The 65,486-nt window shown below is 37.7% G+C and overlaps 4 protein-coding genes and 1 non-coding gene across 7 annotated transcripts; 3 read left to right on the forward strand and 2 right to left on the reverse strand.

The window, feature by feature from the left end:
• Window positions 1-17,568: 17,568 nt before the first annotated feature.
• LOC104593181 (MYB-like transcription factor EOBII) lies at window positions 17,569-21,155 on the forward strand. The gene is made up of 3 exons (XM_010252927.2): window positions 17,569-17,754; window positions 17,849-17,978; window positions 20,658-21,155. Exons 1-3 carry the CDS (start codon window positions 17,619-17,621, stop codon window positions 20,944-20,946), a joined length of 555 nt encoding a protein of 184 aa, XP_010251229.1. The 5' UTR covers window positions 17,569-17,618; the 3' UTR covers window positions 20,947-21,155.
• A 6,804-nt stretch (window positions 21,156-27,959) lies between these two features.
• Window positions 27,960-34,870, reverse strand: LOC104593182 (uncharacterized). 3 transcript variants are annotated; one of them, XM_010252928.2, is made up of 6 exons: window positions 34,684-34,870; window positions 32,596-32,788; window positions 32,349-32,513; window positions 30,285-30,407; window positions 29,213-29,356; window positions 27,960-28,714 (listed from the first exon to the last, which is right to left on the reverse strand). In XM_010252928.2, the coding sequence occupies exons 2-6, from the start codon at window positions 32,728-32,730 to the stop codon at window positions 28,256-28,258; spliced, it is 1,026 nt and encodes a 341-aa protein (XP_010251230.1). In that variant the 5' UTR covers window positions 32,731-32,788; window positions 34,684-34,870; the 3' UTR covers window positions 27,960-28,255. The 3 variants fall into 3 exon arrangements, with proteins under 3 accessions (XP_010251230.1, XP_088757573.1, XP_010251234.1); XM_088901447.1 differs by having other exon boundaries at window positions 34,708-34,846; XM_010252932.3 differs by lacking the exon at window positions 34,684-34,870 and adding an exon at window positions 34,513-34,653.
• A 6,712-nt stretch (window positions 34,871-41,582) lies between these two features.
• TRNAP-UGG (transfer RNA proline (anticodon UGG)) lies at window positions 41,583-41,654 on the forward strand. Its single transcript has one exon. It is a non-coding gene; the product is annotated as a tRNA-Pro (tRNA).
• A 217-nt stretch (window positions 41,655-41,871) lies between these two features.
• LOC104593184 (large ribosomal subunit protein bL12c-like) lies at window positions 41,872-42,836 on the forward strand. Its single transcript, XM_010252933.3, has one exon. The coding sequence runs from the start codon at window positions 42,017-42,019 to the stop codon at window positions 42,587-42,589; it is 573 nt and encodes a 190-aa protein (XP_010251235.1). The 5' UTR covers window positions 41,872-42,016; the 3' UTR covers window positions 42,590-42,836.
• A 5,718-nt stretch (window positions 42,837-48,554) lies between these two features.
• LOC104593185 (dof zinc finger protein DOF5.6-like) lies at window positions 48,555-50,766 on the reverse strand. Its single transcript, XM_010252934.2, has 2 exons — window positions 50,482-50,766; window positions 48,555-49,686 (listed from the first exon to the last, which is right to left on the reverse strand). Exons 1-2 carry the CDS (start codon window positions 50,530-50,532, stop codon window positions 48,778-48,780), a joined length of 960 nt encoding a protein of 319 aa, XP_010251236.1. The 5' UTR covers window positions 50,533-50,766; the 3' UTR covers window positions 48,555-48,777.
• Between the last annotated feature and the right edge of the window lie 14,720 nt (window positions 50,767-65,486).

The raw sequence follows: 65,486 nt of genomic DNA on the forward strand, positions 1-65,486 counted from the left end.
TCAACCAAATCGATACAATCCGAGGTGGCTAGTTTTCACTAATTCAGTTGGTTTTTGGTGACTACCTCCCCAACCTGACCAGGTCGATTTGGTTAGGCAAACAACCTACAACCGAACCGAACTAACTCGTGAATACTCCTAATTTTAGCTAAATTAATAGTCTAATCTCTAATAAATAACAATAGTTTAATCTCCAATAATTATTAAAATTTTATAGAAAAATATACAATTATTGAAAACAAATTTATAATAAATACAAAATATAAGTATTGAAAATATAATAAATTAATCAATAAATAGTGTAATCTCAAAAAAAAAATAGTTTAATCTCTAATAAATATTAACCAATAAATTACAAAAAAAATAAATAATTACTAAAAATAAAATTATAACGAAAACAAAATAAATACAATAAGTATAATAAATTAAATTTAAAAAGTTAAATAACAGTAGTTTAATATCCAATAATTATTGAAAAATTCTGATAAATAAAAAAACAAAAATACAATATATAATTACTAAAAATTATTATTACTAAATATTTATTTTTTGAAAGTTATTTTCTAAAATTATTAATTGATATAAGCGAAATTAGTTATTTACAATATTATTTAGTTATTTAAATAATATCATTATTTAATTTTTTTTAAATATGAATTATTTATTAAATTTAATAATCCACAAAATTATAATTTATACTATTATTATATGATTTCGCTATTAATTTTATAAAAGTATTATATTATTATTAATTTTAATGTTATGAAATTTATTATAATTATTTTTCTACTTAAAAGAGCGTGCCTCACATTACATTACGACCATGTATTAGGAACATCGTAAGATAGATGTTTCCAATGCACAGTAAGATGTGGGGCACAATGTGAATTCGCTGAAACACTAACGGTAGTACCAAACACAACCATTCCATGCAGGTTTTGTTATTTACTCGATTCCAAATTCCAATGGTAGACTCAGGTGACCATTTGATTGAATTGTCATTCGTCAAAGGGAGCTTACTCTCTACATCTTGTCCTGGTTAAAAGAATAAGAATATTGATTGCAGATATTCTTTTAAAAGAATATATATATATATATATATATATATATATATATATATTTTCTTTCAAACAGCTAAATTTTCCCTATTTGTGGACTTGAAGAAGAGGAGAAAGATAAAACTTAATCTACTACCCATATATAAAAATGAAAATGAGACAAGTAGAATGGTCGAACACCCTGATTTTACTTTTCCAATATCGCCCCTGCAAATGCCTGTTTGTCCCATTCACAAATATTATTTTATTTCTATTAATTAACTAACCATATATAAAAATTAGAATTACTCATTTTTAGTTTCAATTATATCCCTTCATTTTTTTTTATTCCAACCTATGACAGTTATTCCGTGGGAGGCTGCACAGGAGGCAAAAAGGGCCAACTTCTTTTTTACACCTGTTTTTACAAAATGAATCTAAGTGCACAGAAACCCTCTCACTCTTCTCTTTGTTTTGCAGGTTCATTAAGCTCAAGAAGTGTCTCTCGTTGCACTGTACGAATATGGATTATCAAGCAGAACCAAGCCAGTTCCTTCCCGAAGTTGATGCAGCATTAAAAAACCTCGAGCCCTTGGACAAACTCGAAGGCACGGACTGGTGGTTAAACTGGGAATCTTTACCGAATACTGTGCAACAACTTGCAGCTATAGCCACTCTCATACTTCAGGTATTTTAAGTTTTTTATACTGTGTATCTTGTCATTTTATTATACCTACTTTCTTTTTTGTTACTGTTACTTTAAAAATGAAAATCTTTGGTTGGAACATTCGTGGGGGGTGGGAGGAAAAAAACTCAACGCACAATTAAGAAGTTCATGTGGGATTATAATCCATATTTCTTCTTTCTTTGTGAAACAAAGTTTCCCTCTCAAGAAGCCACATCATTATGTAAAAGGCTGAATTTCTTTAATTATAAATAGTTGAGTCTCAAGGGTTAAGTGGGGGGCTCATTGGGTATTGGAAGGATGGCTTTCAGGTGGAAGTAGTTGACTCATCCATTAGGCTCATTGAACTTCAGATCTTTCATGGCCCACAAGGCAAATCCTGGTCTCTCCTTTTCTTTATGGCCACCCAAGCAGAAGTGATAGAGTTGTCTTTTGGGAAAGTTTCTGCTAAATAAATCCTATCTACAAAACCAACCATGACTAATGATAGGAGATTTAAATGACACTCTAGACCCACAAGACTATGAAGGTTCAAGTCACTCCCATTCGACTTTTCACTTTCTAAAATTGGTTATTGATACCTTCTCTCTTACTGAAGTTGGCAGCTCAGGCCCTTACTTTACTTGGACAAATAAACCAAGTGGTAGAAATCTTGTTAGGGAAAGACTTGATAGAGCCTTTGTTAGTCTTGAATGGCAAGATCTTTTCCCAAATTACAAAATTTCAGTCCTCCCAGCTATTAACTCAGATCATAATCCACTCCTGCTTGATACCCTCTCTTCCTCACTCCCGGGAAAGAAATCCTTTCATTTCCTACCCATGTGGGTAGATCATGAGGATTGCAGAAAAATAATCTCACAAAACTGGCAAAAACTAGTCCAAGGTTCAGTGGCCTTCAAAGTTACAAGAAAACTAAAACACATAAGAAATGACTTGAAAACCTGGAACAAAAACAGTTTTGGAGATATCACTCAATGAGTAAAACATCTAGAAGGAAGAATTCTATCTCTCCAACAAAAAACTCTAGAACCAACTGGTGGTCAAGAACTGAAGGAACTTGAGTAGCAACACAATCGCCAGCTAGCCTATGAAGAAAAGCTCTAGAGACTAAAATCTCGAGAACTCTGGCTCAAAGATGGTGATAAGAACACTCGATTCTTTCACTTACAAACAAAACAAAGAAGAAGATGGAATAGCATTAAATGAATCAAGCAAGGAAGTCAAAACTGGGTATCTGGCAGGAATCGGATTGGAAGGATCTTCAGAGATCATATTTTAAGAATCAGTGGACAAGAGGAAGATTTTAATGCTGAATCCCTGAAAGGTCTGATCTCACCTATCATCTCAAAAGAAGAGAAAGAATTTCTGATGCTAACCCCTAGTGAAGATGGTCAAAGCAGCACTCTTCGAGATGAACTCTCACAAAGCCCCGGGTCCTAATGGCTTCACCCCTTTCTTCTTTTAGAAATATTGGCATGTCATTGGAATAGACTTAATATAGATAGTAGAAAATTTCTTTCTTAGTCAACATCTTCTCAAAGAACTGAATTGGACCCACTTGGTTTTCATTCCCAAAAAAGCCGAAGCTGAATCTGTGGATCACTATCGATCCATCAGCCTTTGCAATGTTATCTATAGGGTGATAGCCAAGGTCCTTGCTAACAAGCTCAAACCCCTCTTACCAAAACTAATCTCATCAAATCAGGTGGCCTATATCAGGGGAAGAAATATATCTGACAATCTTATCCTTGCTAAAGAGATAGTACACAAGGTTAAGCATCTGAAAGGAAAGAATAGATCGGCCATGATAAAAATTGATATGGCAAAGGCTTTCGACAGAATGGGATGGAGCTTTCTTATTGAAACCCTTAAAAAACTAGGGTTTCCAGAGAATTGGACTAACTTAATCAAACAGTTCATAGCTACAATATCTTTTTTCAATAAAATTAAAATGGTAGCCCCCTTGAAGTTTTCCACACTAAAAGGAGCCTCTGTCAAGGAGACCCTCTATCTCCTTACCTTTTTATAATAGGAATGCATGTTCTCTCTAAACTGTTGGAAAGAGAGGAGCTTGAGGGTAGACTTTAGGTTATCAAACTTGCCTCCAACTCCAAGCCCCTCTTACATCTCTTGTTTGCAAATGACTGCCTTCTTATAAGTCAAGCCACCCTGGACTCCCTCTTTGCAATCAAATCAGCTCTCATTACTTTTGAGCAGATGGTAGGACAATAGATAAATTACTACAAACCATGTATCATTTTCAGTAAGAATACTCATCGATCTCATCAAAAGCTTCTTTGCAGACTGCTGGGTATGAAATTAATGCAGCCAAATGTAAAATACTTGGGATCAGCTTGATACTTAGGATAGATGAGGAAAGGAACAAGACCAAGTCCTACAAGGAGATTCTTACCAAAGTCGAAAATCAGCTTGATACTTGGAAGGCAAAAGTACTATCTCAAGCAAGTAGAACCACTATGCTAAAAGTAGTAATACAAAGTATTCCAGCTTATCTGATGCTTACAAATTTATTCTCAAAGAGAGTTCTACAAAAACTGGACCAGCTACAGAGAAATTTCTGGTGGAAAGGAGATAAAGATAAGTATGGGGGACATAATATCTCTTGGCATAAAATCTGCAAGCCAAAAACATTGGGTGGCTTGGGTCCCAGGTTAGCTGAACCTATGAACAAAGCACTTTTCACAAAGAAACTAAGGAAACTCTTAACTATGGGAGATGAACTCTGGAGAGAACATATAGAACCAAAATACTTGGGCATGAAGAACTTTTTTGAAGTTAAAGCCAAAAAATCACACTCTCAATGGTGGAAAAGCATTTTAAGAGTAAGGGATCATATATCTCATCATCTCTATTGGAAGGTTGGAAATGGAGATAGAATAAATCCAATCACAGATCCTTGGATTCTCTAGCTTGCCAATAATACACCTCAATTAAGATCTCATCAAATTACCAAACAGGAGGAGATGGGTTGTAAAAGATTTCATAACAGATCAGAGAACTTGGAACCTACAACTTCTAAATCAAGTCTTTGAAGCTCCTTCAGCTAAGGCAATATCTAACATTCCTCTCAACCCACAACAAAGAATTGATACAATGCTGTGGAAAAGATCGAAAGATGGGTTGTACTCAGTTCGATCAGCCTATAGAAGCTTCTCCCAAGAAGATGAAGAGTGTATCTCAGAGGGAGATGTTTGTTGGTCAACACTTTGGGTAATAAAATCTCCTTTCATGTGCCAGCTCTTCGAATGGAAGGTTATGATGAATGGGGTTAAGACGAAACAAACAGTTTGGAGTTTAAGGCACTCAGGAGATGTAAATTGTACTTTCTGCGATAGTACTCCTGAAACTCAAACTTACATCTTCTTTGAATGCACTTTAGCAAGAGTTGCATGTCTAGATGCCCAAGTGGGTTTCAACCTAGAAGATTTTATTGCCTCAGGGTTAGTGGATTTTTTAAGTTGCTGGTTGGGCAGATACTCTAGTTCAAAAGAGTTAAAGAACTTTTATATGGCTGGAATTTTAGCCTTCCTTCGAGCGATATGAGATCACAGAAATGATGTGATATTTAGAGGTAAACTTCCGAATCCATTGGAAGTTAAAAGACTTGTGGATAAATATGTTCCTTGTACTGGGAACACTCAGTGGATTGATATCCCAAGTAATAGTGCTCCCGCTGCCCTCCCTATTCATCAGTTCTCCTTCAATTTACACTCTGTAGCTATAGTTGATGGATCTTAGAATACAAACACCTTCTCAGCTTCTACAGGGTTGTATTTATTATCTTACACACACAATATTTGCATTGCAGAAGGAAAACAATGTCTTGCCATCAACACCACAAAAGCTGAAATTTGGGCAGTCATCAAAAGCTTAAAAAGACTCATTTTGTTGGGAATCAGTAAAACCACTCTTATCTCGGATGCAAAAGACATTCTCTTAAAGCTAAAGGGAGCCATTGGAAACATTAGATGGAATGAGAAGGCACTGCTGGATCATATTAAGTATCTCCTTACCTTTTTTGATAATATAAACTTACTGTATGTAAATAGGAATGATGTTAGCACCGCCCATACTATAGCAACAAGGGCAAATGTGAATAAGACTAAGTTTTTTGTGTCTCGACCTCTCCCTCAAAGATCTCACTCTTACTTTTGTAATAGAGGTCTCCTTTTGTATCCTTGATGTTTCTAGTGGATCCTTTTACTTAAAAAAAAAAACACATAGAAAAGGTCTCCATCATTTATTTTCTTCCTTTTTCTAATAATATAAAAAAGATGTTTTTATAGGTTTACTTTTAAAGAGAATAAAACCAAAGAGAATAAAACCAAATAGATGTTGGAAGAAATGGTGACGAGGAGGATTGTTGTATTTTTGTTTTGCAAGTTCCCCTTTCACTCTTCACCTCTTGGGACTGTTGGTTTAGTAAACCCAAGTAATCAATGCTGAAAGTTTTAAAAGCTAATTGTCTTGTGCATCTCTATTTGAATTGATTGTTGTAACAAAAAACATTTTTTTAAATACTTAACAGTTGAGTTTTTTTTTTTTTTGGAGATAGTAATAGCTAACCTTTGTTTTACTTTCAGGCCCTCATTTCATTCAATTACCAAGTGGAGGATTAATGCTTGATGATGGTACACCCACAATTTTATTTGTTTGTTCAGGCCTCATTGAAATCACCATCTCCATACTCTGGATGGCAATCAAACCCCATCCAACAGTCATAATACTAGAGGTTCGCCCCAATTCCCATGATTATTCACTAATTCTCAAGATAAATCCACTTTTAACATTTCATTAAATTCTAGAGAGGGGGTGCCTCTGGTGGCACACCTGAACCTTGGTGCACCTTACTTGAGATGGGTAGTGCTTTTCTTTTTTTTTTTGGAATTTAAGAAAATTTTATATTTTAGTTTACAATTTTTGTCATTTGTTCAATATTTCCTAACCATAGGACCGTATAAATCAGTCATGCAGTGAATTGATAATGGAATATGGAATCTCACTGAAGTTGAATCTCTTCTACCCACTAGAACTGTCCATATGATTAAAGCAATCCCTCTTAAGAAACCAGATTAGGAAAGTGTCATAGAATAAGACAACTGGGTTTGGGGGTCTGTCGATTATGGATGGCAATGTAACAATTAAATCAACCTATGAAGTTCTCTTCACCAAGGTTTTTAAAATCAAACTGGTCAGGGGTCTGGTTTCTGGGTTGAACGGTTTGACTGTTTAAACTGAATGGACAATTCTTTTTGACAAAAAAAAAATTAAAAAAATGGCCAAAACATTGGATGGTTCAAATAGTTTGAACGGTTTGATCACCCGGATCAGCGATTTGTTGACAAAATCAACGATTTTTGGTGAAATAACGATTCTGGGGTAAAGCGGAACCAATCACCTAACTGGCTCCCGGTTTTTCCAATACGACCATCCGGTCTGGTCCGGTTTTGAAGACCATACTCTTCACTCATAAATATGGCCAACAAGACTACTTTCCTTATCGAATTTGGAAACTACCTTGTTTATGTGATTGCTAATTCAAGGCAAACTTTCAACATCCACTCAACTTTATCACAGAAATATCAATCCTATTTGTCAAATATGTAATCAGGAACCTGGGGATTTAAAGCATTTATTTACAAACTGTGATGTCAATAGAAATATTTGGACATATTTACTGGATATTAATCCAAGTGCTGAAGAGGACTTCATACAATGGGTAAGTCATTTGTTAAAAATTCTGGACAAAAGAAACCTATCATTATCGTGTCACACTTTGTGGATAATATAGAAATCTAGGAATGAAAAGACCTTTCCAACAAATAAATACAACTATTAAATCGATATAGTCATCCATTCAATATTATATAGATATTTTCATTACCGCTAATCTAATTGTTTCAAGGGATTCAAGGATTTGGAGAAGTATCAAATGGAACCCTCCCCCAACACAAGTTTTATGGTTCAGCCAAAAGAAGCACGGGATAGGCTACTAACTACAGTAAGACTGACTATTCAGGGATTATAGGGGTTGTTGGTATGGAGGATTTTGCATCAATATTGGAGTAACTACGATTGAATTAAAATAGTTGAGCTTTGGGCAATATATGAAGTTGTTTCAATTACCTTGCACAAAGGATGGTTTCCCCTCATTTTTTCCCTCATTAATGAGTCAAACTCCAAGTCCACTATATCAGTCTTACAATCCCAACGTTGCTGCCACATATGGAGCCGAGGGTAGTAATGTAATTTTCAGTGTCCAAGGTCGATGGGTCCAACCTGTTAAGAGAAAGAAGATGTTAGAGGCCCCGAGAATTATAACAGGGGCGGAGACTTCGACGATCAAGCTAACCGAGAACTGTACGGGCTCCGACCAAGCAAAAAAGGAGACTTAGAGCTTAAGTTCGTTACCTCAATATGGGAGCCCCATTGTATAGTTCGAATTGCCTGAGAGGAATTGTTGGGAGCAAGTGGCGGCAGTTCACAATGGTTGGTGATGGGTGGCTAGGATATGTCCGGCTGATGCCACGTGTCAAAATCTGCGGATAGGTCAAATACCATTATATCACCCAAAAATACCTTAATTGGAAGAATAAGGTTCTATTCCAAAGCATTATCAATCTGTTAAGCAATGTCCAAATGTTTTTTTGACTCATTGTTGTTGAGAAGATAATAGGTGTGCTGACTATCTAGCTAATATAGCTTATGAGTATCATAATTTTGTTTTTTGGAACAGTCCTCTTGTGGAAGACGGGCAATTACTTGGGAGGATATTAGTGATGTTTATCAGTGGCGCCCTTGTAATGTGAATATTGCTTAATACTATGATATTATCTTTTGAATAAAATTATTGATATTATTAGGTAAAATTTATACCTTAGTTCTATTTTCTTCCCATTTTTAGAATAAGGTGGCGGCACACTTGTTAGGTGAATATTATATTTGAGAAAAATATATAACCATTTATCATTGCTTATCTTATGCAATTCATCAAACTTAGTTGCAAGTTCTTGCAACAATTAAAAATTGTTTCATGTTCTTAAAATTTAATATACCAACAAACTTTAATTGAGTAGCTTCTATATTAATTGAAGGGACAAGCATTATTATTCTTAATTTATCTATACCTTAACCTAATTTATGGTATAGCTATTTAGTTAAAGTTCACTAGGAATCTTCAACGAATAATATACTTAATATTGTATAATTGTACAAGTGAGATGAAAATAAGGATTATATCTACCCAATTATTCGTGACTAAAATATGGAGCTAATTAACAATTATACCTATTACTTATGGCTCAAGTATATTATTTTGGGTACTATCTTCAGTTGTCTATTATTCCTATTTGTAAGATTTAACACTGTATTTTGTACTTTGCTACTATTCCTATTTCCTATTGGTAAGATTTAACACTATACTTTGTCTTTTAGTTACAATGGTTTGATCTTAGTTGCTACCTCTCTGTAAGTCTTATTGACATCTTCTTCCTCTTATTTCTTTATAGTTAAGCAAAGCTAATTGGGTAATATTATTTTTCTTACTTCGTATGTGATTTAGATCTTTGTTTCTCTTTGTGTTCATTAGCAAATCTGTCAACACTAACCTACTTGGGATTGCTCATGAAGGTAAAAACATTCAATTTAGAACAAGTTAAATATATTGTCTCTTCACCTCTTAAATTTCATGTTAGTTAATTTATTCAAGATAAACTTTTAATTTATTTAGCTTTTCTTTATTTCATAGAATTGGGTTTTGTGGGGTTTGAGACAATGAGAAAGAAGTAGTTATACACTCACTTTTTGGTTTGCATGATTCCATGGTAATGTTGTCAGTCTAGGTTTTTTAATTGAACGATGTAATCTTGCATATTTGTTTCTTATTTTATAGTCTAATTTATTATGTTTTGATTTTACAATTTCATTGCTTCCCATAGTAACATGGCTGTCTTAGGTTTAGATAGCATCAGAGCCAATGCTTTAAGGGTTAAAGTCATTAAGTCATCGAAGATGCTACTAAAAGAGTAGTTAATTTACTTGTAATCATTAGTAGTGTTAGCACATGTACAGCTCGACAATTGACTCAATCATTCACTAATTCTCCTATTACTTACTTATTTTATCACTAATTAAATTTACCTTGTATCCTTTTTGCAATTCAAATTGATATTGTAATTGACCACTGTATATATTTGCTTTCAATTACAATCAAATTAGAGCGAGTGAAAATCCTTTTTTTATACTATTTAGTTTTGTCTTTTCATAACGTGGTATTAGAGCATTTGTATCCGAGCTCTCATGGCACAAGGAAGCACCTCCTCTATAGCAACCACTGTAGCATATGGATCAATGAGTGTACTTAGTCCAGCAACCATTAGACAGCCATCAAACACCTTCTTCGTTATTTTAAAGCCACTTTCCACTTTGGATTGTAGTTTACTTGCTCTTCCTCTTTCAATTTGTTTGCTTATTCGGATGCGGATTGGGCTGGCAATCCGAATGATCGTAAATCCACAAGTGGTTATACCATCTACCTGGGGCCCAACCTTATTTCATGGGTGAGCTAGGTCTCTCTCTCACCACTCCTCCAACACTGTGGTGTGGTAATGTTGGTGCAACATACCTGACTGCCAACTCAATTTTTCACTCTCGCACTAAACACATGGAAATAGAGTTTCACTTTGTTTGCGACAAAGTGGCCTCTTGCAATTTAGAAGTGCGCTATATTTCAACCAAAGATCAGGTTGCAGATATCCTAACTAATGCCCTTCCTAAGGCCCGTTTTGTTGATCTTCATTCCAAATTGAACATCACTATGAGTGAGCTCAATTTGTAGGGGCATATTAGCACATGTACAGCTCGGCAATAACTGACTCAATCACTCACTAATTCTCCTATTAATTACTTACTTATTTTATCACTAACCAAATTTACCCCGTATCCTTTTTGAAATTTAAATTAATATTATAACTGACCACTGTATATATTTAGTTTCAATTACAATCAATTAGAGTGAGTGAAAATCCTTTTTCTATACTATCTAGTTTTGCCTTTTCATAACTAGTAGTAACTGTTTTCAAGGACTTTAGGCAATGCCAAAAAAAGAAGATTGGTTACGAGTGGCCTCTCCATCAATTCTATGTCAGTTCTTTGTTTCATTGGGGTGACTCATCTCTATAGGTAATGTTGTTCATATAATTGATTTGGTACATTATTATTCCAATCTAATGCACTTGCATCTGCCATTATATTCAAGTTATCAAAATCAAATCTTAGTTTTTTGTGAGGACTTTTTTTTGTATTGTATAATTGTTTGAAGACTTGAACTGTATATTTAAACTTTCAATATTTGTGCCTAAGATATGAGAACTATAATCAAACATTACCATCATTGTCATTCTTTCAATGTTACACTGATATTTTTAATTTGGATTAGAAAGGACATTAAAGTTTGATTTTAATCTCTATTTAATTTTTAAATTCTTAGTATTTTTTTTTGTATTAGAAAAGACATTTCACCTCACATGCAAATTTTCTACAACTTTTCTGATTAAGGAAAATGCTACCCATATAAGCATGTTCTTCCCCACCCCACCCTTTTTTTGAAAAAGATGATGATTCAAAACTTCCTACTTCAATGTTTAATTTGTCAAAAAGAGTCAAAGTTTAATCTTAATCTCCTTAATCATTGCAAATATGCACTTATATATAGGTTTTGTTGGTTAACCTTTAACATTAGCATTGCTAGACTATCGAACTTTCAACAAGTAAGAATATTGCTAGAAGTACTGGAAATACAGTGCATGATTTATTTGCTATGATTATTAGACAGTTCACTATGAAATGACACTTTTACACTTGGATCATATTCCAATTACCAAGTAGCTCATGAATCGTGACCATGCCAAGCCTTTCTCGAAATCTATACAAAGTACATCTTCATCTTGCGAGCACACTGAGTAATAAGCACTCAATAAAAAACACAGCAGCCATCTTAGACATTTGCTTTGAATAATTTCAAGAGTAGGTTGGGGGGTATTTATGGAACAAAGTACCAGAAAATTTACTAAATGCTTAGTTTGTTCTCTTGAATGTACCTACCTTAGGAGTGATCATTTGTATAATTGTATTTGTTATTTTTTTTATCCCCAAACTTTACTCCAGGTGGAGGGGAGGCCACCTATTTTTTTCATGTTGTATTTTATATATAAATATTATAATATAGCACTTATAATACATAATATATGTAATATTTTTTTATTATATAATACATTAAATATTTTTTATGCACATATTATATGACAAATACTATTAGGGTCCGTTTGATTTTCAGTTGGAATCGGAATCGGAATGGCCGCTTATTCCCATAATCTGTTTGGTTCAGATAAGAATGAGAATAGGAATTAGAATCAACAGTAATGAAATTTAATTTCTAAGAGGGGCTGAGAATGGCCATTTCCTCAAATAGGAGAATGCCATTCCAACAAGAATGGGAATGGGATTCTGATTCTGCCCAACCAAACAGCTGGCCTATTCGGATTCTAATTCCAAATCCCTATTCCTACAAACCAAACGAAGCCTAAAATATTATATATTAATATTTTATACATACGATCCATAGGCCTGACCTAACCCATGATCACCCCTAGCCTATCGCTATCAGATCCAGACTCACGTTATGGCCATCAGTTAAGTCGATTTGTTTGCTCAAAATATTGAATTATTTGTGGTTGTGGTGGGTTTCAAGCCCTATACTCCTATTGTCTCTCTCATGCTTTGAACCTATTGATGGCTAGAAGTTAGTCTGTGGTTGACCATTGGATACCATGCCTCCGTTTTAAGAGGGACCATGTCAACCACTGGCTCATGGGGAAAATTTTGCTTCAGGCGAATATGGTGGTTATAGTACACACTAGACCTGGCAATCGGGTTGGGTGGGTCGTGTTTGGGTTGGGTTAAGGTATTTTGGGTTGATTTCGGGTCGGGTTGAATTTTGGGTTGGGTTGTCAAATGCTAGACCCTAACCCTAAATGTTCGGGTTAGGGTTGACCTATGGGTCAATTCGGGTCATCCTAAAAAAAATTGGAATTTAAAAAAATAAAGAAAAATACATGAAAAATGTCAAAATTAAAAGAATTAACCTTAAAATTCCAAATATAAAATAAAAACTTTAACATTTAACAATTTAAAGAGTAAACCATAAAAAGTAAATACTAAATAATAAAAATTAAAGAGTGGAAACTTCTAACAATGCATAAATAATCCCAATTAGACTTGGCAATCAGGTCAATGGGTTGACCCATGACTCAACCCAACCCAATTCAATTTTTTTCGGTCGGGTCGGATCGAGTCATTTTCACATTCGGGTTGCTAAATATGAGACCCTCGGCCTATTTTCTCGGGTTGGGTTGGGTCAACTTTTTGCCAGGTCTAGTACACACGATATAACCAATTGAATATTGCTTAGATAGATATGGTCTACTACAATACTACTTGATAATGTGTACACTTTTGGAAATGGAGGCAAGGATAAAGTTAAGAATTTTTTATAAGGGGGAACAAAACTTATAGATGGACCATAGGGCAGCCAACCATTGGGAGAAGAAGAAAGTTTACATGGAAAAATGTATTATGTGTGGAGATTTCTAGACCATGGGGGAGCATGACTCCCTTGACTGGTTGGTATGGTCTCATGCTGGTTGTAGTGGAGACTTGCGAGGTCTCACCTGTACCTGGGTTGGGAGATGGGCTATCTGAAGGGATGAGGAATCCATCATATGGATGGCCGAACCCTACAGATAGGTTGGGCGAAATTTTAAAAATTTCTCTCTCTCCCATATGGGAATCACATTCCCAATTTTAGAAAACTGCATTTTCAATGATCAATTTTGAACCTAAACCAGACCATATCTGAAACCAAAAGGGAGTGGAGGGATATACTTGATACGAAGTAGTAATAACCTCCAATGAAGGTGTTCACGCCCAAGAAAAAATCCAAAGACTGCTTCCACCAAAGATCACACTGTGTAGGATGAAGCAGAATCAGTAGGATGGTTCTTCAGCAAGAATCTGATGGAGGGCTAGTGAGCACGACTTCAGATTACCTTTTCTGCCAAAAGGTAATATCAAGAACTCTTCTTGATCGCTCCCACAGGTGGAAATCGAATTGGTATGGCGACAAGAGCAGGAGAGGAAGAGACAGTGTAGTCAAACTGTGTTGTCTCTCTCTGGAAATCAGCAGTCACTTAGATGATTTCTGTTGTGTTTTGAGGGTTCGCCTTGCTCTCCTATTTATAGTCTTAAAGAGAGGTTCTCCTATTCTCATTAGGAGTTTCCTAATCCAAATCTTGTATTTGGATCTGGACTCTCTTTAGGACATAAGGATAATCCCTTATCTTATCTGCAGATAAAGATCAACCTTCCTAATCTAATTAAGAGTTTCTTGATCCAAATCTCTATTTACATCTGAGCTCTCTCTGAATGGATAGGGATAATCCCTTATCCTATCTGCTGATCTAAATCCCAGAACCGCCCATTTTTAATTAATCTCATTAAGCCAGTTCAAATTGGGCTTTAGGCCCATTAAGTCCATCTGCTCACTTACCCTCCAAACTATTGCCCAATTGGATATCTTTGTATTGCGTGGGACCCAAACATTGATCTACACATCAGTCACATGGGTTCAACCCAGCCTCTGTTACAAGGCCTGGCCGAACTCACTATAGGAGATAGTGAACCCCTGAGTCCATCACCATGGGCTCTTAATGGGCCTAACATTTACACTAAATAGTCATTGGGTCAAGCCACCTTATAAAAATCCAAGGACTCTGCGCAGATGCAAGATTAACCCATCAGGTATTACCCTCAATGGTCTTACACTTAACCTCTCAGCCCATAATGATCAAACACTGCCCGACAAGAGATGCCTCTCCCTCGGCTGCAAGGTGCAATGCTGCACTCTCTACTCACATGGATCATAGGAATTAAAATCATTTGCAAACATTTTGAAATCATAATATATATATATATAAGTATATTTTGCAAAACAAATTACAACGGTTGAAATCAATTGCCGACAGTTTAGGTTTCCATCAGAGAGAGTGCATCCCCGATCATTCACTTTGTCTGACAAAGGGGCTGATCCTGTCACTATGATCATCCACTCAAATGAATTCTCGGACTGTCCCAACACACCCAGGTTTTGACCCCCTCTAAGGATCTCACTGATTGGCATATCAAAGACAGCCCAATCCGACACCTAGTGTAGTATCATAATCGAGTCTAGGGGCCAGGTGTAACATTCCAATTTTGCCCATCTATCTGCAAGGTCCAGGGCAATATTGGAATTCTGGTCCGGTTCAGGGTTTCAAGAAAACCCACTCTGCATGTACCTCAGGTCTCACCCTACCAATTGAGACAAGCCACCCCAACCAACTTGGTGGCACATCAGTGTCAGTCTTGGTAGGATAAATCTCCCCAGATCTATCCAACGACTGTGAAGATTCTAAACTAACATGAGTCTCATATGTGTCCAGTTTAAGGGTATTACACAGAAACATACCATAATAACATGAATCAAATATGTACTTTATTCATTTACATTAAATATCATAATGTACATCATTTTGATTGGAGCTAAGGGCATACATTGTCCAACACTATCCTCATGTAGCCTGCCCCTTTAAGAAAAAACAAAGACACATTTTATAATTTTCTTTTACAAAGCAATTAACATCTTTTTCCTCTCCTTTATGGGGGTTTGAGATTAGGGGTGTCAATTGGACTGGATTTGGTCCAATCCGATCCAATCCAATGTGAGTCCATTATAAATGGACCAGGTCCAATCCAATCCAATGAATGTTTTGGCCCAATTTGGACCGGTCCAATTCAATGTTTGGACCGTCCAATCTGTTCAAATTTATTTTGATTTAAATTGGTTTCAACCCAAACCCGGTCCATTGACACATATATTCTTATCTTATATCAATGGACCAGATATTGGCTTAATCCAATCCAATCTAATATAAATTTATTATGGACGGACGAGATCCAATCTAATCTAACAAATATTTTGGACCGGATTGGTCCAATCCAATGTCTTGTTGGTCCGTCCAATCCGTCCAAATTGATTTTGGACTAGACGGGGTCCAATCCAAAACTGGTCCATTGACACCCTTATTTGAGACAACATCATATACAACACACTAGATAACCTACCACCAGTCAAGATACAATTGTTCTGTACACATAGGGCCCATGTTGAATCCACACCTTATTCGCAGCCAATCCGAACTCTCTTTGATATATTCTTCTATTTTTTTCCTTGCCCTTGAGAAATCGGAAGTTGGCAAAGATAATAAAGTAATGGATAATTTCTATCTAACGGAGCAAAAATGTTTGAATGAAAAGCGTATTAACTGAAACATGTGTGACATAGCTATTACGTGCTCATTCATTATGCTTACCAAACGTGACTACTACACCCGGACCCATAACTTAGATCAGTTTGGAAGGAGAATTTGTTAAAACTAAAGTGAGCCCCGGGGCCCACACCTTAACCCAGACCAACTAACCCAATGTGGTTGAAATTCTTCCAGTCGAGTTGCAGTTGCAGTTGCACCTCTCAATATTTTAAGCAGCCATAGCTGTTTCTTATGTGCCCGTTTGGGACTTTGGAGGCAGGGGGTTTTGGCGCTCCACATGAACATCCTATGCAGTATATTTGATGAAAATCTCAAAAGAGTCCAACTGTCCACTAGCTTCAACCTCCTTAAAGATTATTCAGAGCACCTCAAAGCAACTAAATCATCTTAATTAGCTGAATCCTCAACTCAGCTCTCCCAAACGGGTCCTATGTTATCAACGCAACGCAAGACTCTTTTCCGATGGACACAAATTTATTACATCTTTACCAATGAAAATTTTCTCCGCAACATCTAATGACGTTGCATGTATCGTATGAATAATGCACTATCGTGTGAAATTAATTGGGTTTTTGAAGTAAAATCGGTGGGTCGATCGGTTAGGGGCTGAAGAAAAGATGAATAAAATTCTTTGATGTTTGATATGGGTATGAGAACAAGCCAGTGGTTTTCGATCGGGTGGAGTCAAACGAGTGGGGGTCTAATTTAATTTGGAATTTTATTGAGACGCAGAGGTGTTGGTGTGTGTTGATTAATTATTTGGTAGGTATTGTTTTTTAAGAAAAACAGTGTTAGACATGCGAAATTGTAAGCATCAATTTTTTTGAGAAAACAGTACTGATTTTATTTAATACCAGTGTCAGTGTCAGAAGCAATATTTTTATATTATTTAATGTCTAAACTGAATGCTATGTCATTGTACCGCTAGCAACAATGCACAATTTTCTCAGAAAACATTGATTTAGTGTTGCTCTAGACCATAATTTTCTAATTTCGAAGGCATAACCTGCAATAGCGTTTTTCTAAAAAAATGATACCAAACAAGGTGTTATTTGAAGCATCACTTTTTCTGATGTGGTGCATACGTGGCATTATTTTCTAAACATGCCAAACACCCACCAAGGATTGTACCCCATGACTACATAACATTATAACATGCATGCATGTGTTGTTTGTTTATGTATACATGTATGATAAATTGATTAAATTCCATTATGATTTTATGAAGCAAATCAAATACGTGTTCATTATGAATTATAAATTATACTACATGAAGTATGAATGTTAGGCATAAAACTTCCTCTAACCTTAATTAGAAAACTTGATTAATCTCAACTAATCAGGAAGGTCATTTTAGATCTCTTCTATAAATTCCGTAGATAGTTATTACCTTTTCCCCTGAGCTCTCTCTCTCTCTCTCTCTCTTTGTGTGTGTGTACAGACTACAGAGAGATGGATAAGAAGCCCGGCAGATCGCAAGAACCAGAAGTGAGAAAAGGGCCATGGACCATGGAAGAAGACTTGATTCTAATGAATTACATTGGAAATCATGGAGAAGGTGAATGGAACTCGCTAGCACGATCGGCAGGTAGCCTGTTCCTCTTATAAATGCATGTGCATCACCTTAATTCTTGGTTTCTACATAAGTTCTGTGACCTTGCTGGTTTTTTTTTTTTTTGTAGGACTGAAACGCACCGGAAAAAGCTGCCGTCTCCGGTGGCTTAACTACCTGAAGCCAGACGTCCGGAGGGGAAACATTACAGCTGAAGAGCAGCTCCTGATCATGGAACTGCACGCAAGGTGGGGAAACAGGTGAGCTTATTCGCAATATTATTACAAAGATTGGTCCTACCTTTTTTTTTTAATCTTCTCCCGCCTCTTTTGTATATGGAAGGTTGGACGGTTGGTTACTTTATTTCCTTATTGTGCATCTTGCACAGATGAGTTGGAGCAAAAAGTTCATGTACTACGTACAACTCATCAGTGATCGGGGCGTATTCATTCTATTCCCCTTTCATCATTCAAAGAACATACTCTGGTAGTGTAATTTCCCTTTAGCGAGCGAGAGAGAGAGATCTATTCCCCTTTCATCATTCAAAGAACATACTCTGGTAGTGTAATTTTCTTTTGAGAGAGAGAGAAAGAGAGAGAGAGAGAGAGAGAGAGAGAGAGAGAGCTATTTCCCTTTCATCATTCAAAGAACATACTCTGGTAGTGTAATTTCCTTTTGCGAGAGAGACGTCACTTTTTGTGAGTCGTGAGGGTTGTTACTTACACATGTGGAAGGGAAAATAAGTCAGAATCAACATGCCCGATGTCCTTAACTTCCCGATGATCGGCAACCCCTTTCCCAGATTCCAATCCAACGGTTTTTCACTTTTCTTTCTTTCTAGAACAAGTGCAGGACATGGCCTAACGGTTTATATATATATAACTTGTCAATCTTAAATCCGGTTATCATTCTCACAGAATCGACTCACAACACCTCAGCCATGCACTGGGATGGGAACATCTTCCCATAAAAACACGCAAGTACGAAAATATTCTCAATGCAAGGCTAACAAAGATGGTGTGATGGCCATTTTGTGGGGACGAAATCCGATCTCCCAATCTTTATCCCTCCCTTCCACAGACCAATCAAATAAACCGAGGCCGTTATCCATGCAAAAAAAGGATTAGTGGGAAAACTAGGGACTCCATGGAGGTTGAATCCCATCCATTGGTTGAACGGTCTCAGATTTAAATGATTCATGGGCTACATAGTGCAGGGAACAGCAGTGAAGTCCATGACCCATCATATTCTCTCTCTCTTCTCTCTCTCTCTCTCTTAATTTTATTCCAAAGTTCTTAGTCACATCATTATTCCAAGAATAACATTGGGCTGAATATATAGATACTAGATGCAGTGTACCTCCGACCCAAAAAAAAAAAAGAAAAGAAAAAATGCAGTGTACCAGGAAAACTGTGTTCCAGTTGCTACATTAGTGTGAGCAAGGTACAACACTACAACCTAACCAAAGGTTCATTTCTAAAGAAACGGCGATTTAGAGAGATGGTTTTTAGCCATTTCAGGTAGTGAGGAGATGTATGAATTAACTCCTTCAAATTTGTTTTCATGCCTCATTTGTCATGTATTACATTCTGGTTTTAATGAATTCTAGTGCCGTTGTGGCACTCCCCCCCCCCCCCCCACACACACACACACACAAGAAAAAAAAAGTAAAAAAACTACTAATCTAATATATGTGGGTATTTGCATTTCTGGGTCCACTGGGATGGATCTCATGTCTCAGTCGTCGCCTCTGTTTTGACACGTATATCCAATAGCCCATGAATTGGCTGAGCCCAAACCTCAAGTGCAATTCATTTGGTTGAATGGCTAGATGAATCCGTTCAAAACCAAGGAGAACCTGATTGACGACCACAATTTTTATTGTACTTAAATGTCATTCACTGTTCCGAATTTCTCTTTGCATTTTAAATGGGCTGAGTTTTGGGTGTATTTTGTTTGCAAATTTGGGACACAAATAGGCCCAGTTTTGAAACTGAGCTTGGACGAGCCAGATGAAGAAGCCTCAGAGCCTATTTCTTTGGGTTCGCTATAATTCTAAGCGCATATGAGTATCAAGGTCTGTCTCTGTCAGAGTCACCCCCCATCTCTCTCTCTCTCTCTCTCTTTCATGGAGCATCTACATCCATAATTCATTGAATAAAACCCTTTTCGGTTTAGATCTTTCTGTGCACCTTGGGTCCGGCATGGATTTCATTTCACTTGAAGGGTCAGACCCGTCTACATCCTACCTAACACAAGGCTGTGTTTAGTGTTTAGTTGGATAGAAAATAAGAGAGAAACAGGGAGTTGCGAGAAAATTGTCAAGGAAATGGTGATGCCACGAGTTGTTTCCCATATTTCCAATGCAAAGAATGGTAACATTTCTTTCTTGAACAGAATCTTGAATTGCAAAAGAAAATTTTAAAATAACTAAATGGCTTAATCCCAACAACGTGAGAGATGAACGTCACGGAATACTACATCATGGTAATCCCAATTTCCAACAGCAGGTGATATGCATATTAAAATGACCTTCCCTCTATGGTAATCTTGTAATGGAACTTAGCTACATATCTGGTCTTCTAAACGCTAATAGTTAGCCTGAAAGTCATTCGAAGATGACTTTCATCTTCTTCTCTGTTTGACTTAAGTTTACAGGCGTATCTTCTATCTGGGTTAAGATTAGCAATACAGTTGTAGTAGTAGTAGCAACTGTCAATATTAAAAGGGAACTAATCTTTTATAGAAAAAGCTTATGGAAGCAGTAGAATTAGGTAGTTGAAAAACTAAAGTTGGATCTCTATATTCAGTTATTGATGATTCCTTGCAAACTAGATGTTGGGTATTGATAATTTACTGTAAACTGCAGGAAAGTGTATGTGAATATAATACGTCCATATTTTCTTATTTAATTGCGCTTAATTACTTTGCCCATACAGATGGTCTAAAATTGCAAAGCATCTACCGGGCAGAACTGATAATGAAATAAAGAACTACTGGAGGACGAAAATTCGAAAACACATCAAGGAAGCAGAGAACAACCCCAGCCAAAGCTCAGAGATAAACCCTGAACAGACCACAAGTAGTCAGGTGTCCAGTGATGCCAATGCAGTTGAACCATGTTCTCCAACATATACTGGAAACCTGCAGGAGGCTTGGATGGGTGCTTTGCCCACTGAATCTAACGACAGTTTTTGGAGCGTTGAGGATCTCTGGTATATGCCGTAACTACTGGATGGTGAATAAAAATAAAAACTGTAGTTATACCAATATCTTTATGTAATTTTTTAGAGGACCATGATCTGTTTGATCAATAGTTGTACTGTACGTCCTTGAGCATTTTCAAGATGCTGGTCACCACTCATCAGTAGTCAGTATATGGATTTTAGTATACGAATATATGATAATTGAGTTAGTTCATCTCCTAATATAATAAATGGTCAGGATATTTGATATAGCCAAATAAAGTGTTGAAAGTCCAAGACCAGTTTCTACCTGCCTATGCGAATGAAGCTAAATAAGATAATTCAGTTCTTATATTTTAATTCATGGCGTATATAGTGAAAAGGAATTTGGGTGGAAGTAATAAGAAATGATTTAAGTGCAACCTCCCACAATTTAATAATATATGTATATAAGAAATAAGATCATTCGTATAGTCGATTTGGATAAGGCTTAGATGATGATGATGATGAATGGTTTGTATGATTATCTTTTTTGAGTACTGAACTATATTAATTAAAGCTAGTTTGTAATTTCTTATTTATAGACCAATCAAAACCCACCCATGAGTGATTGTTTCGGTTCTACCAATCAAAACCCTGGAGTGATTGTTTGTTCATCTCCTTCTTTCCCCCACCATCTCTGAAGGTTAACTCTGCTCTCCAATGGCACTTGGACAGCGTCAATCTGTCTGTTACTAGGTATTTGTTTTTTTCTTTTTCTTTTTCATTTTCAAAAGCCATTAATGAAATACCCACTTTGCATTTTGTTTCCATTTTTCTTGAAATTTCATTGTGAAATTTGTCAACTTCCACACCTGTTTCATTATGGATCAAAACCCTCTTTTAGTCTTTATTCTTTATATAGATGTCTTTAATTTGTATGCTTCATCTAGAATTAGAACACAGGGTCATGTCAAACACGATTCCTATTTTTAGAATCAAGAATTAATACTTTATACTTAAACACGTGCACTAATTCTCAGATCCGAAAAATTACAGAATCCATAGGCATTAAGGCATGTGCGGAACATGCAACCGCATGATCGATCACCATTACTAGTGGTATATAACCACATCCTTCAATTCCTTTTTGTATTGAAGCCTGTGACTCAAACTTAAGACTGTAGCTCTGAACTCTACTTTAACGCGGCATCTCCTCCGAACTCCGATGGAGTAGTCACGGAAAAGTTAGGTAGCCCGAACAAGTGTGATGAGCTAATCCTACTCTCTCAACCATGCATATCACCCCCAGGTTAAGCAATTCCACATGATGAGCGAAAAAGATATCTCAAGACATGATTAACGTAACATTCAATTCATCGGTTCATGCACTTGAAAAAGCTATCCACATAAATTTCTTTATTTATCGTACTATCGTTTGGGGTTTATCATCAATCATATTTATGATTGGTGTGATCAGGGTGGTGTGTAGTGAAAAAGACAAAATATCACGTCAAACCAGTATCTATTTAACATACTGGCATCTTTATTTAGACTTCGTTTGGATCCCGTATAAAAACGTTATTAGTGTAAAAGTACACTGATGATATTTTACATTGAAGATTGAACCGTATAATAGGTGATTGTTATATTTTGAAAATTGTGATAAAAAAAGTGTAAAGTTTTATATCAATAAAATTGATATAGTATTTATATTGATAATCGATGTAAAACTTTATGCTTGATGAGGTTCTACATAGATTCACGATGTAAAACTTTACTCCATCCAAACGCTAACAAATCTAAACTAGAGTGGAGTTTTACATCGATCTTCATTTACATTCTTTCCAAATGCCAACAAAACCGAACCCGATGTAAATTTTTACATCGTTCTTGATTTACACCGATTCCAAATGCAGCCTTAAGGGTGGTTGAGTTGTTTTGCCACGTTGGTCGTAAGTAATGTTTTCTCGTGCAAAGTGGGGTTATATATATATACACATTAAAGGAATGTGTTTAGGGTCTTAGGGATGCAAATAGATGGATTGGATTCAAATAAGGGTATATACAAATCCCATCTGCCTTGTTTTCTTTAAAAATTAATAAATTATTAAAAAAATACAAGTATTTTTTAATTATTTTCATCATATATATACACATTTTTATAAAAAATAAATAATATAATAAATTTATAAAAATATGGTATAAAAAGTATATTTATAAATAAATAAATAACATACATATGTATTATATATAAATATGTAAATATATAAATATATAATATATATATCGGATTGGATCTTCTCAGATCGGACGGGGGTGATCCAAGTTCGACAAATAGGACCATATCGTATTATGATCCAATCCGTTTGCACCCCTAAATGTGATCAAACAACAATACTTCCCATTCTGACATGTGGCACTCCAATTGGTTAGAAAAGAAGATTTCAAAAGTGGTTAATTCCACTTTCAAATAAAATAACTACATTAGAAGTGGTTTATTCAAACACATTCAATCCACTCCCATTCAAACATGTGGCACTCCAATTTTTTTAAAAAAGAGGATTTCAAAAGTGGTTAAATCCACTTTCAAATAGAATGAATATCTTAGAAGTAGTTTATTCAAATTCATTCAATCCACTTTGAAGTGATACAAACATGATTATTTACAAAAAAAAAAAAACACATAAAAATAACATAAATTAATAATGATTTTCAAATAAAATAAGTCATAATAGATTATGAATTACAAAGATGTAAGACCCATATTAATATTTCTAATTTTTTTTTATAATTAAATAGTAAATTTCAAATTAAATGATACAATGATTGCTCGGTAGGGATCATTCTCTAGTTATAAGTAATCCTATGTGGGAAAATCAAAAGGGACAATTGAGTTGGGCTTTTTAAGGCTGGGAAAGGCGAGTAATATTAAAGGTTATCATCCATGGGCCTTTCGTTTGTTTCAGCCACGATTTACAAATGTGGAAAAATTCTCTTCAGGCGGGACACACGACAAATGGCCATGTGATTTGTGATAGAGAAAGAAGCCTTACATGTGTGGTCGGCAAATAAATAAGGCCACCAATAAATTATCTTGCCTACTCAGGAAAATAAAAGTTCTGATATGGAAATGGGGTTGGGCTCTACGTGTTTATTTAAGTCAGTCCAATAGTAAGGCCCAATAATCTTACTTGAGTATTTAGCAAACAATTATATATGTTAAGGCATTTGTCTTAGCCTCTTAGGCAAAGCTCATCCTTTCCTAAAAGATCATAAAGCAAAAAGTGTTTTTTTTTATACGCCAAAGAAAAAAGTGTTTTGATGAACGTGGGTTGATTTTCCTTTATTAGCAGCTGCATGTATTCATGGGCTTAGGAGTAACTGAACTTTATAAAAATGGTTTTAGTTAGGTATTTATCAAATTACTTGCCTTAGGGGGCCTTCTAAAAAAAATTATCTGATTAATTTATACCAAAAAGCGTTTCGTAGTTAGATAAAAAGGTATTAAGAAAGCTCATTCTTTTTTAAAAAATAAAAAAAAAAAAGGTGTTTTGATAGACTTGGGCTTGATTTGATCATTCACGCATAAAAAGTGAATGAAACGAATATACAAAATGGTATTTATTTCTCATGTACAAGTATTACGTGTAAAGTCACAGTGTACCTAAAGTGGGGCTCCTAACCAGCTGAACTTTAATCTTAATCCTATTATTTTTGTGTTTGTTAAAGTCTCAATCTAAGTTTTGATTGGAACCCAATTTTAGTAGGATGGCAATGACATGTGTTTGTTGAAGTCTCATAACACCAGACTTCATGCTGTCAGCCTCACCCTGGACTGCGGCAAAAATGACTTTTAGGCTGCACACTTCTTCACTTCTTTTTTAGAACCCACTTCTTAGAAATGTTGACTTGTTGAGACAAATCTCAAATATATGCATCTAACTATAATACTATTGTTTTGGGCCTCTTTTGATATATAAAAAAAGAAGTTCTAAAAATATAGTCAAGATATTTATTTATTTTGTATTTTTATTGGAACAAGTTGATGAATTATCAAATCAGACAATGGAACCAATATTCGAGTTGTGACCCTTTGTGTCTGATCCGAGTCTGAGAATATTGCTAACCTGTAAATGAGATTCTGGTGCAGATTGGTTACCTAAAATAGAAATGCATGCAGCTTCGAGTGTGTAAGTATAGATGATTATATATATAGGTGGTCTATATTCACATGCTCGAACTCCAAGGTGCATTTTGTAATGTAAATCCAGCAATAGATCGATTCAACTAAATTAATAGCTAGGTAATCTGTAGACCCCAGAGCTTGAGATGAAATCGTGATTACCTGTCATGGCTTCCCACATTCAATACTGTGATGATGACAAGACCAGGGGCTGAAGGAAGCGGGTTATGAACTTCACAAGAGCCTGCTGTAAAAGAAAAACTTTCAGTGTAAAGAACTAAATTAAAGCATCTATCTATCTATCTATATATCAGGTTTAATTTGATGGGAACAACAAAACATATATTACTTGGAGTGAGGTGCGTGTTAAGTAGTCATTTCTCCTGGATCATCAGAATAAGTGAGTTACATACCCCAGTGAATCACCTTGTTTTGCCATGACGAAAACCACTGTGAAGAAGTACCCAGCGTATACCCTCCTCGCTTTGCTGCAATCTCTTTGTACATTACAGAAAACAGGACAAGCTCAACATATTGCCCCTGCTGCTGTTTGACAGGTTTGAACTCCCAAAACTCATCAAAACCTTTGAGGCATGTGGTTTGCTTTTCCCGGGATGACTTTTGAGTAGCTCGCTCCTTCAAGAGCCCTTTTATTGAAGGTTAGGTCTCTCATTGTTCTTAGCCATGTGATAACTCTCATTTTATTTACTCATTTCGATCAGACTGCAATCTTTGAGTTATGTTTCATTGCCTACAATACCAAATGATAAAAAAAAAAAAAAATGAAGAATAAAGAAGTTGCCAAACTTTGTCAAGCAGCATAATATTATTATTTTTTTTATTTTGTGATGATCAACTTTGACAGATGGCCTGTTTCTTTTTTTTTTTTCTTAAACCATTGCCTATTTTTCCTTGAACTTTATGTGATGACCTTCGTAAAAATATTTAGCAATTTAATTACCCAATAAATTCCAAACTATGGAATTGGCTCAATTAATTAAGAACTATTCTTAATCGTCCTCTTATTATGTTCTATTGCTATATACTAATCTTAATTAGGGTTAGGAGTTAGCAAGGACATCTTCATGAGTCTCTCACAAGTCGGTTCAAGGAGAGCTATTCCCTAGGTGATGTTGGGCATCAATGATGATTCCTCCTTGACGATAATCCAGAAATCAATGATTTTTTAAAAAATCAGTAAAAATTGTTGTTTGATATTATTTATGCCGTGTAAGCTGATTTTTGAGAAATTTGCTTTGAATCTGTTTAGTTCTGATTTTCAAGGGCTGATTATTTTTTGTATCAGAGTTATTATTCAATGTCATGTTGGATGCTATGTCATCCTCAAACAATTGTCGTTTGATATTATTTATGCCATGTAAGCTGATTTTTGAGAAATTTGCTTTGAATATGTTTAATTCTGATTTTCAATGGCTGATTATTTTTGTATGAGTTATTATTCAATACCATATTGGATGCCATGTCGTCCTTAAACAATCGGAATTAGCTAGAAATCAAGAAATCACCAAAAAAGGTGACCCCTGAAAAGGGATAATTTCAATAATCAATTTCTGGCCAATTTCCTGAAAATCACCAAAATCGGTCAATTTTTCAAGGAATCGTCATCTTGCCAAACATTACCTTAATTACCTCAAATGCGCAGACTCCCCCCCCCCCAATTCACATCACATGCATTTCAATCGTATTGGGTCCCATTAATTTGAGTACTTATATGCAAGGTTCATTGATACGCCCCTGTGTATCGGCGAGGCATATTGGTACTTAAAACATATGCTTTTATCTGTTTTTTTTTTCAAAATTTGGCTTTTGAGAAGCTTTTTAAACATATTTTTTATTAAAAAAAGAGGGGTCTTGACTGTAAACAGCTGTCTTGGAACCCAAAGATACGATATAATATGTTTGATACAAAGCGTATCATATCGGTACTTTGAACCTTGCTTATATGCTATAAAAAACCCTAGATTTGTGGTTTGAAACCGAGGTTCAAAGTATTGAGACGTATTGGTCCTTATTGGCTGATATGTATCGTTTTAGGATCCCTTCGATATGTCCCTACAGTGGGTGTATTGAAGGTCTGATCGGTTGTAAAAAAAAAACAATAAAAATGAGTATCGGTTCACCCGATACACTCCTACCAGCATATCGGACGGATAGATATTTTGAAGCTTATTTGAAACCCTCTTGTTGCTCTACTTGAAGAAGGACGTGAATGATCAATTAGGGATAAAGTCCTCAAAAGAAGAAAATAAGAGAAAGAAAAAGAGGAGCTCCTCTCTATAATATCCTCCCCTCGCTTGGCTGTAACCTTTCCCTTAAAAATACATGTGCAATTTATTTTATCAAAAAAAAATCATCTAATTATTCATTTTTGTCATATTCATACCCTGTATTTATGATGGTTCCACACATGTACCCAAAAAAAGTGTAAATAAGACATACCAAAATATCAATTAAAACTAGTGAATGGAAAACAATTTGCATAAATAGAGTTATTTCATCTGGATTAAGTTATAAATATACTTATAATTCAAAATAGAAAATATCGACAGCCTCACATACAAGCATTTCGTCTCTCTCTCTCTCTCTGAGTGGCTTCTCGAACTCTCACACTACCTATCAATTGACAATTGGCTACACGTTCTGTGGTTTCTCTCTCTTAGCCGTTTCAATGTAATGCATGATAATTTGTTGTGATCAGTTCATGCGTATTTCAGTTAATATATAAATATTTTATTTTTATATAAATTATTTTCAGTATAATATAAATGTATACATTATAGTGTGTGTCTATGGCATTTTTTTTAGCCTAATAACTCTTGAAATTGTCTTTTTGAATTGTAAGATTCAAAAGTGTTAAATAGAGACATGAATAAGGTTAAAGTGGAACACTTGCCACATGGAAAAGATGCCGTAAAATCACCAAGTAGCAATTTCAACATAAACACAACCTTATCATGGAATGGTCTAACTTTCACCATATTCTTTGACCTATTCTCCAAAGATAATTCATCTCAGCTCAAGCTTAACCCCAAATATTTGGGAGTCTCCTACACGAATCCCCATACTCCATGGATGATAATATACATAATACTATCCGGGGCAGCCCAATGCCCGAAGCTCCCGCCAATGCAGGGTCTGGGGAGAGAAATTCATTAATATAAATTGTTCACAAAGTAGATGGCGACCTTAGACAGCTCTTGTGACGTTTTGCATGTCTCCTTCGCCAGGCCCATCTTTCTTTGACATCTCGCAGTGCATCCACAGTATGCAGATCAGTTGCAGCTGGGGAAAAATCTACTTGTTGACTACACTTTGCCTTGTCAGGATCTCCCCTAATTCTAGCAGCCTCTTCTTGCAGATCGGTTATCAACATCTCTGTGGTCCTTGCAGTGATACCTCGTAAATACCAAGAAATTGGTGGAGGAGGAACAAGAGATGGCTGAACTAACTGCTCTAAGCTCACAATTGACCCAACTCTTCCTTTGCCTCCAGTACATGAGTTGTACTCCGCCAAAGTTTTGGGCTTGAAAGGAAAGCAGGATTTTTCATCAACCAATAGGGGCTGTAATGTCCAGCAGCCCTCGAACCTTTTCATAAATCCCGTCTTCCCTTGCTTGAACTTCACCTGAAAAGTTAGCAGCTTCTTAAGGATGATGTACAGGGTTTGTCTTGTAGTCATTTAATGGGGATTCTAGAACCACTTTCTCTGAATATATGTGGTTGTGCACACCGAAAATCTGGAACCAATGATCATATGGGTAACTCTAGTGGACTAAGGTTTATCCACTAGCAATTTGTAGAGCTCAATTTACCTTATAGTCCATCTGAAATCGACAAGTAACATCCACTCTTTCCAGGTTGATGCATTTTCAAACTTATGGGGTAGTGGTCATCTCTAAGCCTCGTCAGCTTAGTCATGAAAAGTGGAAGTGGTGATTTTGAGGGAAACCAGGTTAGGGAGGAAAAACTTTAGTGCAAACAGTCAGCACAACATGACACTCACTGTAGGTTGGTGTGGACTATTCAGTTGGTTCACACTGAAGTGAACCAAATGGATGAGGTGAGGGCGGGGGGAGGACTACTAAAAAGTATCAATTATAAAGGAAACTACAGCTTTTCTTACCGAGTGATCTTTTCTATTCTGATCCACGATAACATGAACTGAAATGGTCCCCGACCACCAAAGAAACTTCCACAAAGCCGCTTGTTCCACCTCAACCACCTGTCTTAAGCCTTCATCAACCAAGACTCTCCTGGATATAACTTCCTGATAAAGGGATGGCTTTTGTTAGGATGGGAAGTGGAAATTCCTTCCAAGTCTTTCTAATACATCAATAAATGATGTATATAAGGCGGAGTTTGGAAGGAGTACAAATACAAATATGTAGAGTGCAAAACCTTGTATTTTGTATTTTTTTGTATGTATTTGCACTCTACATATTTGCATTTTTACTCCTTCCAAACTGAGCTTAAATTCATCAAGGATAAAATGCTCATTTCTGATACTAAAAGCATATGACTATTAGAAAGATAGACTATCCAAACAGAGGAAAAAACGCAATAATAGGTGTCAAATGCAAGAGAAAAACAGCATGAGGAAAGAAAATGCTTTTGCATATATAACACATGAAGAACGTATCTAACAGGAATGCACATACATATCTCCATCAGTGTCTTTGCATCTGGGCATTCATGTGTTGTGTGCGCACTAAGTTGTCTTTTTAAGTTTATTTAACTATGAAAAAAAAAAATTAATTGAAGAAGGTTTCTTCTCTCAGTTCATCATCACCAACCTGTCGTAGTCAAAGCATTTAGCCATTTAGTGAGGAAACCTGATTTTTGAAATGTGATGTAAACTCCCAGTCTTTGACTCTTGCAATCATTTCCCCTCATGGATGAATAGTCTCTCTAACAGTGTATACATATAATGTTTTCATTATTCCCAAATATATGTGATGTGGCTGTACAATCATTTCCCCTTAAAAAACAATGCACAGTGTTCCTTAGAACAGAAGTTGGAATACCCCTGCCCCACCTACACATGTATATAGCCAACTCCGAATAGTCGGGATTATGTCCAAGTTGAGTTGAGTTCAACACACAAATACATATTTTCTGTATAATAAAATTCTAATTTTTATCCAAGCATGAAGACAATGTCAAAATCAACATTGGAATATGAAGATATTGGTTACCTTGATATTTTTGAAGACTCTTTTATTGTCCGGATCAATAACAATGTTGTATATTGCATCTGGGGGCAAGCCAACATTGAATTTTACATCAAGGTTGCAAAGAGAACCTTTTGGTACGCTTACCTGCCAAGAAAGCAGCTTTATGTTTCTGTCTTTCAAATCAAATAACTGGATAAGTAATATCAACCCAAAGAGGAATTTGAGAAAATGTTAGGGTTCATTGTGAGGATGTATCACAGATTAGTTGAGCACAGGAAGCATATGCAAAGGAGTGGACGTAATCCATGGGGCTACTATGACTAACTCTGTGATTATCTTAACCATGTTGCACATGGGCTTTCTTTTGGAGCATTTAGAAGAGCACCAAGAGGTTCAGTGGTTAAACATCAAAATTCACCTATAATAGTCAGTTTTCAGCCAATAGAAATCTCTTAGGCTCAGTTTAGGGAGAGTGCAAATACAAATATGTACAGTGCAAAACCTTGTATACAGTATTTCTAAACCTTGTATTTGCTTGCATTCTACATATTTGTATTTGCACTCTTCCCAAACTGAAACTTAGGCTCAGTTTGGTAGGGGTACAAATACAAATATGTACTGTGCAAATACATACAAAATAATACAGGAGTACAAATGCAAATATGTAGAGCGCAAAACCTTGTATTTTGTATTATTTTGTATGTATTTGCAATGTACATATTTGTATTTTTTGTATTCCTTCCAAACTGAGCCTTAATCCATACTTTGAAGATATAGTTGAACTCACATTTATACTAATTCAAAGATGAATACTAAATGGATTAATTACTTAAACATATCCTGTGGTTTGACTAAACTACTTAAAATATATTCTGTGGTTTCCAAAACTACGTAAATATACCTAGTGAAACTTTTAGGACCGTTCACATGTGATATTATATTTTATCACCATTCCAGTTTTACCCCTCCATGGTTGAAAATACGCTTCTTCTTCTTCTTCAAAATGTGAAACCCAAACCTCCATGGCCAAAACTTATTCATCCTTTTCCTCTCAAAAGTCAAAACTGGCCCACCTTCTCTCTTTCCAACTAACAGCAGTTACAACACCCTTCAGATTCACCTCAGCTCTGTCTCTTCAAAGTCTTCAACTCTACTCACAGACAATGATTGTTGAAAATCTGTGCATCTCCGATTGTTGAAATTTTCTTTCATCCATTTTCAATTTATTGAACTTGATCTTAAAAAACAGTATCCAGGGTTGCATATTCATTTATGAATCTCTCTTAACAGTGGACTTAGATATGTCCATCTTTTGCATTCACCCGGGACCCTTTTATTTAATTATTCCAATCAGACCATCTCTGAACATTGGAAACAGCATCTCTGTATGTGCAGGGTTAAGGTTGCGTACATCTGTCCCTCCCCAGACCCTGCATTGGCAGGAGCCTCACACACTGGGCTGCCCTAGACTATCTCTAAATGGTCAGATCTTCTGTACTTTGACACATTTTCCATTTTCTTTTGCCACTGGGAAAAAAAATCATCTTTACTCCTCAACTATCTTTTTACCACATTAGCTGTTTTTTCCGCTAAATACTTCACCAATCCACTACATTTTACTAGAATTACGTTGATCCTTGTTTTTTCATCCCACCTTTAACGTCTTTGGAGTCTTTCCTGGGTTACTGCCCCAAATCGGGTAGCAAACCTGATAGAGGAGTGGGCGATGCATGTCCTTTAACAAAAGCACTTAATTTCTAGAATCAAGTGCGTGTTTGAAAATTAAAAGAACAGTTAAGAACATTTTTGTCCTTTAATTTTTTCCACAAATCTTAATGGTTAAATGCTTTAACAAGGTAGATTTAAGTAATTAGCCCAAACCAGAAATATATTCCAATAAGAGAACAGAAGAAAAGAAAGAAAGAAGGAAAAAGAGCTTTTCATTTAAACTTATTTAAGGAAGAACAATAAATAAAATAAATCAGCATCAGGTTCTATCATGGAAAAACTAAAGAGAGAAAAATCAACCTTTCACTTTCCTGAATTGTTTTCTAGAGAAAATTCCTCAATTTAATTCTTTTGTACCTTTAAATGTGGAGGTTGATCAACCCAAGTTGGATTTTCTTTCCAAGCCTGCAGTTGCTTCTCCAAGTTGATGTTCAAAGCAGCATATGACCCTGGGTCCTTCTGTACACCAGAACTTAGAAAATCTGCTTCCTCCTCAGATTTCACATTCTTCTTGAGATGCATCTACAACCAGCATAAAAGAAATCCCCTCTAATCAACAGCTAGAAAATAATTATTTCTGATGAGGTTGACAGCACTGGCTGACCTTTAAACAATTTTGAAGCTTCTGAGGGATCTGCACCAAGAAATTGGGAAATTCTGGCTTGAAGACTTTCAGTTTCCCATTTTGTTTCTTGTTGTGAATATCCAGGCTTATCCTGGTCACCTTGTTGTGGTCCATTAAAGCTTGGATTTGATTCCAAATTTTATTTTGGAAACAAACTGATTTTATGCTTTTCCTGCAAATATAAGCACAATTAACTACTTTCACTTTTAATCATTAAGAATTTTTCCAAAGTCGTACCCCCCCCAAAAAAAAAAAAAAAGAAAAAAACGAAAATATAAAATAGACAAAAGAAAGGAAAAAGAAACAAAGAAAAAAAGTATGAAGTATAAGGAACAACATATGAAGGATTATTTCTTCTAGTTAATGAGTCGAAGGAATAGTTGCATCTCCAGGCATATATATAAGGGGGAGAACATACAAATATAGGCAATCATAGTTTTTTTTTTTTTTTGTTCTTTTCTTTCTGTTTTTAGTATTCTTCTTTATCCTTTAGTATGCAGTAGTCAGTGGTTAGTTGTTGGCAGAAAGTGGAAATAAGGGTGAAGATGGATTAGAACCCAACTCTCATGTATGACAAATAAGAGATTTATCAGATAGCCAATGGTGGCATCTTTTAGGAAATAAATACCAAAACTCCTCTGATATACCCTAGCCTACTTATTGAGGGTCAGCTGCACAGATTCCTTTCTTCCATTAAAGCACACAACTGCAAATCATTTCTTTACTATCTTATCCTTCTCCATGTCCTTTTAGAACTTTCAACACATACTAAACACTTATTACTAGAATTATATGTTTTCTTACACTTATCTGCAACTATGCTTTTACTTTCTTTTTTTTTTCTTTATTAAGTAGATTTTGATTTAGTGATCGGTTACAAGTTGAAGGAGCAAAAAGAACTAGGGGAAGACCAAAAAGGACTTGCGTGGAAGTAGTAAGAAATGATTTAAGCACCCATAATTTGACGATGGATATGGCACTGAACAAAACGAAATGGTGAAACAGGATTTATGTAGCGGCAAGGCTTTGATGATGATGTAGATTTTGGTTCACCTAAAGGGTTCAACTATGATATCGGAAAAACTTGTAACCAATGAACCGGTATCATGAAAGTGGAAACCAATCAGGTGGTATTTATCAAAATTCACTGCGAGGGGGTTGATTGGTCAAAGCCCTTCTGGTACGATGTCTTTCTGGCAGCATAGATTTTCCCTTACCTAAAAGTTCTATATATGAATTCCATCCATGAGTAGCCCATTAGGTGATATCATCAGTCCTTGTACACAGTTAACAAAGATCTAGACACTTAATTCTTTCTCCAAACTAAGAATATGAAGTTCCAACCATACCAAACCTTTCTTTCCTACTTATCTATTTATTAACCAAAAATAGGAAAAAATTGTATGCTACTGCAGACAAGAAGCATAAAAAATGTGGGGCATAATTTGCAGTAAAAAGACAACAAGAATCCTCAAATTTTAAACTAAACCCGAGATTTACCACTATCATACTGCATCAAATTGAACCAGTAATCAACAAAAACTGAGAGAACAACATTATTATATTAAAATGTACCAAATATACCAAATTGATTTCGAGAGCTACCAAAAACAAAAGAAAATCTTGCCAGTTTGGTGCTCAGAACCAAAGCACTCCGATCAACCAAATTATGTCGCAAATCACAAGCCCGAGGAAGGCCCATTTGAAAAAACCAAGAAGCTCGATAAGAAACACAAATCATAGAACCTGCCCGTGAACAATGGCTAAGATTCAAAGCTAAAATTGCATACCAGATCATAAAACTAAGAAGAACTCACTAGGAAAAAAACAGCATTTTTTTTGTCAGAGAAAAAACACCAAATTAAGCCCAAACAAATGCAACTTGAACAGACTTACGACGTAACTGAAACCAAGAGTGATAGTGGAAATTTCAGAACCTTTAAACCCCCTCCCCCCCCCCCCTAACCGAGCTCCAGAGAATAGAAGAAAAAAACAGAATTAAAAGGACTAAGGAAAAGGGGGGTGGGATTCTGCTATGACATGTATACAACAGAGCAATTTACTTACAAAGGAATCAGATTTTTGAGATACCGAGAATATGAAGGCAGAAGTTGTTCAGTTTATCGTAGCAGTAACCCCTATCAATCTGAAACCGAAATTTGTTTCAAAAAATCTCTATTTTTCTTCGTCTTTTCTTCGATGGCTTTCTTCGTTTCCAACTTGTAAGCAGAAGAAGAAAAAACGTGATTGAGACATCAGTGCAACGCGGTCCATAGATATGTATACACGTGCTTTGGACCTTTGGCGCAGACTCCTTTAATCCCGTTCCTGTTCCTTACGCTGTTGCGCAGACTCCGTTTCAGAGGTAATGTGCGGTGGCTGGCTTTGGAAAGACTGGCTGTTTGGAAAAACAGCCTAGGCTGTTTGAGAGTTTCTTACACATGACACTCTACCATGAAAACGGGTCCCACAGGATGAGTTAATCTCATCTCATCTCATCTCCAATGTATCTCCGTGTAGCTGTCCGTAGCAGCTCAAGTCAACAACCACAGTAGGAATGGCAACGGGGCGGGTATGGGGCGGGGCACCCCTCCCCGTCCCCGCCCCGAAGTCAAGATACTTTACCCCATCCCTGCCTCGTATATGGTGGCAGGGCGGGTTTGGAGTGCGGCATCCACTCTCTATTGGAGATGGTTTCTATTTTAAGACAATTTCTTAAAAATTATTTATTTTGTGAATAATTTATACATATAATATAAGAATTTAAGGGTATCTTAGGAATTGAATTATAATATTTTAGGGGTATTTTGAAAATGGAATTATGGGATTCTAAGATTTTAAAAATTTAGGAAAAACTTAGAGATATTTTAAAAAGTCAATATTAAACCTAGAGATATTTTACTAATTTTACCTTTGGGTTCGGGGTAGGTTTGGAGAATTATATACAAAATCCATCCCCACCTTGTCCTTGGTTTGGGGAAAAAGTATTTTCCCCATCCCTGCCTCATCCCCATTTAGGGTCGGGGAAAACCTGCCCCGTTCAAGGTAGAACGGGGTGGGACCCCGGTTTTAAGAAGAAAATTGCCATCCCTAAACCACGGTTCAATTAACCTAATTCATCTCCGATCTAGAAACCCTCCCAAATGGCTCTTAATATAAATGGGGGCAAAAGAGTAGTTACATACTTACGATTGCGTTTGGAAATGATGCAAATAAGTGTGAATGTAAATAAGTAGATAGGATGCCTACAGTTTGATGGGGCATTTTTTGTAACCGAACTGGTAGTACTGGTTTTTGAAAAACTGGTAACGGTAACCGAACCAAAACCTATCGGTTTATCGGTTGACCGATTCAGTTAACCATCGGTTTGGTTCGTTGATTTTTTGGTTTTTTAATTTTTACAATATATATTATAAAAATATATATAAATATATAAAATATTATTTTAAATAATAAATAATATATCATATACTATAAATATATATTTATATATATAATACATATTTATTAATTTATAATATATAAATATATATAATATATAATATACATAAATATATATATAAAATATATAGAAATATATGTATACCGTTCGGTTTGGTTAATTGCCAGTTTTCTATATTGGTTAATTGAAACCAAACCGATACCTTTGGTTTTTAAAAACACCAAACTGACTAGTTCAGTTAACTAATTTTTCGGTTCGGTTTTTTTAACTGTAATGGATGCAAACACAAATTCCAATAAAGCATATACCTTTTTTTATCAAAATCCCACTTGAATACAAATTTACTTCTTTTTTATTGATGTACTTTTATATCTTATTATCAATGTAAATATGTATTGGAAAATATGTTTTTTGTTATTTGTCAATGCATAAATGTAATGTTGCCAAACACAGACATAATGCAAATTTACCCTGAACTGGGATTTACACTCCATTTGCATCATTTCCAAACGCAGCAGACGTTACAATCAATAGACCAACGAAAAAGGAATTAGGGAAGGCGGGCAGGCTGGCCTGTTGGGTAGTGCTTCAAAGCAATTAAACCAGCTAGCTTACTTGAATCTTCAGCTCATCCCTCCCAAAGGAGGTCGGATTAGCTGAATGCAATGGCTGGTTAATGATATTTCTCCATGCAGGCATTATAATTGGTTCAAAGGGTGTTAATTGGACTAGATTTGGTCCAATGAATCCATTACAGATGGACTAGGGCCAATTCAACCTGATGAATACTCTGAACTGTTTTGCACCAATCCAATTCAATATCTGAACCATCTAGTCTGTTCAAATTGATTTTAATTTACATTGGTTTCATATCAAACCTGATCGGTTGACAGCTGCATTTTTATCTTCTATCAAAGGATTAGATGTTGCTTCAATCTGATCCAATGCATTGAGAATGGACTAGATCCAATCCAATCCAATAAATATTTTGGGCAATTAAGTCTGAACGGGTCCAATTCAACATGTCTTATTGGTCCGTCCAAATTGATTTTGATTTATATGGGATCCAACCCAAAACCGGTCCACTAAGACCCCTAATTGGTTCGACAGTCTGATATACAACCATAAGTCCATAACGTTCAGCTAATAACTGAATTTCCAATTCTTTCAGCAAATGTGTCTCAAGTAATTCAGTTCACAGTTCACCCACTTCAATTGTTATCAAATGACACAGCCAAAATAGCTCTCTCTCTCCATGGAGTGATAATGAGCTGGGTCCAGGTCGGGTTAATATACCTGCCCAGGCCTGAAAATTTGCGGGCTGGGCCACGCTAGAATGATCAGTTGATCAATGACATGGTGGCAATGAGGTACCATGTAATCCGCCTTTGTGTCTTAATAGTGGGGTCTACAACGAACCTTTTACATACTTGCAAATTCATCCCAAATTCAGGAGGTGTAGACGAAACCAAAGATGTAGAGATGTTACGTTCCACTTTGGTTAAAGTATGGCCACACAATTGCCTCTACATCTACAATCGATAAAGGAGACAAGAGATGAGTAAAAGAGCATAAAAGTTCCTTACAATCTGCGATGATGGTATACAATCGTCAAAGAGCTTCAATGAGAGGGTCCGACAAGGAAGACACAATCTTTTGTGCGTCTCTTTCAAGGATAACATGAGAAAGAAATAAATCTTTGGCCCTCTGTAATCCCGCTCTAAAGCTGTGTTTGGTTTGAAAGAAAAGATAAAGAAAGGAAGAGAAAGATAATGAAATCCATACAAGGTCTAAATAGGTTTTCCAGACTTTCCTTTTTTTTCTCTACCTATTCCTTCAAACCAAACATAGCCTAGGAGCTTTGGCCTCCATAACTTCCGAATCAACAAGTGGAAGACAAATAAAGCGTGGAAGTGGGCTGTTGGTGATCAATGAGCTTTGGCCTCCAGAATTCTGAGGCCCAAATGCTCCATCAACATTAATTTTAATGATATGATGAAGAGGTGCATGCCAATGAGTGGAAGTGGGCTGTTGGTGATCAATGAGTTGGAGAGGTAATCTTCTCTGCTCCTCTTTAAAGTGTGTCAATTCAGAAATTAGGACAAGTAGGAATACACACGATGCAGAATTCTGAATTCCAGCCCCCCTATTATTAGCCCTCTCCCCCTATAAACCACATCCTGCCCGAATTTGACATCAATTCACAGTCAGGATGCATTTCCCCTGTACTTTAGGGCTATAAAATTTTGATTTAGGCTGATTGGTCATTCTCCCTCAGAAATTTGAGTTTGGACAGCCGCTAGCGGAAAGGGGATTGAAAGAAAACTTATTCCATAATTAATTTACACCGAGCTTTTCAATAATGCCACAGGATTATGTGTATTGGGAATTTGAGACCACCGATTTATAAACCTTGATGACTCCCAATATATATTTATACTACTTATAAAAGTGTGAATGAAGGTCTTGACTTCTAAAATTTTCATTGAACAGCTTTAGCCCTTTATCTTGAGGTTTCTAGAGGGCATACATATAATTATGATTTGATAAATGCTTCTCACTAATTGACACAATTGAAGAATGAATATACTTGACTTTCGATTTTGGCTAGGAAACAATTAGCTAAAGAAGATAGATAGTCTGGATTTCCTACTAATCAAACTCTACTATCCTTTCTATTAACCCAGTGAAACAATTCCACTTGTCCATAGTGGCTATTCCTTTGCAACAATTGACCAGGTGCGTTTCGCTAATTCTTCGTTGCATCCATAAAAAGATAAAAATAAAAATATCAACCTTTTGGCATAAATTATAGCAGATGAGAGATGAGGGCAACTTTTACGCCTTAATATCAATACAAATAATATTTTTAATAAAATTTTAAAAATAGATTAACTTTTTTAAAATATTATGAAATAAGGGTAAAATTACCGTTCATTCCCTACCTTCTTCCAACGAACAACCAGCGGCAGCACACCCCTACCTCCGGCCCAATTTTCTCTCTCTTCTTCTTCTTCTTCTTCGAAATCTTCCTCTGCTTCGGCCACCGTTGCAACTCTTGGCAGCGGTGATCTCATCATCCCTCTTCTTTTCTTCGCCGTTCTTTAGTCCACTTCCGTCCGCCCTCTCTCTCTCTCTCTTTTTCTCTTTCTCTTCTATTCCCTTTCTACTCCTTTCTTTTCGTTTTAGACAGCGCTGCTTTGCAGCGGCGGATCTGAAACCAGCGGCGGATCTGAAACCAGAGGTGGCGGCGTTTTCCTCCTTTCACCGATAACTGAGAAACCTTATCTTTCTCTTTTCTCTTTATGGTTTTCCCCGTATTCTCTCCCACCTACAACTCTTCTTACTCGTCTCCATCGTCTCTCTGTCTTACCTTAGGCCCAAGCTGAACGTCATTCTTCGCCCTCCATTTGTGACCCAACAGAGCGACGGCGACGGCGGCAGCCGGATTTTAGCGCATTGTTCACTTTTCTTTCTCATCTTAGCACCGAACAGAGACGGCGGAAGAACTACCACCAGAGCAGCGGCAGATTTGAACCCTGTTCCTTCAACGCTGCTTTCCTGTTCATCACCGAGCGAATCATCGTAGTTAATTCGTCTTGCTTCTAGTTTACCTCTGTCAGCATTTGTAGAACCCATTACTGTTCGAAGGGAAGTAACTCGTGACTGATTTTTGTTTGAAAACCACTGTCCCGTCGATCATTTTCAGTCAGGCCGACATCCAAATCCAGGTAACTTCTTCTAATTCTTTTTTACTCTTCTTAGATTTTCTCTCTTCAATCATTTTTGTGGGATGATTTTCTGATGAATAAATTATAAGAAGAAGATGATAGAATAATAACTTTGCTCCTTTTTCATATTATTTAAAAATAATAATTTATTTTTTAAATTTTATTAAATTTATTATTTTTATTGATATTAGGGCCCAAAAGTTGTCCTTATCTGCTATTAGGGTTGTTCATGAGTCAGGTTGGGTCGGTTTAATGACATTTTTCCAACTGACCCGATCTGGTCGGTTTACCTAGAAATGAAACCGAAACTGACGCAGTACTAAGTAAAACCGACCCAGTACTAAGTAAAACCGACCTAGTCAGTTTGAATCGGTTTGGGTCGGTTTTGTGAATGATTCTCTCGGTGTGAACGGTAAAGGATTCAAGTCTAAGAAAGCAAAGGCTAGATGCCTATAAATTAAAATTGATTTGATGGATTAAAACTGATATTTTATATATCAGAAATTTTATATATAATATGTATATTTCTGAAATATATATCTGAAATATAAATTAAAATTGAAATATATCAGATGTATATATATATATATATAATAAATATCTAAGTCGGTTCGGGTCGGTTCGATTTCGATTTTCACACATGAAAATCAAAACCAAACCGAACCATCGGTTTATGTTTTTTTGCAACCCAAAACCGACCGATGATGAAGAAAAATCAGCCAACTCAGGTTAGTTCAGACCGGATTGGTCGATTTGGATCTTATTATGAACAACCCTATCTGCTATAATCCCTACTATTTTCACCAATGACCTATTACACCCCCTTCTCTAATCTTCTCTCATCTTGTGACCATCTTTGCTTGCACACGACTAAATCCCAAAACATAGCTCATTTTTGCTTACTCTCAACAACTCCTAATCAATTCACCTCTCCTTAGATCCAACAAGTTTGACTTTTGGTGTAATCATATATATGTTGGTGGTCCAAATTGTTGAGACATGAGACACGCATAGAATATTTATTGAATAGCAATTATAGCAATTTGTAGACCTGGCAATTGGGTTGGGTGGGTTGGGTTCGGGTTGATTTCGGGTCGGGTTGTCAAATGCTAGACCCAAATCCTAAATGTTCAGGTTAAGGTTGACCCATGGGTCAATTCGGGTCATCCCAACAAATAATTGAAATAAAAAAAAAATAAAGAAAAATTACATAAAAATGTCAAAATTAAAAGAATTAACTTTAAAATTCCAAATATAAAATAAAAAACTTGAACATTTAACAATTCAAAGAGTAAACAATAAAAAGTAAAGACTAAATAGAAAAAATTAAAGAGTGGAAACTTCTAACAATGCTTAATAATCCCAATTAAACTTGACAATCGAGTTAACGGGTTAATTCATGACCCAACCCAATTTTTTCGGATCGGGTCATTTTCGCATCCGGGTAGCTAAATATGATACCCTAACCCTATTTTTTTGAGTTGGGTTGGGTCAGGTTCGCGGGTTGAATCAACTTTTTGCCAAGGTCTAGCAATTTGCTTATCTATGATAGTAGTGGTCATGATCACGCCATAGGTCTGCATGGTAGCGTATTTGTTCCACTTTTAATGCATGCATATGCCTTCAGATATCAATAAGAAACACCTTGCACCAGGCAATATTTTGATCAAATTAATTTGGTTTAAAATGAGTTGCCCATACTCAACATGAGGCTCAATTTGGATGGAGCATAGATTGTTGAATTTCTATGGATGCTCAGAATATCAAAATATCGATGAATCAAATTTCCGGGTGGGCATTTGGTCTAGTGGTATGATTCTCGCTTTGGGTGCGAGAGGTCCCGAGTTCGATTCTCGGAATGCCCCTAATAGAGTTAATTATTTTATATTTTGATTTTCAAATTTATAGAGATTGGCTTCAGTCAGAGCAAAGTTCATTCGAACAGCTTTATTAGGAGAAGCTCGGGGCTGAATCAGCCCTTGGGTGCTTGAAAGGACTGTACTGCCCTCAATGTATAAATGGGAAAAGGGAACGTGGTTCGGGGCTATTTTAGAAGGGTGTAACGGTCCAAGTGCCAAAGATCGATTCGAATGGCGAATGCCACTTCTATGGATTTGGTTCCTATATTTACCTTATCCTATCCTCTATCTCTCTTTCTGCATCCATAATAACCCAGTCTCCGTCTCTCCCTCCTCTTCGCCCAAGTAACAAGGGGAAGAAGAAGAAGATGGCAGCAACGCTCTCCACTCTCAGCCTCCGCTCTCCCTCTCATTCTACAACCTCATCTTCTTTTCCTGCGCACTCACCCTCTACTTTTCCTAAGCAAAACCTAGAGTTTCCTCTCTTCCGAAGCCCTAAAATCTCCCGCAAAGGCAGCTTTCTTCCCCCCATTTCCGCAGTCGCCGTCTCCGAGAAGATTGAGAAGCTGGGGTTAGATATCGCAAACCTCACCCTAGAAGAGGCTCGCAACCTCGTGGACTATTTACAAGACAAGCTAGGTGTCTCTGCGGCCGCCTTCGCCCCGGCAGCAGTGACCGTAGCACCTGGCGCTGCAGCGGAGGCGGGTCCCGCGGTGGTCGAGGAGAAAACGGAGTTCGATGTTGTAATTGAGGACGTTCCCAGCAACGCCAGGATTGCGACGATTAAGGCTGTAAGAGCACTGACTAATTTGGCCTTGAAGGAGGCAAAGGAGTTGATTGAAGGTCTCCCCAAGAAATTCAAGGAGGCTGTATCGAAGGAAGAGGCGGAAGAGGCAAAGAAGCTTCTTGAAGAAGCCGGAGCGAAGATCTCCATTGTTTAGAATGATTATACCAGCGGTGAATTTCTCTGATTTTCGCTTTTCTTTCTTTTTGGATAAATTTAGGATTAGAAGTTGGTTATATCCTAGCAATTTCTGTTCCTGTTGACGTTATGTTGTATTTCTTGTGAAATTCGCCTCTTCTTTTTTCTTTTCTCCTTAGTGAAGATCTTTAATTAATTAAAGTAATTTTTGTGCCATCATTCTCTGAAATTTGAATAGTATCTTGATGAAACCTTACCATTCTTCAGACTTCTTTTCTTGAGTTTAATTTGTTGTTGCCAAGAAGTCTGTTGGTGTTGGAGGAATCACTTGGCCGCTTGGATTTCTCCCTTATCTTCGCATCCAAAAGCGCTCAAAAAAGCAACGGATGAAGACAGACCCAAGTGGTCCATTTCTGAATACGTGGTTAGTCTCAAAGGGTTTCCTATCTGATGTGGACGGCATGGCTTTGCCACATCATCCATGGGGTAGCTCGTACTTTCTAGCCTAATGGAAAATCTAACAAAAAAAAAAAAAAGTTAAGACTGTGAATGGTTTATCAGAAAATAAGAGAGAAAACAGAAAGTTGAGACAAATCCTTGAGGCCTTTCCCTCAACTTTCTACAAGTTTGCTTCTTCTCATCCTCTAGATATGCCTATCAGTTCTTTAGGATGAGGGGCCTTCTGGTATACAACCTAGAGACCTGCTGAAAGTCATATTTGATATGGAACAATTGAAAAATAAGAAGTTAAGATCCTATATATATCTAGCTATTTTTCCACAAAGAAATTTCATTCCTTCTAATGCTTCTATAAAACTATAAAAAGTTCCACCATATAAGAATTTCCCATTAAACCCCCAATAAAATTCCCGTTTTCTAAGGATAAGAATTTCGACTGAAACTGAAGTTGCTTACCTTATCATAGATGGGATTCTCACCCTTGGTATATTATATCAATATTGTACAAAAAATAGGAAATTGGTTTCATGCTCGTTCTAGGTGATTGAAATTGGATTGCCTTAAAGCAGATACCATTGCAGATTTGTAGCCCTAGTAGGAAGGCTTTCTCCCATGAACTTGCATATTATCATGAACATCAAGGATGCCACAATGGTCTTCCTATCCAATTTGGCTCTTTTACTATCTAATCAAAATATGCAGTTTATCACCATTATAACCGATCCAGTGAACATGACAGCTCTTATTCTACCTATAATCATAGATAATATCCAGAGTTGTAGACGGGAAGCAAAAGGAAGGAGAAGAGAGGGAAAGAAAACGAAAAACAGGTTGCACACCACAATCAGTTTCACGTTTCAACAAGAAAAAACTCCTCGACAGACCTCCCGTATCCTTCCTTGGAATCTTGTCCATCGCCATGATCCATTTTCCTCTTTAGCATTATATTTGGCGCCTTCCCCTGCCTGGAGGTGGAGGGTACAATTAATTGGGACCGACACCATAGCCCCCCATTCCTTGCAAATAGAAAGACTACCCGTCTCTCTCCTCCTCACGCCTGTCACATATGTAAATCCTCCGACGAGTGAGCATAAAGCTCATGTTCATCATGGAGCTGGTGTTCTACATTCTTATTTCTTAGGCCACTCCTTTCCAATATCCTCTCTATCTCCTTCACTCGTTCATCAGTGAAGGGATAGGGCGATAGGCATCATCCCCATGAGCCACCAGAAGATCTCTTATCTCTGTCTGGCCCGTGGCTGTGAGTCCATTGCCTATAGCAGTAGGGATGCCAGTAACTTTGAATCTGCGACTCAGGGACTTTTTCCTCTCGTCACCGAAGGGGAGTGCCAACCAAGGCATTCCAGAAAAGAATTCATCAAAGCGAGATTGATCCCTGTAATTTGACATCAAAGTTATCTCGAAAGCATCGTCCTTTGCTTTAATCTCACGATATGCCTTACATTAATCAATTTGGGCACAAAAGCCATTACATGGAGGACATCAAGCCAGGAGAGTGTGAGTCTGTGACTAAATTAAAAATAAATAAACATAGAACACTGTAATAACCAAGAAGCTTCTTGATTATCAAAGAAAAAAAAACGAGAAACTTCTTAGTGGCAAAGATCCTCTGTGTATGCATACCATGGTTTTCAAAATCGGACCGGACCGGACCGAACGGTCGGACCAGAAAAACTGGGAACCGGTCACCTGACCGGTTCCATTTTTCCCCAAAACCGGGATTTCTCAAAAAACCGTGATTTTGGTCAGCAAACTGCTGACCCAGGCGGTTAACTGTTCTAATGGTTTTGACCGTTTTTATTTATTTTTTGTCAGAACGGACTGACCATTAACCGGACCCCTGATCAGTTCGGTCTCTGGGTCGATTTTAAAAATCATGATGCATACATATACACAAATCTATACAACGTTCTTCTGTTTCTTCTGTGCAGTTTCTATTCATGTGGGAACCCACCCAAGTTTGAATGAATATGCGGAAATCGGATTAAGTCCTCACTAAACAGTGTTCGCACCATACTCACAGCCATTTCCAACTGTGCATTGCGAATATCTCCTCATGAATAAAAACATAGAAGTATAGAGATATTCCCAAAATATAGAAATACTGAGAGCCTATAATGTTTGAGGGTTTGGTGAACCCAAATCTAGGAAAATTGTCTAAAACTCACTATGATTTTTAAACATTTCTCTTAAACTCACCATAACTTTTCAAAATATCCCGGGAACCCCATGCCAGTAACTTGACATTAAACATACTAACAGGTGTTAGTAGATTACCATTTTACCCTATGTTATATTCAACCCATTTTTCAATATTCTAGAAAAAACCCATGTTATTATTTTTTCAAGTTCCTTGGAATAATGGAATACTTTTCAAGCAGCACAATGAGATTTAAGTGTCTCTCAATGAGTAGAAATCCTAAATATAAGGCAGTTGGGCATTTAAGGGCATTTTAATCATAAAAATATGTTTAATAAGGCTGAGTAGCCATTCAGGAGTAAATCTGGTCATGAAAATTGTATTTACGCTAACTTGGACAACTTTTGTCAACACAAACAGTGCTCTAATGGATGATGAGTTTTTAGAAAACAAATCTCACTGATATGGGGTTTTTTTGACATTTTGAAAAATTATGATGAATTTAAAGAGAAACAGTGAAAAGTAATGATGAGTTTTAGATAATTTCCCTTTTATCTATAAAGCCAAAGTCCATCATGGTACAGTCATTTGTGCGAAAACCCGAACAAGGCGCACTCTCTTGCAAAGCAACTACATATGAACCTAAGCCCTCCCACCCGAGTCTGACTTCTATGGTCCCAAGTATTCCAGTATATGACTAGTTTGTCCACTAAAGACCAAAGCGGTAACTCGTTCATTCAGTCACTTCAACTATTAGATGGTCCATTCTAAGAGTTAAATAAGGTGAGAAACACACTATGGCTGGGCCCAAATTGCTCCGTGCACTTGGCCTAACCTAGCCCAGCTATGTAAAATAATTCAAGCTAAACAAAACTTATGCACTGAAAAGAATCATGTATCTAGCACATTTTATTTTATGTAAATTGCAGGTTAGTATCTTTTACTTTGGGTTAGTCTCATTTTGGTATTCCGACTTCAACATGTGTCAATGTAGTACCCGAATTCTCAAAAATTGCAAGTTTAGTACTTGAAAATATATTTATAAGTTGGCTCTCAAATTAAAACACTACATTAAAATGGTACCATGGTGTATGTTCAAAACAAGAGAGAGAGATGCTAACAAACCCGGATAAGATGAACCTGATGGCTATATTAGGGGTTGTATAACCAATAATAATACCCCACCACAGCTATCTACTTAAAATGAGGGATTGAGAGGAGACCGGATCTGCTCCTCACATGTAACGCCTCACATGCACATCCTATCATGCATTGGGAGCATCTCCTGTTTTTATTGGTTATTATTCATGGGAGATGTTTCCAATGCATGGTAGATGTGCTTGTGAGGCGCTCGTTTTTGAGGAACAGATCCCATCACGATTGAGAGGTTGTAGGGAATATACACTTGATGTCCCGTAGCATTGTCATTGGTTACACATTTCCTAACACACCCATCACTTTTGGTTCATCCGAATTCACTATTTAGGAAGTTGTAAGCTCCTAAATGACTGAAATTGAAGTTGGGAATATACACTTGATGTCCCATAGCATTGTCTAGGGATTGATCCTTACATTTAGGAGGCGTTATTTTTTTGGATTTGGAGAGGGGAGAAAGTTGGTTAATGGGATTTTAGTTTCCATTGACCAAGAATCCCATGCTCTTTTTTTAGCTTTATGTGAGCATCGGGAAAGTTTATTTTCCTGGGTATCACTTGTCTAGGAAAGTGATACCCATCTCCTAGGTGGGTAAATAACTTTCCCACATAGGAGAAAGTTGCCAATAATTGAATGGGAGAAAAATACCCCTTTTAATAAATGATTTCTATGGCGAAAATGGCCATTGCCTTATTTACTTGGAAAATAAAAAGAACATAGGTAAATGCACTTACCTAGGTAAGTGTTTCCCAGGAAAAACTTATCAAGGTAATTGCATTTACTCGGGTAAATAACTTATCGAAAAGCAAATAGGGCTTTAGAGACAAACTCAACTTCATTTAAATCCATTTTTGACAATATTTATATATATTATTGGATGTAGAACTACTACTGGTAATACTAATTGATAGGGTGGGTCGAAAATGCCCACCGAATTTGAAGTAGTTTTGGTAGTGGAGATCAGCTTTTGTTAGGGCAAGCTCATGCCCACACAGTTCCAATTGCCATTTGCAACCTTGCATTGGGAATATCTCCTTGTGAAATAAAGCACATAAATAGGGAGATATTCTCAATGCAAGGCAGTAAAAACTACTCGAACGAGCTTTGCCCTGACTGAAGTCAAATTCGACAGGAGGTGCATTAACAACATGATCGCCATTTAGGGGTGGTGGTGTTATCTATACATTAACTTTTAGGGGGTGTTCTTTTTTTGGATTTTGAGAGGGGGGAAAGTTGGTCAATGGGATTTTGATACCCATTGACCAAGAATCACATGTTCATTTTTCAGATTTATGTTGAGATTAGGGAAAGTTTATTTTCTTTCTCTAGGTGGGTAAATAACTTTCCCACTTAGGGGAAAAGTTGCTAACACTTGAATGGGACAAAAATACCCTTTCTAATAATGGATTTTTATGGCTAAAATGGTCATTACCTTATTTACCTACGAAATAAATTAAAAAAACATGGGTAAATAGACTTACCCAAATATATTTCCTAGGAAAAACTTACCCAAATAATTGTATTTACCCAAATAAATAATTTATCAAAAAACGAATGAGGCCTTAGGCTATATTTACTTTGAAGGAAAAGATAGGGAAAGAAAATGTAAAGAAACATTTACAAATCTTGTATTAGTTTTTTTTTTGCTTTTTTTCTTCCTTTTCCTGCTTTTTTGTTTCAAACCAAATACAGCTTTAAGACATGACGGTGTGAATCAATCCAGATTAGCTAGGTTCTATTCGCACTTGGCACATGTTTGAAATATTCCGACCGGACTGGGATCTATAAATCAGAGTTTAAAAGACAAAGAAGCTCTCTCTCTCTCTGAAGTCGGGCCAGTTGTATCTAAATCAATACATTCCTATCAGTATCCTCTTTTCCGGATATCATGGAAACCGCAAACCGGTCTATCATTCATGTACACAGTGTCACAGTGTCCAATTTTACGGTCAGGCCCGGCCGATTCAAACTGACTTGTCCAGTCAATCAAGACTCATGACTCAAGACTGTCATGGATCATAATCAGGACAGCAGTTCAGGAATCAGGATTACCAGGCCCAGGGAATCATCAATCGACACGAAAGGAGTTCACATGCAAAGATACCACTCGAAATAAAAAGAAATTTCCGCATAGAAGCCTGAAGCCTCTTCTTTCCCCCCCAGTCCCCACCCCACATACACATAGAAATGAAATAATAGAATAGAACCATAAAAAAAAGATGTACTAAAATTTATTATTCTTCTAAAGGAATATTATATCTCCCTCGTATGACAACAAGATCCTACAACTTTGAATGTCTTTTACTCCCAAGACACCACCAAAAGAAGGGATAACCCAAAGAAAAAGATGGAAGACCACCTCCACAAGAAACAACAGCACGAAAGCCTATCCTTCGGTAGTAGGAAAAATGCTAACAAGTGGTTGGATTGATCTACACTAATGGATTTGTTGCAGAAGATCCATAACCATTCATCACCCCAGTCCATGAGCCAAGACTGTTGATATACCCGAATGAATCTTTTCCAACCTCGGAGCAACCTTGATCTTGCCATTCAAGGGTCAGGAGCTTGTTGTTTGGCTTCGCTTCTATAGCGTTTGGATCCTCACTGCCTCCTAATGGAAGCATTAGCCTCTGGCAAGTGTCCATAAACGATCCCCCGCTGCTCCCTTCAAGGGAAAACCCAAATGGAGAACTAACAGCATGGAGGTTATTAGAAGGTGTGAACCCATGACCAACATCTCCAACTCCAAGGCCGCCCACAAGACCCAGTTCACTGTTTCCCATGAAATCATGGTTTCTAGAGTTTCCCAGTATGGCATCAAATAACTTGCTGTTCTCCATGAAATCGACCGATCTAGGGTTGTCTAGCACGGCATTATTGTACTTGTTCATGAAATTAGGGTTCCCGAGACTTGCAGCAGGATGGCCAAACAGCTGGTTGGTTAGGTGTGACAATTGCACCTCAGGAAACGAAAGTTGCAGATCTGTAACGTCGTGAGATGATGAACTGGGGTGTTTGTTAAGTAGTGATTGATCAGTATCAGATTTCTTAACAGCCACCCTCTTGTTCTTTCTGCATCCACCGCCCACAGGAATGTTCCTGAGGGAGCCTCCTTTGGTCCAATACCTCCTACATGTTTTGCAGAAGTAGCGTGGTTGCGAGAGGCTGTAATTGTTGTAGTAACAGAACTTGGTATGCGTGGAGTCACACCTTGGGCACTTGAGTGCTTGATCATGTTGGGGCCTCAGCCTCCTCTCCAGCAATGGCCTTGAGCATGTAATAATGGAGTCCCCGGAAGGCGACGAAGCATCCATTCCATTTTCCTCGTGAGTCGCGCCCTAATTAATTTCAGAGGACAAGGAAATATAAGAATGTGCCAGATTGGCGATTACAGAGAGATAATCTGGGATTAGACATTCCATTTCTTTACAATATCAACTCCATCAGAATGTCAGAAATCAAGCCAGGTGCTTAAAACATGCATGTATGGGAAGTTGGAACTGGAACACACTGTTCTTGAACATGTCTAACATTAGGAGTTCCATTGCTAGCTTTTATTAGATTAATAAGTATGTAAAACATTTGTCATTCTGTCTGTCACAAATCTCTTCCACTCCCCTACGTTTACGATTCATCCATTGATTCCATGCCGCACTACAAGTATAAGCTCACTACTTACCAATCTAATTTTTCCTATAATTCTATTATATATGCAGCTAGTTTATATCTATCTAATCAATTCATTTATTCTCTCTCTCTCTCTCTCTCTCTCTCTCTCTCTCTCTCTTTCTCCCTGTGTGTGTCTTAAGTTTTGTGTAGTAATGTTACACATGAAGGAAGCATGGATATAGTCATTTTTTGTTGTTTATCATGAACTGTACATGATTTTCTCTTGTTTTTCGTAAACCCTAACCTTCAATGTACAACGGGCTTAAGGGATAAAATGGATCTGTTAACTCATTATTATACCTTCTCCGGATCGAAACGCTAGCTTAAGAGAAACATGGCTAGAAATTTGTAAAGAATGAAAAAATATAAAACCTTAAACGGAGGAGGAGGAGGAGGATAAGGAGGTTGTCATGATGAAAACAAAATTAGATTTTGTAAAGATAGGCAAACAAATGAATCGATACCTGCAACCAGTCAGATGTGTCCATGCAGACCTGCAGAGAAGTAAGACCCATTCAACGAAGCCAAATGATCAGAAGAAGGAAAAATAAATTAATTACAGCCACGCCCCTTCTTTTCAGAAGAACCTCATTTTAATTTCACCAGAGCTAGCTGCACTGCAAAAGGATAGCAGAGAAGGAGAATAGTAGGTAATACTCTTGGGGAAGCGAAGGAGTAGTGTTAAAGGAGTAAGAAGTGGTAGTGGGAATCAGGAGGGAGGGGGGAGAGAGAGAATAGATTGGGGGAATCAGGAGGGGGGGGGGGAGAGAGAGAGAGAGAGTAGATTGGTTGGTATGCTTGAGAGAGGGGTTGTCATGTCATCAATAAGAAGGAAGAAAAAGGTAGTCCGGGGGGGTGGGCTCCCCTCCTTTCAGGCTTTCATCCCTTCTCTGCTGCTTGTACTGTTATAGTGGTATAGTGGTCTTCTTCTTCTCTTCGTTGGTGGTTAATGAGTGGGGGGAGGGGAGGGCCCACCTTGTCCGTCAGTTGGGTCAGCTTGACCAAGACTATTACTACGGTTTTGGAGGCAACGGTCCTGATGCGCGATGATGTCATGATCAAAGCCTGGTTATAAGAGAACAGGGTGGGCCGTTGGCGTTGGGTTGATGGTCCCTGTGGGCTGTGGGTGTGGTGGGGGAACGGGGATTGGATTCTTTTGTTGAAGAAACACGTCAGATATCACGGCGTTGTCAAATGTCACGTTGACGAGACAGCACTGGGAATATTTGGGTCCTTGAAAAAGAGCAAACCGAAAGCAGCACTCCTCCATCTTGGACCCCACACACACTCTCTCTCTCTCTCCCCACTCCTCCAGGCTCCACCCAGGCAACCCAACAGGCCAACACAACACCACAACTGAGAACCCCTGTCTCTCCTCCTCCCTCTCCAAGCAAAGGATAAATTCCCTCTCACGTGTGACGTGTCCTCTCTCTATGACCCAATTCTTAGGCACGTGCAGCCTTTTTCCTGCCTGCACCAGAGAGCACAGTGCACATACATTAAATAAAAGGACTCTCAAAATACTGTTCAATGGGTCCCTCCCACTCCCATCAACCGGAAGGATCTCAACCCTCCGTTCTCTTGCATCCTTTTATTACCGTAATACCAATCAGGAGTCGGCAAATGAAATGAAAGTATCAAGTATGAAACGAAAGCGGTAACCTTTGGGGTTTGGTGATGTGGTAAGCCGTAAGCCAAATTCCAGTATTCAATGAAGCAGCAGGAGGTGTCAGGTGTGTGCTTGTGACAGTGATCCATGTAACACTCAACATGTCTGGGCTTATCAGACTTCCCACTTGTTGTCGAGTCCGAGTCGGTCGATTGATACGATGGTACGGCATATAAGCACGTGATTTCATATTCTCTATCACTTCATTAGTAATATTTAGTTGCAATGATTAGATTATATTGTGAAGTACTTATTACGGTTTTTTTAGTTGGAATGAAAAAGGTAAAGGTAAATTAACTGCAATCTCTCTCCTCTCCTTAGTTTCTGAGAACTGATAAAACCTCTTCCACACTGCACAGCCAAAGGCTATAATTTGTTCATGATTTCTCCTTCACGTCTCTGAAATTGGACCAATCACATCCTTTTCGTGATTCATCGACTCAAAAAGCAAAGTACGCTTTAATTTTACTCTTTCGCCTTGAATCATCTTCCCGTTCAACGGTAATCACTGTTTCTTACTGAACTAAGAAACTAACAAGTTCTCAAAGCCAAACCACCTCTATTCTTGTTGTTCCGTACTTGGGTGGTGGACAAGAAGATTATTTCGTTAAAAGAGGGCAGTATGTATGGGAAGCACCAGCTTACTAAAGCCTACAATCACATTCTTCTTCTACTTAGGCTCCGTTTGGGAACGATGCAAATAGAGTGTAAACCCCAGTTCAGGTATATTCTGCTTCAATTTTTCTGGTGTTTGGCAAGAATACAATTATGCATTGATAAATGATAGAAAATACATTTTTCAATGTATATTTACATTCAAAATGAGATGTAAATGTAAATCGATATAAAAAAAGAAGTAAATTTTCATTTAATGTGGATTTTTGTTAAAAAAAAGGCATATATTTTATTGGGATTCATGTTTGCATCCATTTTGGTAAAAAGGTAAATCTGTCAATGCAAGACTAACCCAACTTTGCATTTACATGAACCATTTTACATTCTGCATATTTGCATTCACACTTTGTTTGCATCATTCCCAAATGGAGTCTATGTGGCTTACAATTGTAGTCGATCATTTCAGTGTTGCCACTGTGGCTTACAATTGTATTCAATCCTAAGGATCAGTTTGGAAAGAGTACAAATACAAATATGTATAGTGTAAATACATACATAATATAAGGTTTTGCACTCTACATATTTGCATTTGTACTCTTACCAAACTGACCTTAAGGCTCGATTTGGAGGGAATACAAATAAAAATAAATAGAGTGCAAAACCTTGTATCTTGTATTATTTTGTATTTATTTATACTGTGCTCAATTTGGAAGGAGTATAAATACAAATATGTAGAATGCAAAACCTTATATTTTGTATGTATTTATACTGTACATAATTATATTTGTACTCTTTCCAATCATACTCCAAGGTTTAAAGTATTAGAAATGTCAAGAATATCCAAAAAGTGATCTTAAGAGAGAAATTGAGATATGCATATTATAGATAAAAACAATGTAATTCTTCATGGGGCTACATCAACAGGGTAGCCCATCCCCTTCCCTTAATCCCCCAACTCCGGTGGCAATGGGATTTAATCCCAGGTCTCTACTTTGACGAATCAAAGATCATATGATCCACCATCAATTGCTAATTGTTTTTATTTTTGAAAATAAAAACAATGTAATTCTATGCGGTAGTTACTTTTATTTTGAGAAAAGCAAAACCAACCATGTTCTCAAACACCCCCTAAGATGCCTATGGATATGTTAGGGGAAAGCAAATAAAATCCAAAACACATTAATAACACTAAATGTAAGTCTCAAATGACCATAAAAAATATAAAAATAATTTTTTCTAGTTTATATATAAGAGATGTAAGTCCAAAACACTTTATTTTTTTTTCATTTTCTGGTTTTTATAGGTGACTAAGTTAGAATAGTGCATGTTATAAGTACTTGTAGCTGACCCCATTTAGTTGGAACAAGACTGAGATGATGATAATTTTAACAAGTACTTGTGATATAGCTTGATGGTAAGGGTTTCGGTCTTTTAAATGGCAAACCTAGATTTCTATCTTGCTGATTGTATATGACTTTTTATTTAAATTTAAATAATGGACTTAGTGGTTTTTCTTTTCTTTTTTTCAAACAAGGGGACTTTGTAAGAGTTAATAGGCGAGGCCTTGTTTACTGACAAAAAAAGTGGTAGTAGAGTGTTAATGGGAGTTATATGATTCAATGGGGGAATTAAGATGTCAATTAATATGATAAGAATATTATATCAACTATATGGATCGTATTGACTTTCAAAAAAATGGATGGTATTCCGTCCATATTGGTAAATACGGACCCAGTGCATGTAGATTGATACATACCCATGCCATTTTGTATTAGTCAATTTTTTAAAAGAAAGAAAAGAATTTATTATAATTAAAAGGAGGTAATCCTCAAAACAAAGCTATGAGCCGAAGTTCCATATAAAAGAAAACAAAAGAATAAGAATAATTTAAAAATAACGGGGTGAGCCGGAGTTTTTTAAACGAATGAGAACAATTTAATGAATTGTCAGAAAATTAGTCAATTTCCTAAAACTTAAAGATAGTTTAAAAAACTTGCCATATTTAACTAGAGTAGACCGGCACCAGACCAAAGTCCAATCCAACCCAAGAAATTTAAACCTTTCTGGTCTGTTTATCCAAACAATGACTGACTCAAAGAGTCCATATGCTAAGGCATTTATGACCCATGCAGCGGCATCTCCGGGACCTGCAGGCTTTCCAAATTTACTCATGATGATGATAAACCAACCACGAATAAGTGAAGAGAAAAAAACGAGTCTCGTATCAAACTGATTGAAACTAACATCCACGACGACGACGTGATGGGGCCGGGAAGGCCATCGATTCTTATTTCTTATTGTTAGATCGATCTATAATAAAACTCATCACTATAACACTTGTGTTGTGTCCGCTTTGCCACCTTTCCGAACGGCATGTTGTTCCAAAATCTACCATGCAACCAGGACAACAGAGTGTGTATATGAAAGATCTATTGTCCGGTCCAAAGGAAGCATGGACACGGTACTTCCGCTTGAAAGTTAAAACTGGAGTCTGTAACGTCTGGACGGACCATTGACCGTAGTAATCACTGTGCTCCAACCGAGGACATGAGCACAAGGAATGTTTAGTAATAGACCTGGCAATTCGGACTGGATGGTCAGACCGCAAATCCCGCCACCACCTGATCTTAAAGTTAAAACTGATCACTGGGCTGGGCAGCTGGACCATGAAATGATGAAGTTCAGATTCCAGGCTCGACAAAAGGTACAGAGCCCCGGTCTAGCTAAAACTCTTAGTGATCTCTGATCTGGTGTCACAGCCGACAGCCCTTAGATATATGGAGCTGGACCGACTACAGACCTGGACGGCATTCTTTTAACAGCTCCAGAGGGGCATCAGGCAGTAGCAGTATTTGGATCACGTCCTGCCCAAGCAGAGAGGCGAGAGCGCCTGTGAACTGCTAGTTTAATTTTGCCATATTAATTTAGCAGTAATAGTTACAAGACAAGGCCATCAGATCTGATGTGTCCGTCAATAGATTAGAGATTGAAATTAACCATAGGCGGTAGGCCCCCAGATCTGTATCGTCAGTCATCTAAATATTTTGGGTAATGTGCCATCCGAGAGGTCGACATTTTACTGGTTGGGATCCAAAAGGGGATGATGGACCAACATATATATATATATATATATATATATATATATATATTGTCGTAGGGGCTAAGGGGAGGAAGCATGATCACCTTTAACCAGCAGATCTATGGTCCATACAGAGATTGTGCAGTTATCAACAGAGTCCAACCAACAGAGATTTATTAGCTTCCAAAGTTCCACAAATAATGGAGGACCCGCCTATGACCTGTCCTGTATATGTATAGTTAGTAAATGAAGCAAGACAATAATGGTTTATGGAACTGAACAGTGGGGAGAGCTTGGGGGTGGGGGGGTGGGGTTAGAATCCAATTCAGTTAGGTAGGAATATTGTACCCTAGTGTAGGGTTGTTAATTGGGCTGGATTTGGTCCACTCCAATTCAGTCCAATGTGAGTCCATTATAAATGGACCAGGTTCAACCCAATCTAATGAATGTTTTGGACCAATTTGGATCAGTCCAATTCAATGTTTGGACCGTCCAATCTATTCAAATTCATTTTGATTTAGATTGGTTTCAACCCAAATCCGGTCCATTGACACATATATTCTTATCTTATATCAATGGACAAGATATTGGCTTAATCCAGTCCAGTCCAATCCAATCTAATATAAATTTGTTATGGACGGACTATATCTAATATAATCTAATAAATATTTTGGACTAGATTGATCCAATCCAATATGTCTTGTTAGTCCATTCAATCCATCCAAAACCGATCCATTAACACCCTTACCCTAATGTGTGTACGATAGCGACCGGCCAGATCACAATACATGTAACTTGGATACTATACAATAGTAATCATGCAAGTGAAGTCACTGTTATTATATAGTTGGGCTTCGCTATCATGAGCGTGCCCGTGAATAGCAAAGGGTCCAGCGGGAAGTATCAAGTTAAAGCAGCTGTTGTTGCTTGTTGCTTGTTGGATCAACAAATCAAATGTGCAAAGAGGGCACGCGGTGGACAGTAGTGGAGTGGAGAAGTGATATAACATCGTCTGTAAAACTTGTAGCCCTTGTTGTAATTTTTGCTTATTCTTCCAACATCCAAATTGTCGGTCATCTTGCTTACTGCCTCTGCCTCATATAGTAATGTTTTTGTTACTTAGTTTAATTAGCTATATCTAAATCTCTCTCTATATATATGATCGATCCCGCGGTCCCATGCATGGCATCCACCATTGGCATTTGGTTTGGCTATATTATATAATAATGATTAATGATTCACCAGTCCACCATCTCTAATCCTTGTCTATTTCCTTTGCTTTTTATATTCCTTTTTCTCATCTGCCCAACATACATAATTAGCTGCCCCCTTGCAACTCCGAGAGCAGACCAAAATTACTGCAGGTTTAATTTATACGTTCTCAGAATATCAGTTTTCTTCACTTTTCGTTTTGCAATTCACATTATAATTTGAATTTCTTATTTATTTTGATTTAAAGGGTGAAAAGGCCATGTCACATCCTTTAAGATTCTTTAAATTCTAATATATATCAAAAATATATTACTCTCTCTCTCCCCTTTCTATCTCTCTCTCGTTATTTTACTTACAAGTGTTTTGCCCAAATTAAACAACAACATTTATAAACCATGCAATACCGGATGACGAATCCGTGACCATGTTAAATTTAAGGAAAATTCTCTGTCTGCCAGAAATGCATAATAATGGAAGAGCTTTGACCAATCCTCCCTCAGAATTTTCATAAATGTGATTGGTATCGATCATGTATTTTCGGTATCATAGTTAAATCCTAAATTTAGGCAAAATCTCAAATAGAATTGTGGAGCTAGTTACTTTTTTCCAATTGAGAGAAGGAAATATTTCTTTGATCAATTAAGAAGGAAAAAAAAAAGGCACAATCAGAAAATGTGGTTGTTTTCATTTCGTTCAGAATGAGAAGAAATACTTTTTGATCCATTGAAAAAATAAACAAGACATAAGCGAAAAAGAGCACTGAAACACGACTTCCGAAATTTCATTTATCTAAAACAAAGCCTAAATCCTAGAAAAAAACAGAGAGAGAAGATATGAAAAACATGAAAGAAAAATGTTGTAGCCTGTTACAAACCATGTCAAGTTATAAAGAGGATGAAACTTAAGGCGAAGAGAATCTGTCCTTTCCCTAAAGTCTCCCATCAAATATCCATGCTGCCAATATTAAACCTGTAAAAAGGACTATTGAAATCTTTGAGGAATTTCTGATCTCGTACGTACCTCAAAACAGACTCGGTTCAGATGGTTGCTTCTTCTGCAATCTGGATATAGCAATGTGTCTCTGCAAGAGGGAGAATCTAGACTAAAATTTGTGCCACGGAGTAATTGATGAGTAGGTGAGGCGGATGGAGTACAGATCAGAGAGAGAGCTGGTGACTGGTAATGCCGATGCATCAAAGCTAGACAGATCTGAAAACTGAATAGACCGGAGAGTAGAGATACCACGTAGGTATTATAATCGAGTGGATGAGACTCCCCATTTCCATGGTGCAAAAGTTACAAAATAAGCTGCAACACCTGATAGCAGAAAATCAAGTGTGAAGGGGATGCAAAGCTGAGACAATGTTCGTCCTGGCAAGGGAAAGCATACATAAGATGAAAAAACAAAAACGGCGTATTGGGTGGGTAGCCATGCATAAAACTGGATTTGTCTAGTGCTTATGATCGGTTGAATCGAAGGTTCCTTTTAAATGTCGTGAAGAAAATGGGATTTCCAGAAAAGTACTGGTTATGTCTAATTGAAACCTACATCCATCCCCCCTTCCTTTTCTGTTAAAGTTAATGGAGTGTCAACTAAATTATTTCACCTCGATTCGGACTTAAACAGGGGATCCTCTATCTCCCTATCTTTTTATTATTTCTATGCAAATCCTCTCTAGCATGCTAGTTAAACAAAATATAAGCAAAAGGAAAAATTCAAGAGATTATATTGGGTTAGCAAGGTCTCCACCCTCAATAAATCACCTATTATTTGCAGAAGATTGTTTATTAATTGTTATAAGAAGCGGAACCTCAGATGTTGAAGGAACAAATTAACAACAGTAAGTATTCTACTCTCCTTCAATGCTAACATGCATAGGAGGACGAGAAAGTTCTTCACTCACTTATTGGGGATGAAAGAAAAAGAGTTCCAATGACAAATATCTGTGGTCTACATTATGGGTTGACAGAAGAAAAATGCAAGCCTTTAGGCTATGTTTGGTTTGAAGGACAATGTAGGGAAAGGCGGAGAAACCTATACAAGGTTTGTAAAGGTTTCCCTGCCTTTCCCTTCCTTTCCCTACTATTCCCATGTGGAAATCTAGTCTCCTGTCACAGACAGGAAGGACAACAATGTGTAAGGCTGTGGCACAAGCCTTGCCAGTCTATTGAATGTCTCAGCTGCCCTAATTCCTAAAAAGACCATCTTTAAGATGGAAAACCTATAAGGAGTTTTTTGGTGGAAAGGAGACCACAAGGCTAGGAAGGGAATGCACATTATTGGGAGGAGCAAGATTTGTAAACCAAAAAACAGAAGGGGGACTTGGAATTAGGAGGTTATGGTAAATGAATCTAGCTTTCTTTGGGAAGCAAATTTGGAGACTATTAAAGGAGCCAAATTCTTTCATTCTTTGTGGGCTACTATCATAAGAACAAAAATACCTCAAATCAGGGTCTATTTTCAAGCAAAAATCAAAACCATATCACTCTACTTGGTGGAAACAAGTGTTGAAGGTAGCTCAACTCTTAAAAACTGATCTCTTATGGAAGGTTAAAGATGGTAGCTGCTTTATGATCCATGGGTTCCCACATTGTTTTCTGGTTTTCCAATTGTCAAGCAAGAGCATCTCAGCTTAGTTGAAACTTTAAGAGTAATAAACTTGTTATTGTTGAATGGGTCCTGGAATGTAGAATTGATCAAGCAATTGTTTGAAGAACAGATGTTAGATCATATTCTTAAAATACATGTTTTCTCACAGCTTCAGCAAGATCTCCTGCTATGAAAACCCTCCAATTCCCACCTATACAGAGCGAAATCTGTATATCAAAGCTTCTTAAAATAACAACAGTCATCCTCTTCTCCTACCATTCATTGGCAGAGTATTTGGAAAATCAAGATTCCCTTCAGATATGAATTGTTTATATGGAAGCTGTTTAGGCGAGGAGTGCCAATAAAAGATCGATTAAAATTTATGAAAAAGGAATACAAAATATGCAACCTATGTGGGATGCAGCTGGAAACTGCTCACCATTTATTTATTTTTTTACATGTAATTATGCTTCAATTGTTTGGTTTGCATACATCCCACATATACACTCTATGTGGATGGATCATACGTACATGCCAACCATCAAAATGCATCGGCTTTTGTTCTTCTAAATCCACATGACAGGGTGATATATAGCACTAGAGGCATCCAGAATAACAGCTCAAACTCCCTCAAAGGCAGAATGGAGTGCTATTTTGCTGGGTATAAAAGAAGCAAACAAGAGGAACATCTCTCAACTACATGTTCTCTGTGATGCTAAAACCTAAAAGAATTGTGGACATTATGACAGACTCACTCACCCTTGCTCTTGGAAGGAGAAATTATATAGGGAACAAGTGTTGGAGCGTTCATATTGTGGAGCGAGGGGTGGGTACTGGCGTACGGTCTCTATACTAAGACAATTCATGATTGTTACTTGTTGGGATTAGGATACCCAAGAATTTGAACAAACCGGCAACTTCAATCCTGTTCCTCCATTCGAATCCATCATTCCATGTTATTTAAGGCACAGGCGCACGGCTTTTGTTACATAATGAGATGTCCTGGGCACTCGCTCTGATTCTATTTGATAAAATTTCCCAACCGTTTACTTTGTTGTGATTTTCTGAAATTTGGGAAACTACTACTGTCATCTTGAAAGGAAAATTTGTAAAACATGTTCTTGTTTGTGTGTTGCTAGGGCTGTTAATGGAACAAATGTTGGTCAAACCCAATCTAAACCAATATGAGTTTGATGTAACCATTTTCGGTCACGAATCATTTTTGTTTGGCTAAGTACCTCGTCATCTCGTCTGCTCTCAGGTGGCCGATGACTCAGGGGCTGAAGTGGAGCTCTCTTGTGTAGTGCAATCTAGCTGCTCCCTGCAGGAGATGAACTGCTCATCCTTGTAGACGGCGGACCTGCGGACCTGGTAGATCTGCAAGATCCGAATCAGAGAACCCGGGGGGTGTTTACCCGGTGAGGTCACTCCGATGGCTAAGTCAGCACTTAGTAGTGAGCTGAGAATGATATTAGAGAATGAGAGAGCTAGAAAGCAGGGGTTACCACCTCTCTTCTCGCCTTTAGGGGGTGAGGCCTTTATATACTAGAGTCCTCGTGGGTTTGGTGGAGCAGTTCCTGGATTCCCGCTGTGATGAGACCTACTTTCGTGTTAGGTGGGTAAAATGCCACCAATCCGTAAGATTGCCCGCTCCCGTCTGAACTGGGGAGTGGGTGAGCTAATATAGCCGTTATTAGTCATAATCCCGTAAAATGCGGAGTACGGGGGTGAGCTCCTCGGGGTTGTCATGCGGTGGTCGGTCTAACTAGGAGGCGAGCTGCCTGTGCAATGCCGAGTTGTCTAAGTTGCCAGGCTACACGATGGCGAGCTGCCTGTGAAGTGTTGCATGGTGGCGAGCTGCCTGTGAAGTGCTGCATGGTGATGAGCTGCCTGTGAAGTGCTGCATGGTGGCGAGTTGCCCAGTGGCGAGCTGCTTGTGAGTGCTGCATAGTGGCGAGTTGCCTAGTGGTGAGCTGCTTGGTGGCGAGCTACTTGTGAGTGCTGCACCTATTTGTCATGAGGTGCCAGGTGTCACAATGTCACTAGAGGGCCAAATCCGCCCTCATCATTTGCCCCCCACTCCCGGGCTGAAAGTAACTCGGCGAAGGGAGTAGATTTCTCCTTTTGGCCCGTAATTCGTCGAGCTCGTAAGCATTGATTCAGTTTCTTAGGCTCTGGGAGCTGTTTGGAAGCGAGCTGCCTGTAAGGCGCTGAGGTCGCTGCCAGTTCGGTACTTTAGTCCTTAGATTCTGGGAGCGACTTGTAGTCCACTCTCCTTGACTTTGCCCATGCCGACGAGGCGGCTGGGTCTTGTGCAGTATGGTGGCCCTTAGGCTTTGGGATTGACTTGTAGTCCACTCCTGGACTTTGCCCACGCCGAAGAGGCGACTGAGTCTTATGCAGTATCGAGCTGCTTGTGAGGTGCTGGGCAGACCAGGTGCCGAGCTATTTGTGAGGTGTTGGGCTGATCAAGTGTCGAGCTGCCTATGAGTAGACCTGTTCATGGGTTGGGCCGGGCCGGGCTTGGGCCGGGCTTTTATTGTGTATTAACAAATTTTTTTAAGGCCCGAGCCCGAGCCCGGCCCGACCACGAAATTTAGCCTATACTATTATTATTATTATTATTAATGTTGAAGCAGCTGAATAGAGAGAGAGAGAGAGAGAGATATTGAAATTATAAAGAAAAGAATAAAATATATATATATATATATTAAATTATAAATATATATTTTAATAAATATTATATTATTTATATATTTTATATAATATATAAAATACATATTATATATTTTATAAAATATATAATACTGAGTCGGGCCGAGCTTTTTTGACAAATCCTGAGCCCGACCCGAAACACAGTCGGGCTTACTGTGTTAAGCCCGAGGTCAGGCCTGGGGGCCTAATTATATGACCAAGCCCGGTCGGGGTGCGGGCCGGGCCGTCAGGCTACCCGGCCCATGAACAGGTCTACCTGTTGGGAGTGCTAGGCTGATCAGGTGCCGAGCTGCTTGTGAGGTGCTGGGCTGATTAGGTGCTGAGCTGCCTGTGAGGTGATGGGCTGATCAGGTGCCAAGCTGCCTGTGAGGTGCTGGGCTGATCAGGTGTCGAGCTGCCTGTGAGTTCAGTATTTTAGCCCTTAGGGTCTGAAAGTGACTCATAGTCCACTCTCCTTGACTTTGCCCATGCCGAAGAGGTGACTGGGTCTTATGCAACAGTGTAGCCCTTAGGGTTTGGGGAGTGACTCATAGTCCACTCTCCTTGCCTTTACCCATGCCGAAGAGGCGACTGGGTCTTATGCAGCAATGTAGCCCTTAGGCTTTGGGGAGCGACTCATAGTCCACTCCTGAACTTTGCCCATGCCGAAGACGCAACTGGGTCTTAGGCATATGTGTAGCCCTTAGGCTTTGGGGAGCGACTCATAGTCCACTCCTGAACTTTGCCCATGCCGAAGAAGCGACTGGGTCTTAGGTGGTGAGGAAGTCTTTTATCAGTTCGTCAGTTCGCGCCTAGGCCAAGCCGCCGGATCGGTGCCCGTGCCAGGTCACGCCAAGTCGGCACAAGTGCCAGGCTGCTAAGCTGTCGGCCGGGCACCTTAAAGCTATGATTGCGCTGCATCCGCCTCGTAATGCGAGAGCTTCAGTTTCTTTGAGTTCATAAAAAATGGAAACTATAAAGCGAGAGCTTCAGTTTCTAAAAAGTGAGGACTTTGCTTTCTAGGAGAACTTAGCTTTCTGTAGCGTGTTCCCACAGACGGCGCCAATTGATGTAACCGTTTCCGATCACGTATCATTTTTGTTTGGCTAAGTACCTCGTCATCCTGTCTGCTCCCAGGTGGCCGATGACTTAGGGGCTCAAGTGGAGCTCCCTTGTGTAGCACAATCCGGCTGCTCCCTACAGAAGATGATTTGCTCATCCTTGTAGACGGTGGACCTGCGGACCTGGTAGATCTGCAAGATCCGAATCAGAGAACCCGGGGGTGTTTACCCGGCGAGGTCACTCCGATGGCTAAGTCAGCACTTAGTAGTGAGCTAAGAATGATATTAGAGAATGAGAGAGCTAGAGAGTAGGGGTTACCACCACTCTTCTCGCCTCTGGGGGGTGAGGCCTTTATATACTGGAGTCCTCGTGGATTTGGTGGAACAGTTCCTGGATTCCCGCTGTGATGGGACCTACTTTCGTGTTAGGTGGGTAAAATGCCACCAATCCATAAGATTGCCCGCTCCCGTCTGAACCGGGGAGTGGGTGAGCTAATATAGCCGTTATGAGTCATAATCCCGTAAAATGCGGAGTACGGGGGTGAGTTCCTCGGGGTTGTCATGCGGTGGTCGATCTGACTAGGAGGCGAGCTGCTCGTAAGTGGGGAGCTGCCTGGTGGCGAGTTGCCTGTGCAGTGCCGAGTTGTCTAAGTTGCTAGGCTACACGATGGCGAGCTGCCTGTGAAGTGTTGCATGGTGGCGAGCTGCCTATGAAGTATTGCATGGTGGCGAGCTGCTTGTGAGTGCTGCATAGTGGCGAGCTGCTTGTGAGTGTTGCACCTAGTTGTGATGAGGTGCTAGGTATCACAATATCACTAGAGGGCCAAATCTGCCCTCATCAGAGTTCATTACAGATGGACCAGGTTTAATCCAATCCGATAAGTTTTCTAGACTAGATTGTGTCTAATTCAATTATTTATTGGACTGTCCAACCTGTTCAAATTGGTTTTAATTCAGATTGGATCCAATCCAAACCCAATCCATTGACACCCCTACTCTTGATATTGATTCAATCAGATTCGGGCCAATATAAATGTATTAAAGATGGAACAGACATTAGGTCTAAACTGGTTCAAATCAATGTGTAATTGGATTGCCCAATTTTGGACCCGTTCATATTGATATTTGATTCAGATGGCATCCAACCCCCAAACTTGATCCATCGACACCCCAATGTGCGTTGTTTTCTTCCTTAGGCCAAGTGGGTTTGATATGACTAGGGGTGTCAATTGGACTGGATTTGGTCCAATCTGATCCAGTCCAATGTGAGTCCATTACAAATGGACCTGGTCCAATCCAGTCCAATGAAATATTTTGGACCGGTCCAGAGACTGTCTAATCTGTTCAAATTCCTGTTAATTTAGATTGGATTCAACTCAAACCTGGTCCATTGACACCTATGTTTTTATCTTCTATCAATGGACCAGATATTGGCTCAATCCAATATAAATTCATTATGGACGGACCAGGTCCAATCCAATATGTCATATTGGTCCATCTAATCCATCGAAATTCAATAGGTCTTATTGGTCCATCCAATCCGTTCAAATAGATTTTGATTTGGATGGAATCTAACCCAAAACCGGTCCATTGACACCCCTAACCACGATACGTGTCAAGCCACCTATATGTATATATAATATCTCAACGAAAACAGATGGCTTCGAAGGGGCAGGAGATATGTGAAGTCAGTTGACTCAGTTCAGGTCAGTGCTTCTAATCTGCCATGTGACCGGCGCCTTTGTGAATGTTCAACTATTGGTGACTCAGCCAAGGATGATTCTCTCATCATTTTCCTCTGGTTAGCTTGTTGAGTTGTTGGTTGCACTTGCAGCTTCAATCACTCCAAAGTTGCTTGTGCAGTTGTGCCAAATGTTCCTGGATGGGGAGTTTGGTTCGATCGAAAAGGTTCAATTGTCTTGACTATGATATTTGGTATGTATATATATATATATATTTATAATAAAAATTATTTATTTATTATATTAGGTTCATTAGGCTCACGAATTTTACGAGCCCAGCTTAATTCATGGCCACCCCTAAATCAGGTTTAGGCAATGTGTGGTAAGTTGGACCCTCACACAAGTAGAAAACATTCAAACCTGGGACCCGATAGCATTGTTTATGGGTTGGGTCTAGGTAGAATTATTCTGATTACTAATTGGGACAAAATCACAGACCCAGGATTGTTCTGATTACTAATTAGACCAATTATATTGAAAACTGTATTTGTTTATTTAAAGGATAATTTAAATTTTAAATTTTGAATTTTTGATAATATAGCATTTATAAAATAATAGAAAAATATTAAATTATTTATATGTTAATAAATTAAACATTTTTAACTAATACTATCTTATTTATAATCTATCAAAAATTGGAACTGATACCCTTGAAGCAGGTAAGGGAAACAATAGAAACAGAGGCAATTACATGTAGGCAGGTGAGGATAATCAAGCATAAAATATGATAAAGAAATTAAAATAGTATTATATGTATTTAATAAAATAATTGATTCGGGATCTGAATTGGTCGAAACAGGCAAAAAT

Source organism: Nelumbo nucifera, chromosome 3 (assembly GCF_055504915.1).
Source record: "Nelumbo nucifera cultivar China Antique chromosome 3, China Antique-T2T, whole genome shotgun sequence".
Lineage (NCBI taxonomy): Eukaryota > Viridiplantae > Streptophyta > Magnoliopsida > Proteales > Nelumbonaceae > Nelumbo > Nelumbo nucifera.

Coding starts and splice junctions, on each gene's coding strand:
- LOC104593181 (XM_010252927.2), top strand. CDS start 17,619: ATGGATAAGAAGCCCGGCAGATCGCAAGAACCAGAAGTGAGAAAAGGG. Junction 17,755..17,848: donor CTCGCTAGCACGATCGGCAG/GTAGCCTGTTCC, acceptor TTTTTTTTGTAG/GACTGAAACGCACCGGAAAA. Junction 17,979..20,657: donor CACGCAAGGTGGGGAAACAG/GTGAGCTTATTC, acceptor TTGCCCATACAG/ATGGTCTAAAATTGCAAAGC.
- LOC104593182 (XM_010252928.2), bottom strand. CDS start 32,730: ATGGACCACAACAAGGTGACCAGGATAAGCCTGGATATTCACAACAAG. Junction 32,514..32,595: donor AGCTTCAAAATTGTTTAAAG/GTCAGCCAGTGC, acceptor TGCTGGTTGTAG/ATGCATCTCAAGAAGAATGT. Junction 29,357..30,284: donor GAGTCTTCAAAAATATCAAG/GTAACCAATATC, acceptor TCCCTTTATCAG/GAAGTTATATCCAGGAGAGT.
- LOC104593184 (XM_010252933.3), top strand. CDS start 42,017: ATGGCAGCAACGCTCTCCACTCTCAGCCTCCGCTCTCCCTCTCATTCT.
- LOC104593185 (XM_010252934.2), bottom strand. CDS start 50,532: ATGGGTCTTACTTCTCTGCAGGTCTGCATGGACACATCTGACTGGTTG. Junction 49,687..50,481: donor ACACATCTGACTGGTTGCAG/GTATCGATTCAT, acceptor GAAATTAATTAG/GGCGCGACTCACGAGGAAAA.